The following is a 72,089-nucleotide window of genomic DNA, read 5'->3' as shown; positions in this document are numbered from 1 at the left end:
TACCATAGGGTGAACCATACTGATGACATGATCGAATGTCACTGTAGCTTCGTACACGTGCACAGCAATGTAAATGATTGTAACTGTGACGACTGTAATTGGTACAACGACGGCCAGATTGTATTAGCGTTGTTAAAAAGGTTCCTGCCGTATATGAGGGCTGCTAACAGCGTCAGATGTCCAGTGACTCCTCTGAAGGGCACGGAGATTTAGTGTACTTTTGTGAGACAGCAAAATTAGATTTTTTAAAGAGCATCATTGCGAGTCTGCATTTAGCTGGCTGGTCAAACCATGCAGTACCCATATTTGCGGTGGATTCTTATGTTACAGTGGCCCGCTGATGGCCTGCATGGGAACGCGAGGGTAAGCTCACTTTCGTCGTAGATCCTGCCGAGCACGTCAGACCACCACAAGTGGTATTGTGAGCCAGGCACATCGTAATCCGCTTACATCCGTGCATGCTACCCGGTCTAGGAGATTCCCTGCAACGTTCAGAAAGATGAAAACTGTGTGCCGGTCCGAGAAGCGAACTCGGGACCTTGCCCTTCGCGCGCAAGTGCTCTACCAGCTGAGCTACCCAAACACGATTCATGACCCATCTTCACAGCTTTAGTTCCGCCAGTATCTTCTGAGTCATCCCTCATCAATGGCCGGAGACTTGCAGTAGAAAATTAGGAAATTAACGTTCCATGAGTCCATACGCTTCGGCTGAGTCTAGAGATGTGTCGCAGCCGAGAAGTAGTGACTGTTGATGACTGACGTCGCATTGTTATCAACTATAAGTCATGGTTCTTCAAGACCCCAGCTGACAAACATTGTCGAGTATGATGGCGACAGGGGGAGAAGTCCCACTCTTCCAATGTTTTGGAGACGGAGGGTGGTGTTACTCCCGGGGTACTGAACTTCATCTCACGGCTGGTAATAATTGAAGGAAATCTGACAGCACAGTGGTACGTTGCGAGGTAACGCGCGAGTCGTGGCGGCCTGAAAATATTCAAAGTTCAGAATTGGCGGTCCCCGCTCGGGCCGCTCGGTAAGGCTAGGCTCGTTAGCAACCACGTGATGCCGCACAACGGCCGAACCACGTGGTCCATCGAGCACGTGGCTGGGAATTCCTTGGTGACGCTGTGCGCCGGGAGTGCCAAAGATGGCGGACTTTGTGAAACCTTAATGGCTGACATTTAACAGTTCGTGTGAAATTAATAATAGCCAGATGAATCATGATACCTCAAAAAGAAACATGTACGTTACCAGTCTTTGCACGACGATTCTGTTGGTGTAATCAGATTTTCAATATCTTTATTATTTTAAAGTTTAGTATATGACTGTAAATTATAGAAGTAACACGCAGCAACGAATTTCCGAAATGTAAACGCGTCATCCGATTTTATAGATCGCCGTGTGTTCATAAAGCTAGTAGTGTAAAACTAATTTGGTATGAATTACGGGCATGTAACTTGAATAGTACATGCGTTGTTGGAGGTCAAAGTGGCCGATTACTATCGATCGCATCAGGCCATAAGTACTCTACAGTTACACGAAAAAAACGGTAGCAGCATACTTATAAATATATTTATTCACCTATGTCTTTGTTAATATACGATATATATTATTCATGAAATTTGGTTAAATATTTACGGTGTTTTAGAAAGCACAGAGACATCGGCTAATGGCCTTCCTTTTGTTGCTATTCCTTTGATAGATGTTTATTGAATTTGTTTATGTATCCAATAACGTGTTTTAGAGCGTGTTTAAGGTCCATCCGTAGGAATATTTATTGAATTTCAAGTTATTTAAATGTATCTCCAGTATTTCGTATGTGTTTAAATATGTTTGTGAGTGTACGTAGGATTGAAGACATAGATCGAGTGCTCTAGCCAGTCACAGCGCTCGTGAATGGGGAGACTGGATGGAAGCGAGTTGTTAAGAGGCAGGCGAGAGAGACAGTCGCACTGGACATGAGATGTGCTGGACGTGACGGCGCGACGGACGCACAGTCGCGAGAGGGACTTGGAGAGTGTGGAGCGGCTTACGCGTGGTCGCGGCAGTAGAAATATTTCGTAGTGCTGACTTGTGCACATGTGAGATTTCAGTGGCTTCTACAGTGAAGACGTAGTGTGCGTTGCTTTGTTGTTCATAACTAATCAAGTGATGTGGGAATCTTTGTTACCTTGTTATTCAACTTATATTTTATTTAATTGCTGGACCATCGACACCAATAAGTGTTTTGAAGAAATATACCACATTCTGAAAAGTACTTCTACTATCATACTCATCATTTAAAGTCGTTAAGATAGTACCCGCAAATTTTATTTAATAGCAATCCTTCATTTATAAATGTATATGTCTGCAAAAAGCAGACATAATGTCTGCAAGGATACCGCAATCACTTTTTGTACACTGTTATGTATAACCCGTCTTGACTGACCGGTTTCGGTTCCTCTAGAACCATCTTCAGATCTGCAATTTCGGTTACAGTCGTAACCCGTCCACAGGAGTGTGGACGTGTTACGCCTGTAACCGAGATTGCAGTTCTGAAGATGGTTCTAGAGGAACAGAAACTGGTCATGTGAATAAACATTTTTGCAATCAAGACAGGTTATAAGTAACATATTTATATGTTACATTCATAATTCCACGAGCCATAGAAACTTCGACCATTCCATTCATGTGTTTAATTCGCAATTGCCGAGCGATAGAAACCTTCGACCACTCGATTCATGTGTTTATTCTTATCGTATACTGTGACTCAACTGTATTTGGCCTGTAATGCGACAACAATGTATCCCAGTCCCTAGACAACGAAACCAGTCAAAACTTTTAATATTGAAATTCATAGTCGGAGGGTGCATAGTTATTTGAAAGCCCGCAACGTCGGACACCGTGCACCCTCACGTATTTCCTCTCATGCGGAAGTATCGTGGTGTCGAATTTCCAATAGGACAGTTCTCGTCTACACATTTCACGTGATTCTATGAACTACCTGTGTAATGTTGAGTTAGTACCATATCCACCAAGATTTCCAGATTTATATGTTTGTGGCGTCTATGACATATGACACAGTGGCCTTATACTGTATAAGGGAAATTATTGATGAAAGCAGAATAGTTGCACCGGGGCTCAAACCTGTATCGTCCGCTTAATGCAATCGTTTGCCTTAACATCTTCTGCCGTATGGACACGCTTCAGGGCCGACCCAAATTCTGAACTAGTTACACGTTAGGAGAGTTCCCGTTCATTAACCACACTGATCGAACCATTGTTTGTATTCCTGCAAGATTTTGGACGTGGTTTCCGGCAGCATTCAAGATATCAGGAGCCTTGGTTTACACGATATGTGTTGACTGTTCCTTCGGAATTGTTGGAGGGAACAGACACCACTGTGTGACAAAGCGCCGATACTTATACTAGACAAGAGAAATCAGGACACCGGCTGCAATCTGGCACTGAATCAAATTCAATGGTGAAAGCTGAAAGTTTGTACCGGACCAGGACCGAAGCCTCAGCCCACCAGACACGCTCCATGGTCGACCCATGTTCTCATCCTGCGTCTCGCTAGTAGCTATCCTATTGGACATTTCCGACACAACAGACATCACACATATAGAGTCATACGAGCGAAGACTGCTCCTGATTCCTTCAGCGGAGACGATCACGACGTCTGAACTGATTCAGGATTACAGAAAGTACTGTAAGCAATGAAACTAATGGACAAGAACGCTGTTATCGTGTGACGTATTCAGAAATTGGGTCGGCCGTGAAGCGTGTCCACATGGCTGACGCAGTTAAACGGAATGATAAGGCAACAGCTCGTAGAAAAAATGAGCCGGACATCCGGATTCGACTCCCGTACAATATAAGGTTTCAACTTCCACCAATGAATTGAATTCAGTACCCCATTCCGCCTGATGTCTTAATTTCCGTTATCTTATTTCCAGATCTGTTGCCTATAGAACATGTATTGGAACAGCTCGGATGTCAACTATGCCCCCGAGCCAGTATCCAGAGTATCAAGGGCCACCAAAAATAGATATCTGTGGCCCAGAATTCCTCTGGAAATGATGCAAAGATCTTTATCACACACTTCCCAAACGAGTCAATGCATAACTGCAGGGCAGAGCCGGTGCAGCGTGATACTGGTGAGTTGCCCCATACGTCAAAGTTCATCTACATCCACATACGTACTCCGCAATCCACCATACGGTGCGTGGCGGAGAGTACCTCGTACCACAACCAGCATCTTCTCTCCCTGTTCCAGTACCAAACAGAACGAGCCCTAATCTCTCTTATCTTATCTTCGTGGTCTTCCCGCGAAATGTAAGTTGGCGCCAGTTAATTGTACTGCAGTCAGCCTCAAATGCTGGGTCTCTAAATTTCCTCAGTAGCGATTCACGAAAAGAACGCCTCCTTTCCTCCAGAGATTCCCACCCGAGTTCCTGAAGCATTTCCGTAACACTCGCGTGATGATGAAACTTACCAGTAACAAATCTAGCAGCCCGCCTCTGAATTGCTTCTATGTCCACCCTCAACCCGAACTGATAGGGATCCCAAACGCTCGAGCAGTACTCAAGAATAGGTCGAATTAGTGTTTTATAAGCGGTCTCCTTTACAGATGAACCACATCTTCTCAAAATTCTACCAATGAACCGACGCCGACTATCCGCCTTCCCCACAACTGCGATTACATGCCTGTCCCTCTTCATATCGCTCTGGAATATGGTATGTTTGAATCTCAATCCGTGAAGATTCATTTCATGTCCTCCACCCCCACTGGAAGCTTAGTTTGATGTCAGGCATTGTAGATATAACCAAGGATTGTGGGTGGTGTTCCTTCGTATTTAGCTGAGAGGTCTCTGATTTTGTAGGTGAGGAATGAAAAGAAATAAAATAATAAATATATGTATAAAACGGAGTAGTGGTGGGTGATTTGTGAACAAATATTCAATAACTTGTACAGTGTAATTCAGAATATGTGGTACAAGCTGAGCTACGATAAGGATTTTTTTGGAAAGTGGCCAAACTGGCCGAGTACACTATGGAGATAGAAAAACAAATCGTCCCCAGTACTCAAAAAATCCAAAATGTTACCACTTCTAGTGTTAAATATCGGAGCGTGTGGAGTTGTGCAGTATGGTGGCTACTTACTCAGCTGTTTTTTTGGAAAATAGACACATTTCTATTTAAACGTTATACACACTATATGTGTGTTTTACCCTCCGTAGATTCTTTTTTTCTGTACCGAGATTAAATCACCCTTGGTGAAGATCTTTAGCTTATTTTTATTTTCACTAGGAAAAAATTGAGTTGAAACGGAGCTATCATTGCTGGTAGACCAGGAGGAAGATTTAAATTACGACTTGTGGCGTTTGCTTCTCTGTACGACGGCTACCATTGGTAGGCCACAGTCATAGGCTAATAGTCCCGCACTGAAGGAGCGTTGTTGGCTAAACTCCTGGGGCCCATCGTCATTAGATAGAATGGCACTATTCCACATTTACGCTGGAGAAGAGTTATTGGTTGAAATTCCTCCTACTGTTATTGGTTGGCCGTCATCGTTCGCTAGATTCAAAACGGACGACCAAGAGAGGGGGGATGTTTACCCAAAATATTATTGTTCGCCGAGGTGACTTGCAGGGCGTTGTTTATGTCTCTCGCACACCGCGGCCACATATTCACTTCCTTGAAAGCGGTGAGCCACGATGCCGGAAGCCTATACCCGTCCTCTCTATTGATATTAGATGCATTCTTGGAAATTTCAACCGCTTCCGACCCTATCTTCTGTAAATGTCTGTTTCATTAGCCAGCTCACGTACGTTATTAAAATCGATCTCAGAGCCACAGTTCACATGATGTTCCGCTACTGCCCATTTTGCACTTTGCTTTAGCCACATGTGCGTTCGTTTCCTTAATGCGTTCTTTAACAGTTCTTCCCGTTTATCATATATACACTTTGCCGCAGCCACATGTCACATGATACACTATGTGACCAAAAGTATCCGGGCGCCTGGCTGAAAATGTCTTACAAGTTCGCGGCGCCCTCCATCGGTAACGCTGGAATTCAATATGGTGTTGGCCCATCCTTAGTCTTGATGACAGCTTCCACTCTCGCAGGAATACGTTCAATCAGGTGTTGGAAGGTTTCCTGGTGAGCGGCAGCCCATTCTTCACGGAGTGCTGCACTGAGGAGAGATATCGATGTCGGTTAGTGGGGTCTCGCACGAAGAGGTCTTTCCAAAACGACCACACCATACCACCACCGCCTCCGACTTTTACTGTTGGCATTAAACACTGTGGGAGATGACGTTCGCCGGGCATTCGCCTTACCCTCACACTGCCATCGGATCGCCACATTGTGTACCATGATTCATCAGTCCACACAACATTTTTCCACTGTTGAATCGTCCAATGTTTACGCTCCTTACATCCAGCGAGGCGACGTTTGACATGTACCGGCGTGACGTGTGGCTTATGAGCAGCCGTCCTAGTACTTCCAGTGGATCCTGATACAGTTTCGAATTCCTGTGTGATGGTCTGGATAGATGTCTGCCTATTACACATTACGACCCTCTTCAACTGTCAGTCAACAAACGAGGTCGACCTGTACTCTTTTGTCCTGTACGTGTACCTTCACGTTTCCACTTCACTATCACATCGGGAACGACGGACTTAGGTATATTTAGGACTATGGAAATCTCGTGTATAGACGTATGATACTAGTGTCACCCAGTCAACTGACCACGTGTGGTGTCCGTGAGTCCCTCGGAGCGCCACATTCTTTTCTCTCACGATGTCTAGTGACAAATGAGGTCACTGGTATGCAGTAACTGTCAGTAGGTGGCAGCACAATCCACCTAATATGAAAAAGTATGTTTTTGTGTGTGCCCAGATACATTTGATCACATAGTGCCGTAGCCTGCATTGTGGAGGCAATCAGATACATCCCTTTTCCGTCGGAATAATCTTTTATCTTGTTTTGACAAAAGAAAGATGTCTGAATACCATTTTTCTTTAGAATTATGCTAATGCGGTCAGTGACCCCAGAAACGTACTGTAACCTAATTCAATGGGAAGACGGCTCCTCGTCGTTCTTATTAGCGTTATTAATATTCCGCCTAAAAACCCTGGCGATGGAATAACGGTCATAGCTATTTTCCTCTTTAAAGAAGAAATGCAACCCCGATTCCAATTTGTTGTCATCGCTGATGCGGAAGATAAGTGAAGACAGAGTGTTGAGTACTGCTTGCTACTGGGCTGGATGGTGGTGCGAAGTGGCATCTACACACCTGTTTGTGTTAGTCGGCTTTGTGTACACTCTGTGACCTAGAATGTTACCATATCTTCTGTATACGAACACATCTAGGAGCGGGAGACCGGCCTCACTCTCAGCCTCCAAAGTGAATTTGATTTTGGGGTGAATTCCATTTAGTAAATTGTAGAACGCACGAAGTTCTTCTTCGCTGTGTGGCCATATAACAAATGTATCGTCTACATAGCGAAGCGAGCAAGAAGGCTTCAAAGGAGCACTACTTAATGCCTGTTGCTCAAAATGTTACAAAAAAATCATCAGCTGCAACTGACGAAATGGGCGGGCCCATAGCAAGACCGTCAGCCTGTTCATAAAATTCACCATTGTACTTAAAATAGCTAGAACGAAGACATAATTCAATGAAGTCACAAACATCATGAGCAACATTCTCCCTTATGATCTGCATTGTATCAGATACTGGGACGTTAGTAACTATCGATGTCACATCGAAGCTAACAAAAATGTCACCTGCATATATCTTCAGTGTGCGTATGATTTCCAAAAAATGTTTCGAATCTGTGACAAAAGTATTTGTTTCACCAACTAGATATCCCAGTTTACCAGATAAATGACGTGCTAAAAAATATGTAGGTGAGTTAATCCACTGAGGATAGATCTCAAAGGAACCGATCCTTTATGTATTTTGGGTAGTCCATACATTCTGGGTGAGACAGGTATTCGAGGTGTTACAGCCTTTGTAATGGAGCTGTCCAGTCTGGAGTCTGACACGTTTTCACGTTGCGAACGATTCGGTTCGTCCGATTGCTTTTTCACTTACGACACACATGATCAGCTAGTAGTTGTTCCATCTTCCTGTGATAATCCATAGCATCCAAAACAACAATACTATTCCCCTTATCCGATTTTGTTACAACGATCTTTAGTTTCTCGTGAGGTCAACAAGAGATTTCCTTACCTGCGCCGATATGTTTATTTTGGGAGGCCTCGAGTTCGATATAACTCTTGACATATTTTGTCTTTCTTCTTCGGCCTGCTACTTCGGAACACGAAACAAGGATGGTTCGACGGCACTTACGATTTCTTCAACAGGTGTTCTCATCGATGCAGTTGAGAAATTGAGACCTTTCCCCAGAACTGAAACAGCAGCTTCACCGAGTACTTCTGACTTCTGATTCATCACTACTCGTTTCGGATCCACAGTAGCGTTTTTTTTCTGAGCTTCAACCGCTAGGTTCTTGAACTTCTCTTTTGGTTTCATCGCACTGAAATCCGGAAACCTTGTGAATGATCAAACGTTATTCTGTCCACTTTATCCCAGTCCTGGCGTGAAAGAATTGCCGCTAGTGAAAAATGCACATCAACTTAAACGGAGCGAATTGAATTCTCTGCAGGTTTGCTGGATTCTTTCATGGAGAAGTGCTTGGCTCGCCCTTTGGTGGATCCCTCTGGCTTTCACTGTTAGCGCACGGTGACTAATTCTGGCGAATCCGGGAATAATCACGGTACCGGGAGGGAAAGGCCATATCGCTTAGTAATTTACCTCTTCTTCTGAAAAGGTCCTCGAGTGGTATAAACCCCTTGCCCGTACAAGCGTTTTATGTAAGTCTGCAGGCTTTCGTGGCCTTTATCACCGAAGTTAAAATCTTCTGGGTTCATCGGCCACCTCATATTTCCTCTAAAACGATCGATGTTTCGACCTCTCCGCTGGGATCTTCCTCGGGATCTTCCTGTGTCCACTTCTGTTAGAACACTGTCAGATACGAGCTTTCCCGCGTTCGTGCTGGAGAAGTAGTAGTATTGGTTAAAATTCTTGCGGCATTCATAAATAAGATGTCATTCACAATAATAATAATAGTGGCAATTGTTCAAATATTCTTACGAAGTTGCCAACTACAGGTCAATCTTTGCAGCATCAATGGGATTAACCTTGGTGGGTTGTACGTGGTGAACATTGAACACAAAGTAACTGAGGGGCGTTTTAAGAGCTACAGCGGAACAAATCACTGTCCACATTAAACAAATGATAACCAGACTTGTGAGTAGAACAGAATTTACACAAACTCTGTAGTGTAGAGAATTCCGATCAACATATTTGTTGTCAGTACATATGCTGCGACTAACCGTGCTCTGGGGTACAAAATTTCAGTTATATCTGCGTTATCTAGAACAGACTACTGCGGTTGAGCGGTGGATCCTTCCTCAGAAAAGTTACTGTTCTAATAGGCCGAATGGATGAGTTTGTTGGAGGACGTGAAAGGCGACATACAAAGCTTTGTGAAGGAACATAAAGCAGCCAGAAGGAAGGAAGGAAGGAAGGAAGGAGGGTAGAATTGGGTTTAAAGTCACGTCGACAGTGAACTCAACAGAGAGGGAGCACACACTCCGATTACGAATGGATGGGGAAGGATAACGGTGTGACCTTTCCAAAGAAACCATCCTAGGAATTACCCCGATCGATTTAGGGAAATCACAGAAAACCTAAATCAGAATGTCCAGACTGGAATTTTAGCATCCTTTCTCCCGAATGCGAGTCCGTTGTGCAAACCACTGCGCCATACCGCTCGATCAAAGCGATGGAGATGACTCTTTGAAATTATAGGTGTTCTCGTGACGTCCTCTACGGCTAATAAAATTTATTTGAAACTGCGGAATCTTTCCGACATTAGCAGCATTAGGTATGAAGATATTACCCACTGGTGCAACGTGAAAATTTTTGCCACAAGCGGTCGCCTTAACCACTTTCTTTTTTCTTTGCATTTCGTTCGTTCTATTTGGTCGTATCGGACGTCACATGACATCCGCTGAAATTCGTTGTTCATTCCGTGACTCAGTTTTTTTTTTATTTTTTTATTTTTTTTTTTTTTATTGAAGAGACCACCCAACCTCTGACCGAACACGCTGAGCTACCGTGGCGGCAACTTTAGAGACATGAGCACGTTTGCAGGATCGAACAAGGATTCCTTACGTTGAAATGTGTGTGTCTACTTGAAACCCTGTTCCGGAAAGCCAATCAAACTTGCGAGCGATGAGTTCATAGACTGTGTGAAATATGGAAGTTTGGGTTGATCCTGGGAGCGTACGCGGATAGCCGAGGTACTAAAGGTGACCGCTCGGAACAAGCGGCATATCCGGCATAGAGACCCAGTCTGCCACAAATATCCATGAATTACCGATAGGTAGTATGTTCATACCTAAAGCAACTCATGTCAGAAAGATTCTGCAATTGCGAAAGAAAATTTCATGTACTTAGTACAGCTGTAAGGTCCCACCAATGTCTGTCTATTCAGACGTTGTTAAAGATAGTTCTCTAAGACGGTCATGCATCTGAAGGGGACTCCTTGTCGAAGCCGCGTCGCGATGAGAATTACGTTATTTATTAAGAAGTCGACTATAAATGTTTGCTAATGCCTAGGAGAAAATTTCACATCTGTAACCGCACCACCGCTACGGTCGCAGGTTCGAATCCTGCTGCGGACATGGATGTGTGTGATGTCCTTAGGTTAGTTAGGTTTAAGTAGTTCTAACTTCTAGGGGACTGATGACCTCAGAAGTTAAGTCCCAGAGTGTTCAGAGCCATTTGAAGCATTTCATAACTTCAGAATATCTCCTTGGCCCACAAACTGCCCAGATATTACCCTATTTAATATATCGATCGTCATGGTGGGTTTGTGAATCCTCCACACAATCTTCGAAGTCTGCGAAGTCACACTACAGATCATGGCAACAGAGTTATCAAGATTTGTCCACGTGTGTCAGACTCTGAGTCGACTTTAACTCGTGTGGCTGACGTACGAGATGCAGACACTGCCTAAACTGTTCATTCGCAGCCGATCACAATAATGTGACTCGACAGTTTTGTTGATTTATTACAGAGGTCTTAATACGAATATACGAGGTACGCCCAATAAGTAAAGGAACATAGTGTTCCTCGGTCAGTTTCAGTTGAAAAATTGCGAATCTGTTGTGGGAGATGGTCGAATATTCCAGCTTCAGGCTCATAATTTCATGAAGATCTGATATGTTGTGGCGCTACACATAGCTTTCAAAAATGCCTCGGTAACAGAGATGCGTTTCAAGCAGAGAGCTGTCATTGAGTTTATTTTGGAGGAAAACCAGAGCAACGAAGACATTCACAGGTGCTAGCAGATTGTATACGGAGACCTAGTAGCGAACAAAAGCAAAGTGAGTCGTTGGGCGAGGCGCCTGTCATCATCGCAACAAGGTCACGTGAACATATCTGATCTCGTATGTGCCAGCCGTCAACACACAGCTGTGACTACTGCAATGTTGGAACTTTCGCACACTTCAGTGTGTTCGTCGCCACAAAAATGCAAACGAATTTCTCTCACTCCGTGATAGCGCAAGGCCTCTCACAAGTCTGCACACCCGAGAGGAATTCACAAAAGTTCATTGGGCTGTTTCTTCATCCACCCTCTACCCGGACCTCGGACCTTCCGGCGTCTGTTTGGTCTAATAAAGGATGCACTCCGCGGGAAAAATTACGTAAACGATGGGGAGATTATTGAGGGAGCAAGATGTTGGCTACAACGTTGACTAGTACAGTGGTACCATGCAAGCATATCGGCCCACCCAGTACGGTGGCGTAAGACCGTCGTATTGAACGAATATTACGTTGACAAATAGGGCTTTGTAGCCAGAAGAGTGGGGGGTAGTATGGTGTACTGAAATACTGAATAAAATCAACATGGTTTTAGAAAAAAAAGAGTGGTGCATTACTTGTAGGACGTCCCTCGTATTACTGAAAAAAATGAAAGGAATAACAAAAGTGACGGAAGTATTGTCTGTTCGCACGCTCTTTTGTGTGTGTGTGTGTGTGTGTGTGTGTGTGTGTGTGTGTGTGTGTGTGCGCGTGGTGGGCGTCACGAGGAAAAATACAAACGACGGATTAGTAATGACTGTCAAACAGCAGACCTTCGACTGTATAAATATTGTGTTAGTTATTGAGTAACAAAGATATAGGAGACAAAATAATTTAATAAATGTATTGAACATTACCGTAAAATAACGAAAAGGGCAGCGTGTAAATGTCGCCGGGAATGGATGATCTGACAACCAAGGAGCTCAGTTAGTAGCAAAAAATTTATAACAGCCATAATGGCTGTATCGGTTTATACTGACTAAGTTGTTATCAATGACCCACAAATATTTCTTGCCCGATGCCTACGTAGAACCTTTCTCGGAGTCATCCTCCATAAGGCTCCAATAAGAATTAGAAGTAATGAGCTCTCTAATGCTCTCTGTTAATAACACGGCAAATATGAACCACCAATTAGAAATTGTTAATGCTATAGTGAATTATAAAATAACTCTGCACTGGGATTACTATAATTACTCTTTTATATTTATAAAGACAAGGAAATGCAACGACGCGTGTGATGGCAAGGCTTATTCCTCCTTGAACATCTTTTAGTTTTAAGGGTCATGAATTTCTCTTTAATACATTCACTGGATCAAGTCAACTCTCAACAATTTAAGATGTTAAACGCTGTTATTTTCATTGCAGCTTATGTAGCGTAGTCTTTTATCCGCTACATCGTTCACTATTAACTCTAGCAGTCACTGTTTAATAAATAGGCTCAGTGTCTCATTTGAACGAGTTACGTCCTTAATGAAAGAACAAAGTATCTAATTTAAGGAACACGTTACTTACGACCACATAATTTCCAGAAAGGCGGAGAAATATAACGGAGAAACGTGAGATAAAAGAAAAAGACAAATAAAGGGTTGTAAAGTATAATTATGTTAGCACAGAGGGGAGTTAAGGGTTCATAAACATGTTCCCTGTTAACAAGGCAACTTTGCATTCCCGGGCTTGCGAGGTAAGTTTCCAGTTCCATCCCTCCCTCACCCCTCCAACACTGCTTCGTGCTTTTAGGTACTTCTTTCTCGAGTGGCTTTTTTCCGTTCAAAAGGCTGCAGACTACTGTATTCACAGCCCATCCTGTAAATCAGTAGTTCAACGTTTGAAACATGAGGTTTCTAATCTTCACTTCTTCTTCAAGTGGTTGTTGTTAACTGTAAAACTGGCGCTATGTGTTCAAACAGATTTTTGGGGTTCACAACAGGAATAAAGAGTGATCTAGCACTACTAACAATTATTGCAGCTCAAGTTTAGGTAATATGGTCGATATCTTTTATAGCGACATTGCTTTTACTGACGTATCGGCTATAGCAGCGAAAGCTAATGATTCCGTGCAAGTCCTATGTAAACGGTATCTATACTTTAAAAATCGCATAATACAACATTGCTTTTGGTGACTTATCATATCAAGCGACGTACTTTTTATTACATCTTCGGAGTTATACGTCGGCTATAAGGTCCAATGTTCACTTTTGCTTGTTGAGTTTAAGGGGATTAGTACCATGTAATGCTTATTTTCAAACTTCTAGTTTTCTGCAGACTGTTGGTTTTAAAAGAGTTTTTCGTCAAACGCAAAATGCCTACCCACATCTTAAATGCAAGGAAACCGATTACTTTAAGTAGGACAGTGTACTGAGGTGTGCGTTACTGTATTCAATTTTAAAATTAAAGGAACTGGTTAAAAACTAAAGAGTGCTGTCTTTGCAATTATTGTAAAAACACTGGAAAATTTAATTCTAATGCGTATCATTGTTTCAAAGTAGGGAAGTGGAATATTAATTTATGCATGTTTGATGTTATGTCTGCATCGTGATGACTGGGTGTTATGTCATGTCTTTAGGTTAGTTAGGTTTAAGTAGTTCTACGTTCTAGGGGACTAATGACCATAGATGTTAAGTCGGATAGTGATCAGAGCCATTTGAACCATTTTTTGTTGTTATGTGTGTTAAATATTTTCGGTGTGGCCGTTACAATACGTCTCACTTGTACAACATTTTAAATAGAAACATAGGAGGAAGTGTAGCCCATCGTGTAAGTTATGTATAAATACTGTCTTTCCATTTTACTATTGTTGATTAATTTTTGCAATACAGTAGCGGGAACGAAGTTGTGTCACTCATGACTATTATACTATGCAATACCTACAGTAAACTTTTAAACATATTCAATAGCTTATCTTATTCGTTATCAAAGACCATTTTTGAAGTTATTTAACACTTTACATTGTTGCTACCTCTTTCTTAACTTATTAAAGGTTTTTACATTTTGATGGCATTTTATTGCTGTACGTGTTTTACGAAATAAGAAAAATACCTCTTTAGTCCCTCTCCAAAAATACGGTATTGTAAATTCTGTATGTTTATTGTATTTCTGCTTTTCTTTTAGTGTTAACTTTGTGGTAGGTTAAAATTTACGGATATAAATTTTTTATCAAGAAAAAGGAAAGGAGGATATAAGGAAAGGAGGATATAAGATGAACATAAACAAAATCAAAACGAGGATAATGGAATGTAGTCAAATTAAATCGGGTGATGTTGAGGGAATTAGATTAGGAAATGAGACACTTAAAGTAGTAAAGGAGTTTTGCTATTTAGGAAGTAAAATAACTGATGATGGTCGAAGTAGAGAGGACGTAAAAAGTAGATCTGCAATGGTAAGGAAAGCGTTTCTGAAGAAGAGAAATTTGTTAACATCGAGTATAGATTTGTCAGGAAGTCATTTCTGAAAGTATTTGTGTGGAGTGTAGCAATGTATTGAAGTGAAACATGGACAATAAATAGTTTGGACAAGAAGAGAATAGAAGCTTTGGAAATGTGGTGCTACAGAAGAATGCTGAAGGTTAGATAGGTAGATCACATAACTACCGAGGAGGTATTGAATAGAATTGGGGAGAAGAGAAGTTTGTGGCACAACTTGACGAGAAGAAGGTATCGGTTGGAAGGACATGTTCTGAGGCATCAAGGGATCACCAATTTAGTATTGGAGCGCAGCGTGGAGGGTAAAAATCGTAGAGGGAGACCAAGAGATGAATACACTAACCAGATTCAGAAGAATGTAGGTTGCAGTAGGTACTGGGAGATGAAGAAACTTGCACAGGATAGAGTAGCATGGAGAGCTGCATCAAACCAGTCTCAGGACTGAAGACAACAACAACAACAACAACATCAAGAAACAAAGCTAAAATGCGGCTTATGCGACTGTGGACTATAAAGACTGAAATCCGTCGGTCCGTTCGACGTCGTTATAACCGGGTTCGTCTGTGTACCCAACTCAGAAATAAACTGCAACAGAGATAATCAGTGGCGTATGAATTTCATATTGTTTACTCTGTTCTGGTAGAGCGGGGAAAAGAAAATGTCGTATTACGGAAGTTGGTGAACTTGTTTACAAACTCATTCTACAGATTTACGACATGAAACGTTTGCTAATTCAACTAGTGTTGATGTACAACATTTTAGTTGATTGTTTAAACTGTACGCTAACTCAAGAAATAAACTTGAAATATGAGGTGGAGAAGGAAGCACGAACATTTTCGGAGTGCAGTTACTTTTGTGTAAGCAACACAAGTCCCATTCTTTCCTTCCTTCCAGGGTCCACTGCAGGAATTGCGGTTAGGACAGCAAATCCCCTTCAGAAGTGTTGTCATATTCGAAAGAAGAAATGAAGAATGATATGGAGAGCGTTATAAGTGAAGAATGGCGGTGCGAATAGTTAAACGACTTTCTTGAGTCGTCGTTGATCCCGTTCGTGCAGGATCTTTTTCTGGCCGCAGCGATGTCGGAAATTTGACGTTTTGCCGGGTTCCTGATATTCACGGTACACTCGTGATATGGTTTTACGGGAAAATCCCCACTTCATCGCAACCTCAGAGATGTTGTGTCCCATCGCTCGCACGCTGACTATAACACCACGTTCAGATTCAATTGCCGGCCGCGGTGGTCTCGCGGTTCTAGGCACTCAGTCCGGAGCCGCGCGATTGCTAGGTTCGAATCCTGCCTCGGGCATGGATGTGTGTGATGTCCTTAGGATAGTTAGGTTTAAGTAGTTCTAAGTTGTAGGGGACTGATGACCACAGATGTTAAGTCCTTTAGTGCTCAGAGCCATCAGATTCAATTAAATCTTGATAACCTGTCATTGTAGCAGCAATAACCGATCAAACAACTGCGCCATACACTTGTTCTCATATATGGGCGTTGCCGACGGCAGCGCCGTATTCTGCCTTGTTACATATCTGTGTGTTTGAACACGGTGTATCAGTTTCTCTGATGCTTGAATGTAAATAGAATTTTCGAAGTTGTTGACCTAGCTGGCAGTAGCTAAGTAGTTGTGAGTGAGTTGGAAGTCCTCACGTATCATAGGGTACGATAATCATTACAGCATAGTTTGTCGTACTAACTGCGCTTTCGCTATGTCATGAATGTTTTGGGGCTCCGTTAAATTCTGTTTTAGCGTCAGCGATTATTTTTCCACATTTTTCGGTAATATAGATGGTTACACGTTGTCGTATAATATTTTCAGAGACTTGTCTAAGTCAGGTGAAATATATAATATATGCAGTGTGGTTGCAGACCAACTCCTGCAAAACAAGGAACTTTGTCTCAGGATCTACTAATTGCGTTGTACCGCAACTTGGGCCGTTGCAAAAGGCTAGCCAAAAAGGTATCGGCAGTTGAATGTGCGAATAGTTTGTGTACGTAATCAAACTTTCACCTCACTGTCGCTTACTTGTTCGCTTAAGCTAAGGAGAAATAAAAGAGTACCCAGAGGAGATAAATTATTTTCGTTCAACCAAAGCCACAATGTGTATTTTGGATGCCTCGATTCAAATCTGCCACGTAAGTTCAACGTCATCATGGACAGATTATGTTATATCTTGTACCACTCAGAACAAGGACGAAACATTTTTATACACACGTAGGAGTCCATAACATCAAACGAAAATCTGAAAGCTGTCCATCATCCGGAAAGACACATACCATTAAAAGATATGAGTAATAACTCCAAGGAAATCAAATTTTTTAGCCAAGACGAGAGTACGACCTAGTCCGTGGTTCACTAAGTGGATAAACGCTCGCATCTAAGATGCTATCCGCGTAAGGGAATTTAGATTGAGGGCTTCCATGATTTCCCTTAATCGCTCCAGGCAAATGAGGGGATGTTTCTGATGAAAGACCACGGTCTATTTTCTTCACCATCCTTGAAACATTCTTAGTTTGTGCTACGTCTCTAATTAACTAGATGACGACGGGAGTTAATTCCTAATCTTCCGTCTTTACTGCTACGTTGCTGTAACTAAATTGTTCACATTCTTGTGCCAAATGAGCGTCCAAATCGGGTAAAAATGACGGAAGTATGTTGTAATGTTTCGGAGTAATGGACGAGATCACATTTCAATCCGTAGTTAAAGTGAACGCAGTATCAGATTGGGGAGAAAATGAAAAGCTGCGTAATACGATCTACGAGAAGTGGGGTATATCAGTGTTACTCCTGGGAAAGAATGGTATAGTTGGAATTCAAACCTCTCTTATATACTTAAGAAACAGCAATTTACTTGTTTGACACAAAAATCTCTATGCTTGAAATATATAGCAAAATGTTGGAAGATCTGGAGAAGATCAATGCTTGATGCAGTAATTGGCAAACTGGATTTGGTTTAGTCCACATTAGAAAGACGTCCAACCTAGAGGGGTTTTAAAACTTAGATCTTATAACTCGTCACCTGTGTGAATTACAAGGCAACAAAGGCAAACAGAGAAGTCGCAGCGCTAGAGAATTTTACCGATATGCTGGAATTTCAAAGTCTGCTGCACGGATTGGCCGCCAGCCTTGAATTAAAACAATGTAAAGTATTGCACAGAAACAAGCGCAAATGGCCGTTCTTGTATTATTACAAGCTTGCTGAAATGTCGCTGGAAGCAGTCACGCCCAGATTTGCGTACGGAACGATTTAAATTGAAACTGTGACATAAAACAAATCTCAGAAAACGCAGATGGAAGACGGGTGATTGGAAAGGGTATCCTTACCCTGGGGCAACGGGTAACGTCGATGCGTGACAGGAGGGAGGGGTGGGGGTGCGGGGGGGGGGGGGGGGGGGAGCAGTCCCTTCCCTCCCCTATCTCTGTAGTCAGATGTTTCCTTTCGGGGTTTTAACACAGTTGGAAATGGAACTTTCTTAGCGCTACTTGCAAGTCACCGTACACGTTCCAAAATATTAAAAATACCCCCAAGAAACTATTCCGTGGGCGCTCTTGTTAGGAAAGACTCGCGGAGGAGGTTGCATAAAATCCTCATTCTACCGAGTCTTGAATAATGCTCGTCCCTCTGGGATTCGCACTACATCAGAATGATAGAAAAAATGGGAAAGTTTCTAAGACGAAAACAGTGCGTTTCTTCACGGGCTCGTCCAGTGGACGAGTCGCCGAGACATTCATTGAGCTCCAGTGGAAAGCGCTACAACAGCTGCACTACGCGTTACGGTACTTAGAAGAGTCTACATCTACACCTATACTTAGCAAGCCGTCTTACGGTGTGCGGCGGAGGGTACTTTGTGTATCACTGTCACTTTCCCGTTTTCCTTTTGCTGTCGCGAATAATTCGCGGGGAGGAGAACGACTGTGGGGTAAGCCTCCACGTGAGCTCGAATACTCCTATATCTCTATTTATCTTCACGGAATTTTCCCGTCATATACGCTGGAAGAAGCAATATATTGGTTGACTCTTCTATGAACCTACGTAGTCGCAACTGGGACAATAAACCATACCGTGATGAATTACCTCGAAGAAAACGACTTAATGACACACAGCCTAATCCAATTTAGAAGAGAACGGTCTTGGGAAACACAACTAGCTCTTTACTCTTACGAAGTAATGAGCGCTATCGACAGTAGATGCCAAATAGACGCTTTTGACGGCTTTCTTCATAATTAGTTAGAGCGCCTTTGGAGCATTGTCTCAGTTGTGCGACTGGATTCCTGGTTTCCTACCGGAAAGGTTACATTTAGCAATAACTGTCGGGAAGTCATCGAGTAAAACCAAAGTACTATCTGGCTTCCCCAAGGAAGTGTTACAGACCCTGTGCTTTGACCTTCATAAACGATGTAGGATACAATCTGACCAGGCCTCTCAGATTGTTTACAAATGATGATGTCATTTACTATCTAGTAACGTCATCGGAAGGTCACAACCAATAGAAAAATAACTTAGACAAGATATATTTATGGAGTGAAAAGAGGCAGGTGACACTAAATTCCGAAACGTTGATCTTATCGATGTGAGAACCAAAAGAATCCAATGAATTCCGGTTATACAATAAATCACACAAACCTAAAGGCTGTAAGTTCAACAAATACTTAGATATTACAATTACGAATAACTGAAGTTGGAACGATCACAAAGATTATGGTGTGGGAAGCGACAGAAGTCTGCAATTTATTGGCAAGAAACAGAAAACGCAACAGGTCTACTAAAGAAGGTGCCTACATTACGCTTATCCGTCCTGTTCTCGAGTATGGCTCCACGATTTGGGGTCCACATCACACAGGATTACCTGACGAAATCGAAAAAGTTTAAGAAAGAGCTGATCGTTTTGTATTATAGCGAAATGCACGGAAATAATGCGAGAATTGCCTTGGCAATCTTTCAAACAGGTATTTTTTGGGGCATCATTTTTTCAGGAAATCTCAATCACCAACTCTCACGTGCTAGTGTTAAAAATATTTAGTCATAGCGAGATATCATCATCATTACAAAATAAGATAATCAAAGTTCGCACTGAAAGATTTAAGTGTTCTTTTGTTCCCGAGCGCTGTTCGAGAGTGGAGCGGTAGAGAAATTACTTGAAGCTGGTTTGGTGAACCCTTTTCCAACCACTTAATTGTGAATTGCAGAGTAATCATAAGGATGTAGATAGAGATGGCGATGTATAACGCCTCTTTTGCATTGTCTGACACTAGAGTTGGCTGAGAATTTCCGTGACGCTTTCGTGCTTACTAAATAATGATGAAATGAAAAGCTGTGCTATTGTTTGAATCATCTCTGTTTCGTCTATCAATCTTTTCTGGTAAGAATCCGACATATTCAAATATTGGTCGAGCGACGGTTTTGTAAGGCACCTACTTTGTCAGTGGACTCTATTTCCCGAGGATTCTTGTGATGAACTTTGAATGGCCGTTCCGCTTTAAACCACTATGCACGCATACTCCAAGATATTTTATGGAAGTAACTGCTTTTAGTGATTGCCCTGCAATCGTGTAATGTTACTATTACGGTTCTTTCGGCCTGTATATGTGTAATGTGTTTCATTTGTTTAAGGTAAGGGTCAACTGCCAATTACCACACCAAGCGTTGATGCTCTGCAGATATTCTTCAATATTGGAGTAATTTTTCTAGATTGGCGACTTTTCTGTAAACAAACATATATTGTTTCATCTTACGTATATCTCGCAAGAAGGTTCTGGAGGTAAAAACTGGAGATAGTTAGAGTCGTGTTCCATGGATCATTTGTACGACAAATTTTTACACTTTGGAATGAGTAATTTTACATTCACATCACAAATGAAAGAAAAAGAACTTATAAATTTTCAGTACGTAGATATTTTTAAAATTAAATATACAGGTATAAGGTATAAATACCTACCCACACCTTTTACACATTTCAATAATATAAATTCTTTTACGGAACAGAAGGAGTTGTCAAGGAAAATCTTTTGTATTTGTTTTCATATTTTATTTTGCTGTCTGTCAGATTTTTGTGTCATTGCTTACGTCATGAAAATTATGATTTACAAGCCCCTTCTTGTGCTAAAAACAGCCTTAAAGTAAAGTAATAAAAGACATGTTTCCATCTGGTACTGTAATTATGTACATCATTGTTCATTTTGAAATGCGGTGTGTTATTTACAACGTATTTCATAAAGAATATTCTGTGAAACCGTAGTCAGAATGCCCAACTTCTTAAACACTTGTCTACAAGATGACCGTGGGTGGACACCACATACGGTTCATACAGCATGTTTCTGACCAAGAAAGACTTTCCTTCTTAAGAAATGAGTCATCCCAAAAACATAATGCCGTATGATATTACCGAAAGAAAATTTGCAAAATAAGTCAATAGGTATAGTTAGAGGGCAAATTTAAGGATTTAGAAGCATATGTCGGTAGGGGAAAGAAAAATACCACCGACAGGAAAATTAAGGAGACAATTCGAGAAAGAATAGAAAGAATAAGCAGCTATATAAATATCAAGTGCCCAGATGGAAACGTGTCCTAAGCAAAGAATAAAAAGCTGGAAAGTGGAAGAAGTATCAAAAACGGTTTATACGATGGAGATGAAGGCCATTTTTTTTTTAATGAAAGAGGACTTAGATGAAGATTAGATGGGAGATGTGATATTGCGAGAAGAATTTGACAGAGCACTGGAAGGCCTAAGTCGAAACAAGGCTCCGGGATAGGCGACATTCCGTCATAGCTACTGATAGCCTTGGGAGAGCCAGCCATGACAAAACTCTTCCATCTGGTGGGCAAGATATATGAAACATGCAAAATACCCTCAAACTTCAACAAGAATCTAATAATTCTAATTCCAAAGAAACTGGTGACTGACAGATCTAAAAATTAAAATTTAAAACAGTCTTGATCGCAATCTTGTTAAAATATTTTTTATGGGAGTGAGTGACCGGTTTCGACTTTATGAAAGAGTCATCTTCAGACTCCAGAGCGGTGGATATACACTGCTAGACGAGGTCCGCCGAACCTCGACGCTCGTTTGATAAATTTTAAGATCGCTATGTTTTCAAAAATGTTAGGTGTAAAAATTATTGAAGTATTAGTTTAATAAGTCATGGTTCCAAAATACTGACACTAATTCTGTACAGGAGAATGGAAAAAGTGGCAGAAGCTGACCTCGAAGAAGATTAGTTAGGATTCCGGAGACACATGTGGGGCAAGACTGATCCTACGACGTATCTTACCAGATTGGCTAAGGGGAGGCAAACCTACGTTTCTAGCATTTGTAGACTTAGAGAAAGCTTTTGACCATGTTGACTGGATTACTCTCGTGGAAATTCTGAAGGTATCAAGGGTAAAATACAGGGAGCGAAAGGCTATTTACAGCTGGTACAAAAAGCAGTCTGTAGTTAATAAGAGTCGAGGGGTAAGAAATGGCAGCAGTGGTGGAGAAAGAAGTTAGAAGAGGTTGTAGCCGCTCACCGGTGTTATTCATCTGCACACTGAGCAAGGAAACAAAAGAAAAATTTTGGGTAAGATTTAAAGTCAAGGGAAGAAAGAAGGATATAAGATGAACATCAACAAAAGCAGAACAAAAATAATGGAATGTAGTCGAATTAAATTAGGAGATTCTGGGGAATTAGCTGAGGAAACGAGACACTGAAAGCAGTAGGCGAATTTTGTTATCTGGGCAGCATAATAACTGATAGTCGAAGTCGAGAGGATACAAAATTTAGACTTGCAATGACAAGAAGGAAGTTTCAGAAGAAGACAAATTTGTTAACATCGAATAAAGAGTGAAATGTTAGGAAATCTTTTCCGAAGTTATTTGTCTGTAGTGCAGCATGTATGGAAGTGGCTCATGGGCGATAAATAGATTAGACAAGAAGAGAATAGAAGCTTTTGAAATATGGTGCTATAGAAGAATCTGTAGAAGAATGCTGAAGATTAGATGGGTAAATCACGTAACTAGTGAGGAGGCCAAACGTCTCAAAAATGAGATAGACAGGAAGTGCAAAATGGCTAAGCAGGGATGGCTAGAGGACAAACCTAAAGATGTAGAGCCTTATCTCACTATGGGTGAGATAGATACTGCCTACAGGAAAATTAAAGATACATTTGGAGAAAAGAGAACCGCATGTATGAATATCAAGAGCTCAAATGGAAACCCAGTTCTAAGCAAAGAAGGGAAAGCAGAAAGGTGGAAGGAGTGTATAGAGGGTCTATAAAAGGGCGACGTATTTGAGGACAATATTATAGAAATGGAAGAGGATGTACATGCAGATGAAATGGGAGATACGATACTGTGTGAAGAGTTTGACAAGGTACTGTAAGACCTGAGTCGAAACAAGACCCCGGGAGTAGACAACATTCCATTAAAACTACTGACGGCCTTCGGATAGCCAGTCCTGACAAAACTCTACCATCTGGTGAGCAAGATGTATGAGAGAGGCGAAATACCCTCATACTTCAAGATGAATATAATAATTCCAGTTCCAAAGAAAGCAGGTGCTGACAGATGTTAAAGTTACCGTACAATCAGTTTAATAAGTCACGGATGCAAAATACTAACTCGAATTCTTTACAGACGAATGTAAAAACTGGTAGAAGCCGATCTCGGGGAAGATCAGTTTGGATTCGGTAGAAATATTGGAACACGTGAGGCAATACTGGCTTACCTTACAAGCTACATAAAAGGAAGGCAAACTCACGTTTCTACCATTTGCAGACTTAGAGAAAGCTTTCGACAATGTTGACTGTACTAATTTCTTTCAAATTCTGACGTGGCGGGGACAAAATACAGAGACCGAAAGGCTATTTACAATTTGTACAGAAACCAGATGGCAATTATAAGAGTCGAGGGACATGAAAGGGAAGCAGTGGTTGGGAAGGGAGTGAGACAGGTTTGTAGCCTATCCCCGATGTCATTTAATCTGTATATTGAGCAAGCAGTGAAGGAAACAAAAGAAACATTCGGAGTAGATATTAAAATCAATGGAGAAGAAATAAAAACATTGACGTTCGCCGATGACATTGTAATCCTGTCAGAGACAGCAAAGGACTTAGAAGAGCAGTTGAACGGAATGGATAGTGTCTTGAAAGGAGGGTATACGATGATCATCAACAAAAGCAAAACGAGGATAATGGAATGCAGTCGAATTAAGTCGGGTGATGCTGAGGGAATTAGATTAGGAAATGAGACACTTAAAGTAGTAAAGGAGTTTTGCTATTTGGGGAGCAAAATAAGTGATGATATTCGAAGTAGAGAAGATATAAAATGTAGACTCTCAATGGCAATGAAAGCGTTTCTGAAGAAGAGAAATTTGTTAACATCGAGTATAGATTTAACAGTCAGGAAGTCGTTTCTGAAAGTATTTGTATGGAGCGTAGCCATGTATGGAAGTGAAACGTGGACGGTAACTAGTTTGGACAAGAAGAGAAAAGAAGCTTTCTAAATGTGGTGCTACAGAAGAACGCTGAAGATTAGATGGGTAGATCATATAACTGATGAGGAGGCATTGAATAGGATTGGGGAGAAGAGAAGTTTGTGGCACAACTTGACTAGAGAAGGGATTGGTTGGTAGGACATGTTCTGAGGCATCAAGGGATCACCAATTTAGTATTGGAGGGCAGCGTAGAGGGTAAATACCGTAGAGGGAGACCAAAAGATGAATACACTAAGCAGATTCAGAAGGATGTGGGTTGCAGTAGGTACTGGGAGATGGAGAAGCTTGCACAGAATAGAGTAGCATGGAGAGCTGCATCAACCAGTCTCAGGATTGAAGACTACAACAACAACAACGAGGAGGTACTGAATAGAATTGGGGAGACAGGAAATTTGTGGCTAAACTTGAGTAAAAGCACACATTCTGAGATATCAAGGGATCAACAGTATTGAAGTGTGGGGGCTAAAAATCGTATAGGGAGATCGAGAGATGAATATAGTATGAAGATTCAGAGGACTGGAGGTGCGCAGTAGTTATTTGGACATGACGAGGTTTCCGTGGAATATAGTAGCATGGAGAGTTGCACCAAACCAGTATATGGACTGAAGGTCATAATGTCACTCATGTGTCAGCTTACTGGTTTGTCTCTCTCGACGATCTGTAACGATTCTATGTGGATATGCGGCTGAACTAAATTGTTTTAGGAGTGTCAAAATGTGCGTTCTCCAGTTTAAATTCTCATCTGAATGACAACTATGAATCTAGAACTTTTGACCATATTTGTTATTTTTTTCAACTACGCTTATCATTGGTGTACTACCCATAGATGTGCAGAACTGAATATGTTGTGTATTTTTAAAACTGAGTGCTAGACCATCCGCAGAAAAGCATCCAATGATACTTTGAAGAACGTAGGTTACCGGTTATTCTTTTTCTGTATGTATGATCGAATTGTCTACAATAATATTGTGATTTGCAAAAGTGTCTACCTGTATATTAGACGGAAGGTCGTTTACATACGTGAGGAACAGTAGTGAACCTAAGACTCAGCCTTACGGAACTCCCTACATGATTTATACATTGGATAAATCACTAAGTACAACTTCCTGCATTCTCTTGAGAGATCGAGTGCACGCAGAGTCTTACCTATAGTCATTCTCCCTGGGGATCGTCGCGACTGCAATAGAAGAGTGGAAGTAACAATGGTACATAAGGTACGCCCCCGACACAGACCATAATGAGCGTGGCGGAGTAGAGATGTAGATGTCGACACCGAGATACAAATCCTAATTTTTCTCTTATCACTGAGGGACATCCTATAAAATTCCGATCAGCTCATCAGGGAATAAAAGATAAAGATCATGACCATTCGCGGAAGCATTACGTAAATCAGTTCCTGAACACTTCGAAAACTAAGACCTTAAGAAGAGATGGAATTGCTAACAATTTCCATGAGAATGGAGAACAGCTCTAAAGAGGAGCGGAAGTTTCAAAAACCACTTCCCACGGTCGTTTTTAAATGGCCGAGTGGTATCGCGTGCGGAGGAGGTCTGTCTTTGGAGGAGTCTTTTGTCTGGAATAGCAGACGGGGAAATGACGCTTTAATCACACGCCGACCTGCACACTTCTGGCCCCCGTCTCTCTTTAATGCCTTGCGCACACTTCAGCAAGAGAGAGCGAAAAAAAACGGCGAGTCAGAAGTGGGAAGAGAGGGGATCAACAGGTTGGAGCGGTGACAATCTGAAATGAACATTGATTCAGCCGACCGTCTGGCGGCGCCACCTGCGAACGCGCTCTGGTGCCACCGTGTGGGGGAGCACATGAGCCTAGTGAAGAGCTGCTGTGTCTGCAACGGTGGAGCAGAAATAAAGGACTGCGCCCGTGTTCCATGCACGTCGTATTAAGACGAACTTCCACTACAGAATAGACGTTTTCAAAGGGCTGCGGATCTAATGATATCGTTAGGAAACGCTTTGCTATTGGTAACAAGCAATATAACAGCGATTTACTGGCCGCATCAAATGCTCTACAGTGGTGGGAACACAGGCCGGTCAATCGAAATACGGCGTCGCCGACACATTACACCGATAATGCAGTATGTGACTGTCAACATTTGAACTAAACATGTCGGCGTTGTATGCCAAGCAGAACATTTACTGGTGCATGCACCGGAATGTGGGTTGTGGTGTCCAAGAGCTTAGGGTACTTGGGCTTGGTTTCAGTCATTTTTAAATTATGGAGAACAGACTGTAAGTTTTATATGTTATTCAACATTCTGATAGATAGTCAACGAGAAAGCTACCAGTTTTGGAGAAGTAATGTGTATTACGATATGAGAACAGTGTATTATTCATGGCTTTATCACCTGACGATAATTATTTTATATTTCGCCTAACATGATACTATGCATACTTTAATGAATCTGATGATGGCCAGATAATTGAAACTGTATAAATAAAGTTTTTTACCGGCAGCTGAAGGAGGTACGATGAGATTTTTCAAATATAGAAGGGCTGTGGACTACCAACTTCTGAAAACATAAAAGTACCGATGTCTCATATTAAAATGCAACGCGTTGTATATCGTTAAATGGGCAGTTCCCGGAGGAGAGTAAAATTTTGTGAATGTGAGACATTTGTGAAAGGAGACAGGAATATCATACCAAGAAACTAATCATAATACTTCCCATGAAAGCAGGAGAACTAATATCACTTTCATTTAAGTGATTCTTCTGTTTACTACTTCTTGGTGCAGAAATCTTACATTTAAGAATGCACTGTGTGAAACTGTAGAGAATATACTTTTATGAACTGAAACTGTAAAACACATTTTATCTTACCTCTGCCTTGTTTGCCAATAGCTGACGATCCTGTGGTTCTTAGGCGAGTTCGCGAAGTAGTTTTTGATTTTCATACTTAAATGATATCTGTAGTGATCGGCACTTTGGCTTCGTACGTGAACTCGACCACGGGTTCTAAGTAGGACAACAACCCATGTTTTAGCCAGGAACCTTTTAATCACGATGTGAAAATTTAGATGCCGTATGCGACTATAAATCCCAAATGATCTGTGAGGGGAGAGAAAGAGCTTAGATTTCTTGACAGATCTATACTAACAGGACGAGAAACTAAGCTGTAAGGAACACGTTTCATGGATTTATTAAATTTGTACGTCAGAGAGACGCTCAAGATAGTCATGAATTAGTTTTTTTAGAAACAGCGCAACATGAAATTTCATACGTCTTAGACTACAAATTGCACTACTAAAAGACATAGGAAAGGATTAAAAATCTTGGTAAGTGGAAAACAAATATGAATACCCCAAACACTTTTCACAAATTGGCACGACATCTTATTGCGAACAAAAGTTGGCTTGAGTGGCATGAAGCACCTCACCTGTGCGAAGATTTCCCTTCTTCCATCGCACGTGTCTTCAGTTGGGCGTTTCGCTGCTTCCCTGCTGCACATCACTCAAAGTACTTAACGTTTTGTGTGTTCTCAGTAGTCAACAATACATAGGAAATAATGCTCCACTAACGTACAAACATACTTTATACGATTTTGGCACGACATAAAAATATGGAACACCAAAGATTGTATTTACAATAGAAAAGAACGATTATCAGTATTTCGCGCCGAGCACCATTTATTAAATCTCACGGATATAGATTTATGTGCACGGTCCGAACTGTTTTATGTAATCGCATCGTACTAAATTAGTGCAGTGAGAGACTGCAATTAGTGTCCAAACGGCGTAACACTCCTGAAATGTGTGCACCTGATTCTGTGGAGCAACTGATGCAAAGTTAATTTCAGTTTTATATTGGCGCAGTAAAAATTAAACTCCCTTTTTATTAAGAAGCAGCAGCGTAGCATTTATGGCACTTACTCTTAAGAAATGTACCCATCGCTAGTCAAAAATGATTTTGTGCATATTAGAAGAGACATCAAGTACAGTAGGTGAAAAATATAGTGGAAGATTTTATTGTTGGTTATGAAATTTCCACAGTCTTTGCTAACGGAATGCTGAATGAGCCCTTGGTCTATTGTGGTTTGTTACTGTCTGGCCTTGAGTAGGAGGCGAAAGCGTAGAATGTAGGACGGAGAGAGTTGCGTGACCTGCAGACCGTGACCTCTGGGTCGCGCTGCTACTTAAGCGGGACGCGTGCACGGTATTCTTCAGCACGTGTTGTCAGTGTCTCGCACAAATACTCATCGCAGTCGAGAGAAATGGTTTCAGACGTGTTACACCGAGTTACAGTGACTCGACAGACACACCATCTTTAACAAACCTGCTCCCAGGCACGTGAAAGTAAGAAAAGAGGAACCGTATCAATGAAACCATTCCACCCTCCTAGGATCAGACATTGAAAAGAGCCTCATTTCCTACTCGTCTTTCGGTTCTGTTGGAGCTCGGCAAGTGGTTATTTACAACGCGGTGTTGCGCAGGTTCGTTCAGTGGCACAGTCACTCGGTTCAAATTGGCGGCCCAGCAGTCTTCTTCAGGGAGAAAAGGAACGTCGGACACTGATCACTGCGGCGCGACGCGGAGTGTTCGGCGAACAGCGGAGCCGGGGCGGCGCGCGTGGGTGGCTACGTCGGCGTCGGCGTCGGCGGCGCCGGGGCAGAGTGGCGCAGGGGCGTCGCGTGACCGTGGGGCAGGCGCGGCCGCTTGCTACTGAGGCAGCCGCCGCGGCGCTCGCAGACGCCGGGCGCCGGGCACGCGCACTGCCGCCCACCGCCACCAGCGGGCGGTGCTCAGCCGGCACGCAGCCCTCCCGCTCGCATCGCTGCGCTCTACATCTACATCTACATTTATACTCCGCAAGCCACCCGACGGTGTGTGGCGGAGGGCACTTTACGTGCCACTGTCATTACCTCCCTTTCCTGTTCCAGTCGCGTATAGTTCGCGGGAAGATCGACTGCCGGAAAGTCTCCTTGAGCGCTCGACTCTCTCTAATTTTACATTCGTGATCTCCTCGGGAGGTATAAGTAGGGGGAAGCAATATATTCGATACCTCATCCAGAAACGCACCCTATCGAAACCTAGACAGCAAGCTACAGCGCGCTGCAGAGCGCCTTTCTTGCAGAGTCTACCAATTGAGCTTGCTAAACATCTCCTTAACGCTATCACGCTTGCCAAATAACGCTGTGACGAAACGCGCTGCTCTTCTTTGGATCTTCTCTACCTCTTCCGTCAACCCGATCTGGTACGGATCCCACACTGATGAGCAATACTCAAGTATAGGTCGAAGAAGTGTTTTCGAAGCCACCTCCATTGTCGATGGACTACATTTTCTAAGGACTCTCCTAATGAATCTCAACCTGGTACCCACCTTATCAACAATTAATTTTATATGATCATTCCACTTCAAATCTTTCCGCACGCATACTCCCAGATATTTCACAGAAGTAACTGCTACCAGTGTTTCTTCCGCTAACATATAACCGTACAATAAATGATCCTTCTTTCTATGTATTCGCAATACATTACATTTGTCTATGTAAAGAGTCAGTGGCCACTCCATGCAGCAAGTGCCTATCCGCTGCAGATCTTCCTGCATTTCACTACAGTTTTCTAATGCTGCAACTTCTCTGCATACTGCAGCATCATCCGCGAAAAGCCGCATGGAACTTCCGAGACTATCTACTAGGTCATTTATATATACTGTGAAAAGCAATGGTCCAATAACACTCCCCTGTGGAATGCCAGAGGTTACTTTAACGTCTGTAGACGTCTCTCCATTGACAACAACATGCTGTGTTCTGTTTGCTAAAAACTCTCCAATCCAGCCACATAGCTGGTCATTCCGTAGGCTCTGTTTATCAGGCGACAGTGCGGAACTGTATCGAACGCCTTTCGCAAGTCAAGGAAAATAGCATCTACCTGGGAGCCTGTATATAATATTTTCTGGGTCTCATGAACAAATAAAGCGAGCTGGGTCTCACACGATCGCTGTTTCCGGAATCCATGTTGATTCATACAGAGTAGATTCTGGGTTTCCAGAAACTACATGATATGCGAGCAAAAAACATGTTCTAAAATTCTACAACAGATCGACGTCAGAGATATAGGTCTATAGTTTTCCGCTTCTGCTCGACGACCCTTCTTGAAGGCTGGAGTTACCTGCGCTCTTTTCCAATCATTTGAAACCTTCCGTTCCTCTAGAGACTTGCGGTACACGACTGCTAGAAGAGGGGAAAGTTCTTTCGCTTACTCTGTATAGAATGGTATTCCTTCAGGTCCACTGGACTTTCCTCTGTTGAGTGATTCCAGTTGCGTTTCTGTTCCTTGGACACTTATTTCGACGCTGATTTGCACGTGGACTGCCTGATTTCTGAAACATACTGACGATAAAGAAAGTAACGACACTACAGGGTGAAGAGAAAATTTTTGGACCACATGGCTGTGGAGATGAAGCAGCGATTAGTATAATTAATCAATCATTCAAAAACAGTCTTAATCGTGTATGTTATTATTATACCGCACACCGGTTTCAACCCGACGTAGGAGCCATCTTCTGGGCGTTTACACCATTGGTCCACTGCTGGTGGTGTCACTCCTGTCTACATAACGGCAGGAAACGCTAGGAAACTAGATTCCTAGGACAGGACTGACATCACCAGCAGTCGACCAATGGCGTAAACACCCAGAAGATGACCCCTATGTCGGCTTGAAACCGGTTGGCGGTATAATAACAACATATACGATTTAGAGTGTTTTTGAACAATTGAAGAGAAAATGCCGCACTTTGATTTCGGCATGCGACTCTTCGTGCAGATTCAAGACCAAAGTTTCTCTAGCAAACTCAGATTGGGCGCATTTTGTAAACACACCTACGAAAACGAGACGTTGCCAACAGAGTCACATCGTGCAACACATCGGAATGTACAGAGGAACATGTATCACCCTGCACTACGGCCCAGCCGTCGTATCTCACTGAATCGGACAATTAGGTCTTTCAGATATTAAAGTGAAAGGGCCCATCTTGTTTGTACGACGCAATGTTTTAACATTAACACAGGCGTCATTTTCCGTCACATTTCGTTTATTTTCCTGTCTCCAGCCGGTCAGTCTGCTCCACCCGACAGATTAACCGTAAATTGCGATATGTAAGTGAATGTTTTTTACGCTACTAGCCATTAAAATGCTACACCACGAGGATGACGTGCTACAGACACGAAATTTAACCGACAGGAAGAAGGTTCTGTGATATGCAAAAGATTAACTTTTCAGAGCATTCACACAAGGCTGGCGCCGGTAGCGACACCTACAACGTGCTGACATGAGGAAAGTTTCCAACCGATTTCTCATACACAAACATCAGTTGACCGGCGTTGCCTGGTGAAACGTTGTTGTGATGCCTCGTGTAAGGAGGAGAAATGCTTACCATCACGTTTCCGACTTTGATAAAGGTCGGATTGTAGCCTATCGCGATTGCGGTTTACCGTATAGCTACATTGCTGCTCGCGTTGGTAGAGATCCAATGACTCTTAGCAAAAATGGTCCAAATGGCTCTGAACACTATGGGACTTAATATCTGTGGTCATCAGTCCCCTAGAACTTAGACCTAATTAAACCAAACTAATCCAAGGACATAACACACATCCATACCAGAGGCAGAATTCGAACCTGCTACCATAGCGGTCGCGCGGTCCCAGACTGTAGCACCTAGAACATCTCGGCCACTCCAGCCGGCGACTGTAAGCAGAATATGGAATCGGTGGGTTCAGGAGAGTAATACGAAACGCCGTGCTGGATCCCAAAGGGCGGTAACGGATCGTGCAGCCGCGCCTCGATCCCTGAGTCAACAGCTGCGGACGTTTGCAAGACAACAACCATCTGCACGAACAGTTCGACGACGTTTGCAGCAGCATGGACTATCAGCTCGAAGACCGTGACTGCGGTTACTCTTGACGCTGCATCACAGACAGGAGCGCCTGCGATAGTCTACTCAAAGACGAACCTGGGTGGACGAATGGCAAAACGTAATTTTTTCGGATGAATCCAGGAGGTTCTGTTTACAGCATCATGATGGCCGCATCTGCGTTTGGCGACATCGCGGTGAACGCACATTGGAAGCGTGTATTCGTCATCGCCATACTGGCGTATCACCCGGCGTGATGGTATGGGGTGCCATTGGTTACACGTCTCGGTCACCTCTTGTTCGCATTGACGGCACTTTGAACAGTGGACGTTACATTGTAGATGTGATACGACCCGTGGCTCTACCCTCCATTGCCGGCCGGTGTGGCCCTACTATTCTAGGCGCTACAGTCTGGAACCGAGCGAAGCTACGGTCGCAGGTTCGAATCCTGCCTCGGGCATGGATGTGTGTGATGTCCTTAGGTTAGTTTAGTTAGTTCTAAGTTCTATGCGACTGATGACCTCAGAAGTTGAGTCGCATAGTGCTCAGAGCCATTTGAACCATTTTCTACCCTCCATTCGATCCCTGCGAAACCCTACATTTCAGCAGGATAATGCACGATCACATGTTGCAGGTCCTGTACGGGCCTTTCTGGATACAAAAAATGTTCCACTGCTGCCCTGGCCAGCATATTCTCCAGATCTATCACCAATCGAAAACGTCTGGTCAGTGGTGGCCGAGCAACTAGCTCGTCACAATACGCCAGTCACTACTCTTGATGAACTGTGGTATCGTGTTGAAGCTGCATGGGCAGCTGTACCTGTATACGCCATCCAAGCTCTTTTTGACTAAATGCCCAGGCGTATCAAGGCCATTACTACGGCCACAGGTGGTTGTTCTGGGTACTGATTTCTCAGGATCTATGCACCCAAATTTCGTGGAAATGTAATCACCTGTTAGTTCTAGTATAATATATTTGTCCAATGAATACCCGTTTGTCATCTGCATATTTTCTTGGTGCAGCAATTTTAATGGCCAGTAGTGTGTAATTGTCAGTTTCTTCAGTGAGAATGTCCTTTCAAAGACGTACGTCGATACCGGAGGTTTATTATCCAGTTGGTGTCAATGATTTTGCCGCTCGCCTGTTGAAATAACTTCACCGTCAACATCCTGGAAAACCGTCTGGTTTCGTCTTCGTCTTCCTATATTACTGGTGGAGATTACTTCGTCGTCGTGTAGGGTCATTTATCATTGGATACCAACTGGGGCTGTGTTTCTTTCATAGTCATTCGCTCGACACATAAATGTAACGAATGTCATCTCTCTGAGATGTTACTTCACAGACTGGTATCTTGTGAATGGGATAACTGGCTCTGGATTCGTCGACAGTTGGTTTTCCTTTCCCAGGAGCCTGAATTCACTTTCTGGGATGAAATTCTTATTCGTGGAAACCTATTCTTCTTTCTTTAGACGAAAGCGAATACAATCATCTGACTTCTAGTTCACTGAGTTGTTGAAGCAGTGAACGACACGGGCATCCCTGTCTTTTACCAGTAGCTGCAGGCCGCGAGCTTTAAATGGCTTTAGTACCCCGTTAGCTAGTGCTTTTTCTTGTTTTTAATCAACTGTGTGTAGGTAATGTTCCCCTGTGAATCTTTGATTCTTCCCTTTTCCTGATGCCCACTTCCGCGAACCCTTGTTTTGTGCACTTTTTTCTCTTATATATGTAAAAAAAATGATAAGACACAAATAAAAAAATAAAAAGCGTTTAAAAATAAGTAAATAAAATTAATAGTAGACGATAGGCCGTATATAAGTTCCCTGGTTAATCAGAAACATGATGATCTTGATTTTCATAGCCTGAGGGTTCACGAAAATACAAATTGCGCCTGATAAAAAAAAATACTGTGTAGGCTGCTGAGACATCAAGCCCACATCCACCATGGATCATTGAAAGGTTCCTATTTTATTTTTTTGACGTCCCGTTCCCTAGTTCTACTGTTTATAAACAGGATATCATTCTATCATATGGAAATAGCCTATCACATGACACTGATATCCAGTAAACTGCATGTAAAAGTATGCTAACTGGGCAGTGCACAACTGTAACTGGTACTGTCAAGTCCATGTATGACTGCTTTCCTGTGGGGTACAAAAACGATGATTACGTCGGTATGCTTTTGCCGCTGAGTGCATCCGATAGCCAAGTATACTTTTTGGTGCCTAGATCAACACATTACGGAAACCAGTAATCTTCGTCCACAAGGAATGGACAAAGGTTATCCAAGGATTAGACGCGATTCTTGAAACCGTTCAATCACCTCGACGGATTATCTGTGATATTCCAAGGCAGTTCAAGATCTGTCAATGAATTTTTGTTGAAGTGCTGCAGGATGAAGAACTGCATCCATATCATTACATGTTAACTCAACAAAATCTGCCAGAAGAGTGCATTCGATGAATACACTTGTTTGAATGGCTTTTGCATCAGGTGGAAGGAAACGAACATTTTGCACGTAACGTGATATGAACTGCCGAATCTAGCGAGATTCGTGAAAGTATTTTCAGCCTAGACAACAGTCAGTGTTATTCGAAACACAACCCAGATGTCATCCGTGTTTGTGGTTTTCAGGCACGCTTCGACATAAACCTGTGGGGCGGAATCGTCGGAGTAGTGCTTTTGAGCTCTTACCTACTATCGAACATGTGAAATGCGCCATTGTATCAATACTTTGCCCAACGCATTAGGAAACTTTCCAGTTGGTGTTCGGTGGCAGCTATGCTCTCAGCACTATGGTGCGTCGCTACACTTGGAATGAACGCACGTAACTATTTAAATGATGATTTTCCAGGGTAATGGATTGGTCGTGGAAGTCCAATGTTCCGGCCTCCAAATTCCCAGGACTATCCTTCACTAGATTTTTATTTGTAGGGACACTTAAAGGGATAAGTTTATAGCACTTCACCCAAGGATGTACACGACCTAATACCTCGCGTGCATACCGCTTCGGCAGTGAAGTAATCTGTGTTGCGTATGGTCCAGCACAGTATGGTCCAGCAAGTGCACATGCAAGGTGGTCACTTCGAACATCTTCCGTATTGTGAATGTTACTGGCACTGGACGCCAAACGTAAAAAATGGAATTGTTGTGCATAGCGTAATGTGGAATCTAATGTAGCCTACTCATTATGTTTTATGAACTTCGTTGGATACAGACGACGTTACTGTGCCCGCTATTATTTTCTGTTGGCTTTATTTCTGTCACGAATGGAAGAAAGTGGTCGTTTATGTGTCAGAAGTTCTTGTTATGTCCTAATGTTTAAATAAAGTTAACAGTAACGGAAAGAAAAACAGAAGATACTACATTGTAGCGGTGTAAATCGTAAGTAAACTGACGCTTAAACTAAAAAAAAAAATGGGACGAACGCAGCTCAGTGGGACACCTCTACCGATCACAATGTTCATGCTATATGTCCTTGAGCACTCTGTAATCAGTTACAGTGTTGCCAAAGCCTCACTTTTAAAACGCATTTCTATGAAACCTATTGGTGAGACTTTTGTCTTGAAATCGGATTAGCAAACGCATGCCGATCGTTAAGTCTGGTGTTTTCTCTTCACCCTGTGTATTGGTATCTAAACAAGAGCACAAGAAATACAACGGTGTTCTGGAAACTAGTGTCTCCAAATTTTCTATTCTGTTCTCTACATCGATTCAGGTATTACTTGCCATGCGTATTACTAGGTCAACTTCCCCGCTTCGCTGACTGAAGTTCCAACACTTTGCCGCTAGACTTATGCAAATTATAGCGTGTAACACGCGGTTTGTAACTTACGTATGTAGTTGCTTAAGAAACAGCATGCTGTAATTAAGTTTCGAATTCGAAGAGTTTGCTCACACGTTGAGCATCCTATCCTTCAGCATTACAATGCCAGACCACACACGAACGCTGCGTCATTTAAAATAACCCGACGCCTCGGGTTCAAAATGATCGAACATCCTCCATACAGTACCGACTTGGCTCAATCCGCTTTTCATCTCTTTTCTTTGCAAAACTTTACGAACATCTTTAAGGATTTCTCTTTGATAGTGATGAAACGGTGCCAGCAGAGGTGAGGTTGTGGCTCCGTTCGGAAAGTGAAATATTCCACAGTGACAGTATGAACAAACTGGTCTCTCGTTCGGATAAATGTGTTACTCGCTAAGATGATTATATTTTGTGCAATAAAATATGCCCGTCTTTTGGGTGGATTCTTAGTATTTCGAGTCTAAATTGTAATCACTTGCATAGTAAATTGTAATTTTCTTGTGGCGACTTGGTGGCTGGTGCTCAAATATGTGAGCGTGAAGAATAAAGAACTTTTGTGGTTGTTGTGGTCTTCAGTCCTGAGACTTGTTTGATGCAGCCCTCCATGCTACCCTACCCTGTGCAAGCTGCTTCATCTCCCAGTACTTACAGCAATCTACATACTTCTGAATCTGCTTAGTGTATTCATCTCTTGGTCTCCCTCTACGATTTTTACCCTCCACGCTGCCCTCCAATGCTAAATTTGTAATCCCTTGATGCCTCAGAACGTGTCCCACTAACCAATCCCTTCTTTTTGTCAAATTGTGCCACATACTCCTCTTCTCCCCAATTCTATTCAATACTTCATCATTACTTATGTGATTTACCCATCTAATCTTCAGCATCCTTCTGTAGCACACATTTCGGAAGCTTCTATTCTCTTCTTGTCTAAACTATTTATCGTCTACGTTTCACTTCCATACATAGCTACACTCCGTACAAATACTTTCAGAAACGACTTCCTGACAATTAAATCTATACTCGATGTTAACAAATTCTTCTTCTTCAGAAACGCTTTCCTTGCCATTGCCAGTCTACATTTTATATCCTCTCTACTTCTACCATCATTAGTTATTTTGCTCTCCAAATAGCAAATCTCATTTATTACTTTAAGTGTCTCATTTCCTAATCTCATTCCCTCAGCGTCACCTGACTTATTTCGACTACATTCCATTATCCTCGTTAGGCTTCTGTTGATGTTCATCTTATATCCTCCTTTCAAGACACTATCCATTCCGTTCAACTGCTCTTCCAAGTCCTTTGTTGTCTCTGATAAAATTACTATGTCATCGGCAAAACTCAAAGTTTTTATTTCTTCTCCATGGAATTTAATACCTACCCCGAAATTTTCTTTTGTTTCCTTTACTGTTTGCTCAATATGCAGATTGAATAACATCGGGGAAAGGCTACAACCCTGTCTCACTCCCTTCCCAACCGCAGCTTCCCTTTCATGCCCCTCGACTCATAACTGCTATTAACTGCCATCTGGTTTCTGTACAAATTGTAAATAGCCTTTTGCTCCCTGTATTTTACCCCTGCCATTTTTAGAATTTGAAAGAGAGTATTCCAGTCAACATTGTCAAAAGCTTTCTCTAAGTTACAAATGTTAGAAACGTAAGTTTGCCTTCTCTTAATCTTTCTTCTAAGATGATTCGTAAGGTCAGTAAGGTCAGTATTCCCTCACGTGTTCCAATATTTTTACGGAATCAAAACTGATCTCCCCCGAGGTCGGCATCTACCAGTTTTTCCATTCGTCTGTAAAGAATTCGTGTTAAAGAACTAGAATGTTAATAAACTTAGTTTTATTTAAAAACTTTAAAGAGTTTTCACATAGAAACCGGGCACGCCCTGGTAACATACACAGGAGTTGCACACACAGCAAGAAATGCATGTCTGAAAAAAAATGCTGAAGATACGAAAGCCTGCAGGTTGCCTGTTGTATTTGACCACCAACAGCTCCTATGCAACGTTCTCAATACTTCGCAAGTGTCAGCCGTAATCAGAACAGTGCCCTGCGTAGTTGATAGCGCAGTGATGGAGCTACGTGAAACCGAATAACGTGAGTAAATTGTTGGTGCTCGTACGGTCGGCGCTTCCGTTACACAGGGAGCCGGAATGATTGTTGTTGCATGAAGCACCGTATCGGATATCTGTACCTCATGCAGGTAAAGCTGAGAAACATCTACTGTTAAATCACAAAGCGGACGAAAGTGTGTATTGAGAGATCGTGACAGACAATCATCGAAGAGGATTGTAATAAAACACAAGCTCTGCAAACGTCGCTCCAGAACTGAATGTAGCGTCCGCGAACTTCATCAGCACCACAACACGAATGGAGATCCTTAAGCTGGGAATATCAGGGCCAGCTGGACTTCCAAAACCACTCATCAGTGATGCAAATGCACGTGACTAGAAAACGTGAAGCTGAAGCCATAAATCTACAGAGCAATCGAAGAACGTCTTTGGGGCAGATGAGTCCTGTTTCACGCTTTATGCAAATTCTGGTAGAGTTTAGGAATTAAAAGTGAAATATGACGGCGGTTGGGTGGTGATTTGGGCAGGTATATCGTGGAATACCATGGGGACGATGATTACTCTTCAAGATCGCATTACTGTCAAGGATTACGTGATCATTTTGGTTGATCAGGTCCAATCCATGGTACAATGTCTCTCACTGTAGATGTTGTGTTCCAAGGGGACAGGCCCCTGTTAACAAAGCTCGCTTTCTTTACATCTGCTTTCATGAGCACGAGAATGAACTGTCGCAGCTCTCCTGGCTTCCAGGCACCAGAACACATATGTTATTGAGCCCTTGCGGGCTACTTTGGTTGAAGGGTGCGTGATCGCTACACAATGTTACCAGAACTTACAACTATTTTGCAAGAAGATTTTGCCATAAACACTTGAAAACCATGAGGGTCCTATATTTCTTCATTTCTACACAGCTGGAATCTGCTTTGAATCCCCACAGCTCACCTACATCATAAGAGGCACTACAATGTGTTGTGTTTCTTTGTATTTCGATATTTTTTTCAACCCCTGTTTTTGTTTCGTTCCATTACACTCTAAACTGCTGTCTCAAGTCGTGGCAGCGAAGTGATGTGTATGCGCCAGTAGGCTGTATGGAATCATCGCAGTAAGATGGTCGACACGAATAAGTGAGAAATTGACAGAATGGATTTTGAACGTGCCCACGAAATTTTTTTTATATTACCAGCTTTCTGAAAGGATTGATGCTGCCCACCACGAAATCCTCTCCTGTGCCATTCTCGTCATCTCAGAGTAGCACTTGCAACCTACGTCCTCAATTATTTGCTGAATATATTCCAGTCTCTCTCTTCCTCTACAGGCATGACCATCTATAGCTGCTTCTGGTACCAAGGAAATTCCACCCTGATGTCTTTGTGCCTTCTTCTTATCAGCGTGTTCTGTTTATTCCTTTCCTCACCGGTGCTGAGTAGTAAGTACTGATTCCTTGCCTTATCAGTCCACCTACTTTTCCACATTCTTCTGTAGAACCATGTCTCATCTCTTCATCTCAGAGTAGCACTTGCAACCTACGTCCTCAATTATTTGCTGAATGTATTCCAGTCTCTCTCTTCCTCTACAGGCATGACCATCTATAGCTGCTTCTGGTGCCAAGGAAGTTACACCCTGATGTCTTTAGAGATGTCCTATCATCTTGTGCTTTCTTCTTATCAGCGTGTTCTGTTTGTTCCTTTCCTCACCGGTGCTGAGTAGTAAGTACTGATTCCTTGCTTTATCAGTCCACCTACTTTTCCACATTCTTCTGTAGAACCATGTCTCATCTCTTCATCTCAGAGTAGCACTTGCAACCTACGTCCTCAATTATTTGCTGAATGTATTCCAGTCTCTCTCTTCCTCTACAGGCTTGACCATCTATAGCTGCTTCTGGTGCCAAGGAAGTTACACCCTGATGTCTTTAGAGATGTCCTATCGTCTTGTGCCTTCTTCTTATCAGCGTGTTCTGTTTGTTCCTTTCCTCACCGGTGCTGAGTAGTAAGTACTGATTCCTTGCTCTATCAGTCCACCTACTTTTCCACATTCTTCTGTAGAACCATGTCTCATCTCTTCATCTCAGAGTAGCACTTGCAACCTACGTCCTCAATTATTTGCTGAATGTATTCCAGTCTCTCTCTTCCTCTACAGGCATGACCATCTATAGCTGCTTCTGGTACCAAGGAAATTCCACCCTGATGTCTTTGTGCCTTCTTCTTATCAGCGTGTTCTGTTTGTTCCTTTCCTCACCGGTGCTGAGTAGTAAGTACTGATTCCTTGCTCTATCAGTCCACCTACTTTTCCACATTCTTCTGTAGAACCATGTCTCATCTCTTCATCTCAGAGTAGCACTTGCAACCTACGTCCTCAATTATTTGGTGAATGTATTCCAGTCTCTCTCTTCCTCTACAGGCATGACTATCTATAGCTGCTTCTGGTGCCAAGGAAGTTACACCCTGATGTCTTTAGAGATGTCCTATCATCTTGTGCCTTCTTCTTATCAGCGTGTTCTGTTTGTTCCTTTCCTCACCGGTGCTGAGTAGTACGCACTGATTCCTTGCTTTATCAGTCCACCTACTTTTACACATTCTTCTGTAGAACCATGTCTCATCTCTTCATCTCAGAGTAGCACTTGCAACCTACGTCCTCAATTATTTGCTGAATGTATTCCAGTCTCTCTCTTCCTCTACAGGCATGACCATCTATAGCTGCTTCTGGTGCCAAGGAAGTTACACCCTGATGTCTTTAGAGATGTCCTATCATCTTGTGCTTTCTTCTTATCAGCGTGTTCTGTTTGTTCCTTTCCTCACCGGTGCTGAGTAGTAAGTACTGATTCCTTGCTTTATCAGTCCACCTACTTTTCCACATTCTTCTGTAGAACCATGTCTCATCTCTTCATCTCAGAGTAGCACTTGCAACCTACGTCCTCAATTATTTGCTGAATGTATTCCAGTCTCTCTCTTCCTCTACAGGTATGACCATCTATAGCTGCTTCTGGTGCCAAGGAAGTTACACCCTGATGTCTTTAGAGATGTCCTATCGTCTTGTGCCTTCTTCTTATCAGCGTGTTCTGTTTGTTCCTTTCCTCACCGGTGCTGAGTAGTAAGTACTGATTCCTTGCTCTATCAGTCCACCTACTTTTCCACATTCTTCTGTAGAACCATGTCTCATCTCTTCATCTCAGAGTAGCACTTGCAACCTACGTCCTCAATTATTTGCTGAATATATTCCAGTCTCTCTCTTCCTCTACAGGCATGACCATCTATAGCTGCTTCTGGTACCAAGGAAGTTCCACCCTGATGTCTTTGTGCCTTCTTCTTATCAGCGTGTTCTGTTTATTCCTTTCCTCACCGGTGCTGAGTAGTAAGTACTGATTCCTTGCCTTATCAGTCCACCTACTTTTCCACATTCTTCTGTAGAACCATGTCTCATCTCTTCATCTCAGAGTAGCACTTGCAACCTACGTCCTCAATTATTTGCTGAATGTATTCCAGTCTCTCTCTTCCTCTACAGGCATGACCATCTATAGCTGCTTCTGGTACCAAGGAAATTCCACCCTGATGTCTTTGTGCCTTCTTCTTATCAGCGTGTTCTGTTTATTCCTTTCCTCACCGGTGCTGAGTAGTAAGTACTGATTCCTTGCTCTATCAGTCCACCTACTTTTCCACATTCTTCTGTAGAACCATGTCTCATCTCTTCATCTCAGAGTAGCACTTGCAACCTACGTCCTCAATTATTTGCTGAATGTATTCCAGTCTCTCTCTTCCTCTACAGGCATGACCATCTATAGCTGCTTCTGGTGCCAAGGAAGTTACACCCTGATGTCTTTAGAGATGTCCTATCATCTTGTGCTTTCTTCTTATCAGCGTGTTCTGTTTGTTCCTTTCCTCACCGGTGCTGAGTAGTAAGTACTGATTCCTTGCTTTATCAGTCCACCTACTTTTCCACATTCTTCTGTAGAACCATGTCTCATCTCTTCATCTCAGAGTAGCACTTGCAACCTACGTCCTCAATTATTTGCTGAATGTATTCCAGTCTCTCTCTTCCTCTACAGGCTTGACCATCTATAGCTGCTTCTGGTGCCAAGGAAGTTACACCCTGATGTCTTTAGAGATGTCCTATCGTCTTGTGCCTTCTTCTTATCAGCGTGTTCTGTTTGTTCCTTTCCTCACCGGTGCTGAGTAGTAAGTACTGATTCCTTGCTCTATCAGTCCACCTACTTTTCCACATTCTTCTGTAGAACCATGTCTCATCTCTTCATCTCAGAGTAGCACTTGCAACCTACGTCCTCAATTATTTGCTGAATGTATTCCAGTCTCTCTCTTCCTCTACAGGCATGACCATCTATAGCTGCTTCTGGTACCAAGGAAATTCCACCCTGATGTCTTTGTGCCTTCTTCTTATCAGCGTGTTCTGTTTGTTCCTTTCCTCACCGGTGCTGAGTAGTAAGTACTGATTCCTTGCTCTATCAGTCCACCTACTTTTCCACATTCTTCTGTAGAACCATGTCTCATCTCTTCATCTCAGAGTAGCACTTGCAACCTACGTCCTCAATTATTTGGTGAATGTATTCCAGTCTCTCTCTTCCTCTACAGGCATGACTATCTATAGCTGCTTCTGGTGCCAAGGAAGTTACACCCTGATGTCTTTAGAGATGTCCTATCATCTTGTGCCTTCTTCTTATCAGCGTGTTCTGTTTGTTCCTTTCCTCACCGGTGCTGAGTAGTACGCACTGATTCCTTGCTTTATCAGTCCACCTACTTTTACACATTCTTCTGTAGAACCATGTCTCATCTCTTCATCTCAGAGTAGCACTTGCAACCTACGTCCTCAATTATTTGCTGAATGTATTCCAGTCTCTCTCTTCCTCTACAGGCATGACCATCTATAGCTGCATCTGGTGCCAAGGAAGTTACACCCTGATGTCTTTAGAGATGTCCTATCATCTTGTGCCTTCTTCTTATCAGCGTGTTCTGTTTGTTCCTTTCCTCACCGGTGCTGAGTAGTAAGTACTGATTCCTTGCTTTATCAGTCCACCTACTTTCCCACATTCTTCTGTAGAACCATGTCTCATCTCTTCATCTCAGAGTAGCACTTGCAACCTACGTCCTCAATTATTTGCTGAATGTATTCCAGTCTCTCTCTTCCTCTACAGGTATGACCATCTATAGCTGCTTCTGGTGCCAAGGAAGTTACACCCTGATGTCTTTAGAGATGTCCTATCGTCTTGTGCCTTCTTCTTATCAGCGTGTTCTGTTTGTTCCTTTCCTCACCGGTGCTGAGTAGTAAGTACTGATTCCTTGCTCTATCAGTCCACCTACTTTTCCACATTCTTCTGTAGAACCATGTCTCATCTCTTCATCTCAGAGTAGCACTTGCAACCTACGTCCTCAATTATTTGCTGAATGTATTCCAGTCTCTCTCTTCCTCTACAGGCATGACCATCTATAGCTGCTTCTGGTACCAAGGAAATTCCACCCTGATGTCTTTGTGCCTTCTTCTTATCAGCGTGTTCTGTTTGTTCCTTTCCTCACCGGTGCTGAGTAGTAAGTACTGATTCCTTGCTCTATCAGTCCACCTACTTTTCCACATTCTTCTGTAGAACCATGTCTCATCTCTTCATCTCAGAGTAGCACTTGCAACCTACGTCCTCAATTATTTGGTGAATGTATTCCAGTCTCTCTCTTCCTCTACAGGCATGACTATCTATAGCTGCTTCTGGTGCCAAGGAAGTTACACCCTGATGTCTTTAGAGATGTCCTATCATCTTGTGCCTTCTTCTTATCAGCGTGTTCTGCTTGTTCCTTTCCTCACCGGTGCTGAGTAGTACGCACTGATTCCTTGCTTTATCAGTCCACCTACTTTTACACATTCTTCTGTAGAACCATGTCTCATCTCTTCATCTCAGAGTAGCACTTGCAACCTACGTCCTCAATTATTTGCTGAATGTATTCCAGTCTCTCTCTTCCTCTACAGGCATGACCATCTATAGCTGCTTCTGGTGCCATGGAAGTTACACCCTGATGTCTTTAGAGATGTCCTATCATCTTGTGCTTTCTTCTTATGAGCGTGTTCTGTTTGTTCCTTTCCTCACCGGTGCTGAGTAGTAAGTACTGATTCCTTGCTTTATCAGTCCACCTACTTTTCCACATTCTTCTGTAGAACCATGTCTCATCTCTTCATCTCAGAGTAGCACTTGCAACCTACGTCCTCAATTATTTGCTGAATGTATTCCAGTCTCTCTCTTCCTCTACAGGCTTGACCATCTATAGCTGCTTCTGGTGCCAAGGAAGTTACACCCTGATGTCTTTAGAGATGTCCTATCGTCTTGTGCCTTCTTCTTATCAGCGTGTTCTGTTTGTTCCTTTCCTCACCGGTGCTGAGTAGTAAGTACTGATTCCTTGCTCTATCAGTCCACCTACTTTTACACATTCTTCTGTAGAACCATGTCTCATCTCTTCATCTCAGAGTAGCACTTGCAACCTACGTCCTCAATTATTTGCTGAATGTATTCCAGTCTCTCTCTTCCTCTACAGGCATGACCATCTATAGCTGCTTCTGGTACCAAGGAAATTCCACCCTGATGTCTTTGTGCCTTCTTCTTATCAGCGTGTTCTGTTTGTTCCTTTCCTCACCGGTGCTGAGTAGTAAGTACTGATTCCTTGCTCTATCAGTCCACCTACTTTTCCACATTCTTCTGTAGAACCATGTCTCATCTCTTCATCCCAGAGTAGCACTTGCAACCTACGTCCTCAATTATTTGGTGAATGTATTCCAGTCTCTCTCTTCCTCTACAGGCATGACTATCTATAGCTGCTTCTGGTGCCAAGGAAGTTACACCCTGATGTCTTTAGAGATGTCCTATCATCTTGTGCCTTCTTCTTATCAGCGTGTTCTGTTTGTTCCTTTCCTCACCGGTGCTGAGTAGTACGTACTGATTCCTTGCTTTATCAGTCCACCTACTTTTCCACATTCTTCTGTAGAACCATGTCTCATCTCTTCATCTCAGAGTAGCACTTGCAACCTACGTCGTCAATTATTTGCTGAATGTATTCCAGTCTCTCTCTTCCTCTACAGGCATGACCATCTATAGCTGCTTCTGGTACCAAGGAAGTTCCACCCTGATGTCTTTGTGCTTTCTTCTTATCAGCGTGTTCTGTTTATTCCTTTCCTCACCGGTGCTGAGTAGTACGTACTGATTCTTTGCTTTATCAGTCCACCTACTTTTACACATTCTTCTGTAGAACCATGTCTCATCTCTTCATCTCAGAGTAGCACTTGCAGCCGGCCGTGGTGGTCTCGCGGTTCTAGGCGCGCAGTCCGGAACCGTGCGACTGCTACGGACGCAGGTTCGAATCCTGCCTCGGGCATGGATGTGTGTGGTGTCCTTAGGTTAATTAGTTCTAAGTTCTAGGGGACTAATGACCACAGCAGTTGAGTCCCATAGTGCTCAGAGCCATTTTGCCGGCCGCGGAGGTCTCGCGGTTCTAGGCGCGCAGTCCGGAACCGTGCGACTGCTACGGTCGCAGGTTCGAATCCTGCCACGGGCATGGATGTGTGTGATGTCCTTAGGTTAGTTAGGTTTAAGTAGTTCTAAGTTCTAGGGGACTAATAACCACAGCAGTTGAGTCCCATAGTGCTCAGAGACATTTGAACCAAGCACTTGCATCCTACCTCCTCAATTATTTGCTGAATGTATTCCAGTCTCTCTCTTCCTCTACAGGCATGACCATCTATAGCTGCTTCTGGTACCAAGGAAATTCCACCCTGATGTCTTTGTGCCTTCTTCTTATCAGCGTGTTCTGTTTGTTCCTTTCCTCACCGGTGCTGAGTAGTAAGTACTGATTCCTTGCTTTATCAGTCCACCTACTTTTCCACATTCTTCTGTAGAACCATGTCTCATCTCTTCATCTCAGAGTAGCACTTGCAACCTACGTCCTCAATTATTTGGTGAATGTATTCCAGTCTCTCTCTTCCTCTACAGGCATGACTATCTATAGCTGCTTCTGGTGCCAAGGAAGTTACACCCTGATGTCTTTAGAGATGTCCTATCATCTTGTGCCTTCTTCTTATCAGCGTGTTCTGTTTGTTCCTTTCCTCACCGGTGCTGAGTAGTACGCACTGATTCCTTGCTTTATCAGTCCACCTACTTTTACACATTCTTCTGTAGAACCATGTCTCATCTTTTCATCTCAGAGTAGCACTTGCAACCTACGTCCTCAATTATTTGCTGAATGTATTCCAGTCTCTCTCTTCCTCTACAGGCATGACCATCTATAGCTGCTTCTGGTGCCAAGGAAGTTACACCCTGATGTCTTTAGAGATGTCCTATCATCTTGTGCTTTCTTCTTATCAGTGTGTTCTGTTTGTTCCTTTCCTCACCGGTGCTGAGTAGTAAGTACTGATTCCTTGCTTTATCAGTCCACCTACTTTTCCACATTCTTCTGTAGAACCATGTCTCATCTCTTCATCTCAGAGTAGCACTTGCAACCTACGTCCTCAATTATTTGCTGAATGTATTCCAGTCTCTCTCTTCCTCTACAGGTATGACCATCTATAGCTGCTTCTGGTGCCAAGGAAGTTACACCCTGATGTCTTTAGAGATGTCCTATCGTCTTGTGCCTTCTTCTTATCAGCGTGTTCTGTTTGTTCCTTTCCTCACCGGTGCTGAGTAGTAAGTACTGATTCCTTGCTCTATCAGTCCACCTACTTTTCCACATTCTTCTGTAGAACCATGTCTCATCTCTTCATCTCAGAGTAGCACTTGCAACCTACGTCCTCAATTATTTGCTGAATGTATTCCAGTCTCTCTCTTCCTCTACAGGCATGACCATCTATAGCTGCTTCTGGTACCAAGGAAATTCCACCCTGATGTCTTTGTGCCTTCTTCTTATCAGTGTGTTCTGTTTGTTCCTTTCCTCACCGGTGCTGAGTAGTAAGTACTGATTCCTTGCTCTATCAGTCCACCTACTTTTCCACATTCTTCTGTAGAACCATGTCTCATCTCTTCATCTCAGAGTAGCACTTGCAACCTACGTCCTCAATTATTTGGTGAATGTATTCCAGTCTCTCTCTTCCTCTACAGGCATGACTATCTATAGCTGCTTCTGGTGCCAAGGAAGTTACACCCTGATGTCTTTAGAGATGTCCTATCATCTTGTGCCTTCTTCTTATCAGCGTGTTCTGCTTGTTCCTTTCCTCACCGGTGCTGAGTAGTACGCACTGATTCCTTGCTTTATCAGTCCACCTACTTTTACACATTCTTCTGTAGAACCATGTCTCATCTCTTCATCTCAGAGTAGCACTTGCAACCTACGTCCTCAATTATTTGCTGAATGTATTCCAGTCTCTCTCTTCCTCTACAGGCATGACCATCTATAGCTGCTTCTGGTGCCAAGGAAGTTACACCCTGATGTCTTTAGAGATGTCCTATCATCTTGTGCTTTCTTCTTATCAGCGTGTTCTGTTTGTTCCTTTCCTCACCGGTGCTGAGTAGTAAGTACTGATTCCTTGCTTTATCAGTCCACCTACTTTTCCACATTCTTCTGTAGAACCATGTCTCATCTCTTCATCTCAGAGTAGCACTTGCAACCTACGTCCTCAATTATTTGCTGAATGTATTCCAGTCTCTCTCTTCCTCTACAGGCTTGACCATCTATAGCTGCTTCTGGTGCCAAGGAAGTTACACCCTGATGTCTTTAGAGATGTCCTATCGTCTTGTGCCTTCTTCTTATCAGCGTGTTCTGTTTGTTCCTTTCCTCACCGGTGCTGAGTAGTAAGTACTGATTCCTTGCTCTATCAGTCCGTCTACTTTTACACATTCTTCTGTAGAACCATGTCTCATCTCTTCATCTCAGAGTAGCACTTGCAACCTACGTCCTCAATTATTTGCTGAATGTATTCCAGTCTCTCTCTTCCTCTACAGGCATGACCATCTATAGCTGCTTCTGGTACCAAGGAAATTCCACCCTGATGTCTTTGTGCCTTCTTCTTATCAGCGTGTTCTGTTTGTTCCTTTCCTCACCGGTGCTGAGTAGTAAGTACTGATTCCTTGCTCTATCAGTCCACCTACTTTTCCACATTCTTCTGTAGAACCATGTCTCATCTCTTCATCCCAGAGTAGCACTTGCAACCTACGTCCTCAATTATTTGGTGAATGTATTCCAGTCTCTCTCTTCCTCTACAGGCATGACTATCTATAGCTGCTTCTGGTGCCAAGGAAGTTACACCCTGATGTCTTTAGAGATGTCCTATCATCTTGTGCCTTCTTCTTATCAGCGTGTTCTGTTTGTTCCTTTCCTCACCGGTGCTGAGTAGTACGTACTGATTCCTTGCTTTATCAGTCCACCTACTTTTCCACATTCTTCTGTAGAACCATGTCTCATCTCTTCATCTCAGAGTAGCACTTGCAACCTACGTCGTCAATTATTTGCTGAATGTATTCCAGTCTCTCTCTTCCTCTACAGGCATGACCATCTATAGCTGCTTCTGGTACCAAGGAAGTTCCACCCTGATGTCTTTGTGCTTTCTTCTTATCAGCGTGTTCTGTTTATTCCTTTCCTCACCGGTGCTGAGTAGTACGTACTGATTCTTTGCTTTATCAGTCCACCTACTTTTACACATTCTTCTGTAGAACCATGTCTCATCTCTTCATCTCAGAGTAGCACTTGCAGCCGGCCGTGGTGGTCTCGCGGTTCTAGGCGCGCAGTCCGGAACCGTGCGACTGCTACGGACGCAGGTTCGAATCCTGCCTCGGGCATGGATGTGTGTGGTGTCCTTAGGTTAATTAGTTCTAAGTTCTAGGGGACTAATGACCACAGCAGTTGAGTCCCATAGTGCTCAGAGCCATTTTGCCGGCCGCGGAGGTCTCGCGGTTCTAGGCGCGCAGTCCGGAACCGTGCGACTGCTACGGTCGCAGGTTCGAATCCTGCCACGGGCATGGATGTGTGTGATGTCCTTAGGTTAGTTAGGTTTAAGTAGTTCTAAGTTCTAGGGGACTAATAACCACAGCAGTTGAGTCCCATAGTGCTCAGAGACATTTGAACCAAGCACTTGCATCCTACGTCCTCAATTATTTGCTGAATGTATTCCAGTCTCTCTCTTCCTCTACAGGCATGACCATCTATAGCTGCTTCTGGTACCAAGGAAGTTCCACCCTGATGTCTTTGTGCCTTCTTCTTATCAGCGTGTTCTGTTTATTCCTTTCCTCACCGGTGCTGAGTAATAAGTACTGATTCCTTGCCTTATCAGTCCACCTACTTTTCCACATTCTTCTGTAGAACCATGTCTCATCCCTTCATCTCAGAGTAGCACTTGCAACCTACGTCCTCAATTATTTGCTGAATGTATTCCAGTCTCTCTCTTCCTCTACAGGCATGACCATCTATAGCTGCTTCTGGTGCCAAGGAAGTTACACCCTGATGTCTTTAGAGATGTCCTATCATCTTGTGCCTTCTTCTTATCAGCGTGTTCTGTTTGTTCCGTTCCTCACCGGTGCTGAGTAGTAAGTACTGTTTCCTTGCTTTATCAGTCCACCTACTTTTCCACATTCTTCTGTAGAACCATGTCTCATCTCTTCATCTCAGAGTAGCACTTGCAACCTACGTCCTCAATTATTTGCTGAATGTATTCCAGTCTCTCTCTTCCTCTACAGGCATGACCATCTATAGCTGCTTCTGGTACCAAGGAAGTTCCACCCTGATGTCTTTGTGCCTTCTTCTTATCAGCGTGTTCTGTTTATTCCTTTCCTCACCGGTGCTGAGTAATAAGTACTGATTCCTTGCCTTATCAGTCCACCTACTTTTCCACATTCTTCTGTAGAACCATGTCTCATCCCTTCATCTCAGAGTAGCACTTGCAACCTACGTCCTCAATTATTTGCTGAATGTATTCCAGTCTCTCTCTTCCTCTACAGGCATGACCATCTATAGCTGCTTCTGGTACCAAGGAAATTCCACCCTGATGTCTTTGTGCCTTCTTCTTATCAGCGTGTTCTGTTTATTCCTTTCCTCACCGGTGCTGAGTAGTAAGTACTGATTCCTTGCTCTATCAGTCCACCTACTTTTCCACATTCTTCTGTAGAACCATGTCTCATCTCTTCATCTCAGAGTAGCACTTGCAACCTACGTCCTCAATTATTTGGTGAATGTATTCCAGTCTCTCTCTTCCTCTACAGGCATGACTATCTATAGCTGCTTCTGGTGCCAAGGAAGTTACACCCTGATGTCTTTAGAGATGTCCTATCATCTTGTGCCTTCTTCTTATCAGCGTGTTCTGTTTGTTCCTTTCCTCACCGGTGCTGAGTAGTACGCACTGATTCCTTGCTTTATCAGTCCACCTACTTTTACACATTCTTCTGTAGAACCATGTCTCATCTCTTCATCTCAGAGTAGCACTTGCAACCTACGTCCTCAATTATTTGCTGAATGTATTCCAGTCTCTCTCTTCCTCTACAGGCTTGACCATCTATAGCTGCTTCTGGTGCCAAGTAAGTTACACCCTGATGTCTTTAGAGATGTCCTATCGTCTTGTGCCTTCTTCTTATCAGCGTGTTCTGTTTGTTCCTTTCCTCACCGGTGCTGAGTAGTAAGTACTGATTCCTTGCTCTATCAGTCCACCTACTTTTCCACATTCTTCTGTAGAACCATGTCTCATCTCTTCATCTCAGAGTAGCACTTGCAACCTACGTCCTCAATTATTTGCTGAATGTATTCCAGTCTCTCTCTTCCTCTACAGGCATGACTATCTGTAGCTGCTTCTGGTGCCAAGGAAGTTACACCCTGATGTATTTAGAGATGTCCTATCATCTTGTGCCTTCTTCTTATCAGCGTGTTCTGTTTGTTCCTTTCCTCACCGGTGCTGAGTAGTAAGTACTGATTCCTTGCTTTATCAGTCCACCTACTTTTCCACATTCTTCTGTAGAACCATGTCTCATCTCTTCATCTCAGAGTAGCACTTGCAACCTACGTCCTCAATTATTTGCTGAATGTATTCCAGTCTCTCTCTTCCTCTACAGGCATGACCATCTATAGCTGCTTCTGGTGCCAAGGAAGTTACACCCTGATGTCTTTAGAGATGTCCTATCATCTTGTGCCTTCTTCTTATCAGCGTGTTCTGTTTGTTCCTTTCCTCACCGGTGCTGAGTAGTAAGTACTGATTCCTTGCTTTATCAGTCCACCTACTTTTCCACATTCTTCTGTAGAACCATGTCTCATCTCTTCATCTCAGAGTAGCACTTGCAACCTACGTCCTCAATTATTTGCTGAATGTATTCCAGTCTCTCTCTTCCTCTACAGGCATGATCATCTATAGCTGCTTCTGGTACCAAGGAAGTTCCACCCTGATGTCTTTGTGCTTTCTTCTTATCAGCGTGTTCTGTTTATTCCTATCCTCACAGGTGCTGAGTAGTAAGTATTGATTCCTTGCTTTATCAGTCCACCTACTTTTCCACATTCTTCTGTAGAACCATGTCTCATCTCTTCATCTCAGAGTAGCACTTGCAACCTACGTCCTCAATTATTTGCTGAATGTATTCCAGTCTCTCTCTTCCTCTACAGGCATGACCATCTATAGCTGCTTCTGGTACCAAGGAAGTTCCACCCTGATGTCTTTGTGCTTTCTTCTTATCAGCGTGTTCTGTTTATTCCTTTCCTCACCGGTGCTGAGTAGTAAGTACTGATTCCTTGCTTTATCAGTCCACCTACTTTTCCACATTCTTCTGTAGAACCATGTCTCATCTCTTCATCTCAGAGTAGCACTTGCAACCTACGTCCTCAATTATTTGCTGAATGTATTCCAGTCTCTCTCTTCCTCTACAGGCATGCTGCTTCTGGTGCCAAGGAAGTTACACCCTGATGTCTTTAGAGATGTCCTATCATCTTGTGCCTTCTTCTTATCAGCGTGTTCTGTTTGTTCCTTTCCTCACCGGTGCTGAGTAGTAAGTACTGATTCCTTGCTTTATCAGTCCACCTACTTTTCCACATTCTTCTGTAGAACCATGTCTCATCTTTTCATCTCAGAGTAGCACTTGCAACCTACGTCCTCAATTATTTGCTGAATGTATTCCAGTCTCTCTCTTCCTCTACAGGCATGACCATCTATAGCTGCTTCTGGTGCCAAGGAAGTTACACCCTGATGTCTTTAGAGATGTCCTATCATCTTGTGCCTTCTTCTTATCAGCGTGTTCTGTTTGTTCCTTTCCTCACCGGTGCTGAGTAGTAAGTACTGATTCCTTGCTTTATCAGTCCACCTACTTTTTTACATTCTTCTGTAGAACCATGTCTCATCTCTTCATCTCAGAGTAGCACTTGCAACCTACGTCCTCAATTATTTGCTGAATGTATTCCAGTCTCTCTCTTCCTCTACAGGCATGACCATCTATAGCTGCTTCTGGTGCCAAGGAAGTTACACCCTGATGTCTTTAGAGATGTCCTATCATCTTGTGCCTTCTTCTTATCAGCGTGTTCTGTTTGTTCCTTTCCTCACCAGTGCTGAGTAGTACGTACTGATTCCTTGCTTTATCAGTCCACCTACTTTTCCACATTCTTCTGTAGAACCATGTCTCATCTCTTCATCTCAGAGTAGCACTTGCAACCTACGTCCTCAATTATTTGCTGAATGTATTCCAGTCTTTCTCTTCCTCTACAGGCATGACCATCTATAGCTGCTTCTGGTGCCAAGTAAGTTACACCCTGATGTCTTTAGAGATGTCCTATCATCTTGTGCCTTCTTCTTATCAGCGTGTTCTGTTTGTTCCTTTCCTCATCGGTGCTGAGTAGTACGTACTGATTCCTTGCTTTATCAGTCCACCTACTTTTACACATTCTTCTGTAGAACCATGTCTCATCTCTTCATCTCAGAGTAGCACTTGCAACCTACGTCCTCAATTATTTGCTGAAAGTATTCCAGTCTCTCTCTTCCTCTACAGGCATGACCATCTATAGCTGCTTCTGGTACCAAGGAAGTTCCACCCTGATGTCGTTGTGCTTTCTTCTTATCAGCGTGTTCTGTTTATTCCTTTCCTCACCGGTGCTGAGTAGTAAGTACTGATTCCTTGCTTTATCAGTCCACCTACTTTTCCACATTCTTCTGTAGAACCATGTCTCATCTCTTCATCTCAGAGTAGCACTTGCAACCTACGTCCTCAATTATTTGCTGAATGTATTCCAGTCTCTCTCTTCCTCTACAGGCATGACCATCTATAGCTGCTTCTGGTGCCAAGGAAGTTACACCCTGATGTCTTTAGAGATGTCCTATCATCTTGTGCCTTCTTCTTATCAGCGTGTTCTGTTTGTTCCTTTCCTCACCGGTGCTGAGTAGTAAGTACTGATTCCTTGCTTTATCAGTCCACCTACTTTTCCACATTCTTCTGTAGAACCATGTCTCATCTCTTCATCTCAGTGTAGCACTTGCAACCAACGTCCTCAATTATTTGCTGAATGTATTCCAGTCCCTCTCTTCCTCTACAGGCATGACCATCTATAGCTGCTTCTGGTACCAAGGAAGTTCCACCCTGATGTCTTTGTGCCTTCTTCTTATCAGCGTGTTCTGTTTATTCCTTTCCTCACCGGTGCTGAGTAGTAAGTACTGATTCCTTGCTTTATCAGTCCACCTACTTTTCCACATTCTTCTGTAGAACCATATCTCATCTCTTCATCTCAGAGTAGCACTTGCAACCTACGTCCTCAATTCTTTGCTGAATGTATTCCAGTCTCTCTCTTCCTCTACAGGCATGACCATCTATAGCTGCTTCTGGTACCAAGGAAGTTCCACCCTGATGTCTTTGTGCCTTCTTCTTATCAGCGTGTTCTGTTTATTCCTTTCCTCACCGGTGCTGAGTAGTAAGAACTGATTCGTTGCTTTATCAGTCCACCTACTTTTCCACATTCTTCTGTAGAACCATGTCTCATCTCTTCATGTCAGTGTAGCACTTGCAACCTACGTCCTCAATTATTTGCTGAATGTATTCCAGTCTCTCTCTTCCTCTACAGGCATGACCATCTATAGCTGCTTCTGGCGCCAAGGAAGTTACACCCTGATGTCTTTAGAGATGTCCTATCATATTGTGCCTTCTTCTTATCAGCGTGTTCTGTTTATTCCTTTCCTCACCGGTGCTGAGTAGTAAGTACTAATTCCTTGCCTTATCAGTCCACCTACTTTTCCACATTCTTCTGTAGAACCATGTCTCATCTCTTCATCTCAGAGTAGCACTTGCAACCTACGTCCTCAATTATTTGCTGAATGTATTCCAGTCTCTCTCTTCCTCTACAGGCATGACCATCTATAGCTGCTTCTGGTGCCAAGGAAGTTACACCCTGATGTCTTTAGAGATGTCCTATCATCTTGTGCCTTCTTCTTATCAGCGTGTTCTGTTTGTTCCTTTCCTCACCGGTGCTGAGTAGTAAGTACTGATTCCTTGCTTTATCAGTCCACCTACTTTTCCACATTCTTCTGTAGAACCATGTCTCATCTCTTCATCTCAGAGTAGCACTTGCAACCTACGTCCTCAATTATTTGCTGAATGTATTCCAGTCTCTCTCTTCCTCTACAGGCATGACCATCTATAGCTGCTTCTGGTGCCAAGGAAGTTACACCCTGATGTCTTTAGAGATGTCCTATCATCTTGTGCCTTCTTCTTATCAGCGTGTTCTGTTTGTTCCTTTCCTCACCGGTGCTGAGTAGTAAGTACTGATTCCTTGCTTTATCAGTCCACCTACTTTTCCATATTCTTCTGTAGAACCATGTCTCATCTCTTCATCTCAGAGTAGCACTTGCAACCTACGTCCTCAATTATTTGCTGAATGTATTCCAGTCTCTCTCTTCCTCTACAGGCATGACCATCTATAGCTGCTTCTGGTGCCAAGGAAGTTACACCCTGATGTCTTTAGAGATGTCCTATCATCTTGTGCCTTCTTCTTATCAGCGTGTTCTGTTTGTTCCTTTCCTCACCGGTGCTGAGTAGTAAGTACTGATTCCTTGCTTTATCAGTCCACCTACTTTTCCACATTCTTCTGTAGAACCATGTCTCATCTCTTCATCTCAGAGTAGCACTTGCAACCTACGTCCTCAATTATTTGCTGAATGTATTCCAGTCTCTCTCTTCCTCTACAGGCATGACCATCTATAGCTGCTTCTGGTGCCAAGGAAGTTACACCCTGATGTCTTTAGAGATGTCCTATCATCTTGTGCCTTCTTCTTATCAGCGTGTTCTGTTTGTTCCTTTCCTCACCGGTGCTGAGTAGTAAGTACTGATTCCTTGCTTTATCAGTCCACCTACTTTTCCACATTCTTCTGTAGAACCATGTCTCATCTCTTCATCTCAGAGTAGCACTTGCAACCTACGTCCTCAATTATTTGCTGAATGTATTCCAGTCTCTCTCTTCCTCTACAGGTATGACCATCTATAGCTGCTTAAGGTGCCAAGGAAGTTACACCCTGATGTCTTTAGAGATGTCCTATCATCTTGTGCCTTCTTCTTATCAGCGTGTTCTGTTTGTTCCTTTCCTCACGGTGCTGAGTAGTAAGTACTGATTCCTTGCTTTATCAGTCCACCTACTTTTCCACGTTCTTCTGTAGAACCATGTCTCATCTCTTCATCTCAGAGTAGCACTTGCAACCTACGTCCTCAATTATTTGCTGAATGTATTCCAGTCTCTCTCTTCCTCTACAGGCATGACCATCTATAGCTGCTTCTGGTACCAAGGAAGTTCCACCCTGATGTCTTTAGAGATGTCCTATCATCTTGTGCCTTCTTCTTATCAGCGTGTTCTGTTTATTCCTTTCCTCACCGGTGCTGAGTAGTAAGTACTGATTCCTTGCCTTATCAGTCCACCTACTTTTCCACATTCTTTTGTAGAACCATGTCTCATATCCTCCGACTCCCTTCTGCTCCGGTTTTTTAGAGTCTATCTTTCACTATCACAGAATGCCGTGCTATAAATGCGCTTTCTCAGAAATTTCTTCTTCAAATTAAGGTGTATGGTACTAGTAGACATCTCTTGGTCAGCAGCTCCCTCTGTGGCAGTGCTGCTTAGCTTTCTGTTTCCTTCACGCCCCGTTCTTCGTAGGTTTTTTTGCTTCCAAAGTACCAGAATTTCTTAAGTTAGTCTACTCCGTGATCTTCAATTCTGATGTTAGGTTTCTCGTTGTCCTCATTTCTGCTACTTCTAGTTATTTTATTCTTCTTCGCTGGTATTCTGTATTCATTACACTGTTCATTACACTACTCCACAAATATTGTAATTGTTCCTCACTTTCACCGAGGATAGAAATGTTACCAGTGAATTTTATCATTGACATCGTTTCACGATTAATTTTAATTTTGCTCTTGAATATTTTATTTTCATGATTGCTTCTTCGATCTTCAGATTGAAAGTAGGGGCGGAATGCTCCATCCTGTCTTCCAGCCTTTCTAATTCGAGCACATTGTTGTTCGTCATCTAGTCTTTTTGGTCCTTCTTGGTTCTTGTACGTAATGTATATTACCCATCTTTCCCTACAGTGTAATCATTTTTGTTTTTAGAATTTCGAACATCTTCTCTCATTTCATGTTATCGAACGCTATTTCTAGGTTGAAAAATGCTATGAGCATGTCTTAATTCTTCTGCGTTCTTGCTTCCACTATTACACGCGAAAGAACCGTATGTCTGGAGGATTTATCTTTAGACATCTGATTCTCAAGTTTATTTTTTATTGTCCTGTACATTATTCTTGTCAGTAGCTTTGGTGCAGCTGATTACACGATAGTTCCCGCTTTTATCGACCGTTGCTCTCACGGATGATGTTTATGCGGACGTCTGGTAGGTTGCAACTGTCATAGATTCCACAGTCATTCCATATTGAACAGTCGTTTGGTTGCCACTCCTCTCAATGCTTTCGGAAATTCCGATAGAATGTATGTATTCCTTCCGCCTTGTTGGTACTCAAACCTTCTAGACCGCTTTTAAATTCCTATTCTAATACTGGAACCCGCATGTCTTCCATATCGACTCCAATTTATTTATGTATCCCACGTCAAACAAGTCTTCCCTGTCATAATGGCGTTCAATGTACTCCTTCCACCCGTCCGCCCTCTTCTCTGCGCTCAAAAATGTTAATGCCACTGCACTCTTACTGTTGCCTCCCTTGTTTTTAATTTCACCGAGGACTTTTTGGCTTTTCTACACTGGTATCACGCCTTGTTAATTATAAAAGGATAAAAGGATTCAAACCCGAAGTGACTTGCGGTGCTCCGTGATTGGAGGTCCAGTTCAATTATTTCCAAGCGAACAGTGGAAGGGCACTGCGAGTAATGACATTTGGAGTCGTATCGTCTCAGTGGCTGAGGTATCTGCACGTCTACAGTGTGCCGAACAACACATAAACTGCATTATAGCTCACTGGAGGTGTTAATTGTGGTCCGACGAGTTCCGGTTTTTCAAACGATAAAAGGCATCGTGTCCACCGACAGCCCAACGAGGAGTTTGAACCACTGTGTGTGGAGTGCGGTTCTGAATTTTTTGGAGGTGTTTTTCGTACCGTCTCTGGGGACTACTTATCCAAGTTACCGTGAACTTCAATCTGAATATTTGTTTCAACGTTTTCGGGTATCTAATTTCGTTCTTTGTCCTACATCGGCGCCAAGAACATTCTGTTGACTGTCTCTCCTTGCGAACTGAAAACAGTCATATTCGTGGGACTGCATGCGTACGTGTCTGGACTGACAAACACTCAGGTACCCCGTCTTACCTCGAGTGATCCGCTAAATCAGTTGATCTCAAAAACGTTCATTTACAACAAACCCGCAATTCGTAAGTTCTGAGGAATCTTATCACTAAGGTGTGGCATCAGCTGTTTTGTAACCCTGAAGAAATTTATGGTTACTCTCCTGCTGCGAAAGGAGGCCATTGTCCAGGATGGAAGTGGGGGGTGGGGGTTGAGTTGTAACTATAGTAGCGTGATGTTTCCTGACGGTGACTAGTTTTTGTCCATAAATCGATTTACTGTCAAATAGCCCACACAACTAGCTCTTCATTCTCACGAATCAATAAGTGGTATGGGCAAGGGATGTCAAACTGATCGAGTACTTTTAAATTTCCACAAGGATTTTCAGGCCGTTTCTCATAAATCACTTCTGTCAAATTGCGTGCCTACAGAATGTTTTCTCAGTTGTGTTACTGGACGCGTGACTTTTTGTCTGAAAGGTTATAGATGGTAGTGATGACAGAAAGACATTGAGTTAGACAGAAGTAATACCTATCGTTCCGCAGGTGAGTGTTATAGGCCTTCTGCTCTTCCTGATACACATAAACGATTTGGGAGACAGTCTTAGATCGTTTTCGGATGATGATGTCATTTACCGTCTTATCATCAGATGATATAAGCCACCTGCAAATTGATTTAGATACGATATCTGTATGGTGCAAAAAGTGGCAGTTGACTCTAAATAAAGAGGAGTGTCAATTCACCTACATGAGTACTAACAAGAGTCCACTAAATTTCGGTTACATTATAAATCACACAATCTAAAGGCTGCAAATACAAATAAATACTTAGGGATTACAGTCACGAACGATCATATAGATAATGTTGTGGGGAACGCAAATAAAAGATTGCGATTTATTCAGGTCTACTAAAGAGACTGCCTAAACTACGCTTGTCCTTCTTCTTTTGGAGTATTGCTGTGCAGTGTGGGATACGCTTCAGATAGGAGGACATCGAAAAGTTTCACAGAAGGGCAGCTGGCTTTGTTCTGTCGAGAAACTGGTTATAAGTGCCACGGATATGATACGTCAACTGCGGTAGCAATCACTAAAACAAAGGAGTTTTTGCTGTGGCAAGATCTCCCCATAAAATTTCTGTCAGAAGCTTTCCCCTCCGAATCTGAAAATATTTCGTTGGCTTCCACTTACGTAGGAAGAAATGATCGTCACAATAGAAAAAGAGAAATCAGAGCCAGCACGGAGAGATTTTAGTGTTCTTTCTTACCGTGCGCTGTTCGTGAGTGGAGTGGTAGAAAAATAGCTTCAAGATGGTTCGATGAATCCTACACCAGGTATGTAATTGTGAATTGCCGAATAATCATGTTACTGTACATCGGATGTAGTATACATGTGTGAGTTTGCTGAGAATTAGGAGGGAGCTGATTTTGACATGTAGGGGAGGGTCGGCAGAAATGCGTGCATCGAGACGAATTGATGGCATCATAGGATTTGCTTGGAGAATTAGACCTGTTGTGAGTATTGAAAAGATTTTGTCATAGAAAAAGAAGGTTTTTGGAGTCTTTAGCGTAATTTCATTCAATAATTATGACAGTCGTTTATCGAAGAGAAGCTGAGGGCGAGGTGATGACGTCAGAATGGTTGTTGATTTCAGAATACGTTTGCCGTGGAGTGGACATTTTGTCGTCTTGCAGTGAGTTAGTAAATAAATACCTCCTCTCGGTTTCCATCCGGGTTGCAGATTGCAATAACATAACTGGAAAAAATAACATTGATATTTCATAAAGATATTATGTCTCCTTTGCCAAGGCTTTCACATTCTATGTCCTGAAGATGTCCGGAGGTAGTAGCGCTTCTTGAATCATAGGTGGAAAAGTCTGTTGGTGTCAAAGAGAGCAGAATAAATACTAAGTTGGTACACCCCGTCTCGCCTTGTTTATAAGAAAATTATGTTATGTCTCGAGTAAGAACGAGAAATGACTATCGGAAAATTGGACAATCGCAGCCTGTCGAGATATCGCTGCTCGCACTGGTCGCGATCCCACTACCGCCATGAGGGTATGAAATCATTGGTTTCAGAAAGGACCGACTCAACGCAGAATCTGAACTCTCTCGCACTACTAGCGCCAGAGAAAATAAACTTGTTCACTCGGCCGTGTAAGGCCGTATACCCTGATCACACCCCTGAGTCAAGATAGTGGTTCCCTACCTTGGTTTAATTAATGTCTGAGAGGAAAAACTAAATTTTCCGAGGGGTAAAAACAAAAAGTGTTTCATTATGTTTCCGTCATGAAGATAAATTATTTTTAAAAGATCATTACTACTTTGACTACTTCAAGTGACTGTAATATACTACTGCTTATGTAACTTACCCTTAACTATATTTTTTCAAATACCAGCATTAGCACGTGAGACAATTTGCTGTAATCTACAACTCATTAAAGGAATATATGAAGAACGCCTTCATCACACGGTCCCCCCACAACACACATACCTTGTACTTTGTGCACTACATTTACGATGGTAAAGATGTGACATACGTCACATACATTTCATGAAAACGCGTACTCCGAAATGTACGTAGTTCACACAATTGTGCAGAAATTGCTTCATTATCGACTTCGCAACAGCTGAACAAACCGATTGGCAACACAACAGTCACTGCGTAATGGTAACCATATTGCTGTCGGGCCTGCACTAAAATATTATCACAATTATTACCATTATTCTTACTTATAGTGGCAGTGATCGTACACAGAGCACAGACAGTCTAATGTGTTCCAGCTCCTGCCACTTCAGAAGTAAGGAGTCGAAGAATCAAGTGATTTATAGACTGTGTATATAGTGCACTCAATTTAATTTGGTGATTTTAAGTGTTGGTGTAGGGTGCGAGTGAAGCAAGTACCACTAAAGAGAGGATTGGCGCAGAGGAAGCATCTTTATGACAACGGTCTACCCTCAATGTAGAAAGTTAGGTATTTTTCCTGAGGAGGAGTTGTAGGTAGCACTCTCACTGCCCTGAGAATTGTTTCATCATTCTGTAAAAAGAAGGTATTAGAAATAAGCAATACCAATTGATTCATTGACTCATTAAGATTCATTGACTCAATAGTTCGTAGTTTAATGGAACACATACATAAAAAGCATTATCTACCTTTCGTCACTTTAAAAAAAAGTGTTCAAAGAAAATTCTTTTTTATTCTGAAGTTAAGATAGGCAGCAGACAAGGCGGTACTGACCGCTGTGCGGTGCGGAAGATTGCAGTGGGGTCAGTACTGCCTTATCTGCTGCCTCTCGGAACCACCTTCGCCGGCCGTGGAGGCTGAGCGGTGGCCGAGCGGTTCTAGGCGCTTCAGTCCGGAACCGCGCGACTGCTACGGTCGTGGGTTCGAGTCCTGCCTCGGGCATGGATGTGTGTGATGTCCTTAGGGTAGTTAGGTTTAAGTAGATCTAAGTTGTAGGGGACTGATGACCTCACATGTCAAGTCCCATAGTGCTGTGAGCCATTTGATACATTTGAACAACCACCTTCGTGCTTGTGGCACAGTTCGATGCAGTTTTAATAATGGCGTATCTTTCATGACGCGCTTTATGTTTGTGTGTGTGTGTGTGTGTGTGTTTGTGTGTGCGGTGTGTAACTAGATGTGAATGATGGGAAGTAGGCGTAAGGCAGTTACCTTTCTGCTACGAGTTTGAAGTAAAATCTCTGTCACCGGAGTATACGCCTTCAGTTGACGCAAAACCAGTCGCCACTATGAATAAGAGTATTTGATAGCCCTGTTGAGAATTTCATACAAAATACCAGTCAGACTTAACAGCTGGCTCTGAGCACTATGCGACTCAACTTCTGAGGTCACCAGTCGCCTAGAACGTAGAACTAATTAAACCTAACCTACCTAAGGACATCACCCACATCCATGCTCGAGGTAGCTCGGTTCCAGACTGTAGCGCCTAGAACCGCACGGCCACTCCGACCGGCAGACTTAACAGCTTATGTGATAAATCAAACGTCACTAAATGGTTAAAAGCCCTTAAATTATCAAGTGTTTATGTTACTTCGGATCTTAACAAAAACGGTTCCTAACAGAAACAGTTTCTTATCTGAACAGAAAGATAGAACATGCCGAAAACAGAAAACGTCTGGTCTCTGTGTCGCTACGCACTGTTGCTACTGCTTGGGAATACCAGTTTTTCGCCAGTCGCAGCCAGCAAAAAATCGTTCAAATGGCTCTAAGCACTATGGGACTTAACATGTGAGATCATCAGTCCCCTAGACTTAGAACTACTGAAACCTAACTAACCTAAGGACACTACACACATCCATGTGCCCGAGGCAGGATTCGAACCTGCGTCCGTAGCAGCAGCGCGGTTCCGGTCTGAAGCACCTAGAGCCGCTCGGAAACAACGGCCAGCTCGCAGCTAGGAGAAGCGAAATCATACTTACTGGAGATGCTACTGTCAATGGCTGATGCTAGGCTTTCTGGACAGAAATGACGAAATCACGTATGCATGTAACAGTTTCCAGAACTGTGTAGGCTGTGAACTGTGTGGAAATCCGAAGCGGGCTGACCGCCCCTAGAGGCTAGTGAAGAAGTCACCCCGCGCTTGGCGCCGGGTGCAAATTGTTTCCTTGGGCAGCTGTGGGGTGGCGCCCCCATGCCCCCGCGCCTGTACTGGGATGCCGGTCACGCTGCTCCCACACGCGGCAATCGCCGCCGTTCTGCGGGGGCGGCACAGGCGGCTGCGTCGGCAGTTCGCTGCGCGAACCATCCAGCTGTACCCGCTTGCTCGCCGCCCCTGTAGCAGCAACACTGCAGGCTCCAGCATTGGTCTTTCAGAAACTGTAGGCCGTAATCACATACTCGCGCTTAGTTGAAAGGCGGCAGGCGCACAAAGTCTTCACTAGATTTAGAAACTACTGTTTTCGAACTGAAACGTAGCTGCGCCCGTGATCGTATTTCTCTTTGCTATACACCACTCCTAGCTGAAAGGATGAGCAGTACTTCATCTTTCAAAACGTGCAACTTTCTAATTACTGAACTTAATATTAGACATTAATAATCTATTTTTTACTGTCGTCCAGTCTGATACGGAAAGATTCCAAGGAACTAAATTTCTATCATTGAATAAAATGTTCTCGGGTTTCCAACCGCGTCAACTTCTTAAAACTACACGAGCTTTCGGCCAAGGTCTCCTTGGCCATTGTCAAGTGGTATAACACTTGACAATGGCCAAGGAGTGCTTGGCCGAATGTGTTATAACACTTGACAATGGCCAAGGAGTGCTTGGCCGAAAGTGTTATAACACTTGACAATAACATTTGACAAAAGCCAAGGAGTGGTTGGCCGAAAGCTCGTGTAATTGTAAACAACTGACGCGATTGGAATCCCGAGAACATTTTATTCAATGTTATCGCCGCGAGACTCTCCATTCATACATAAATTTCTGTTAGTGTGGCACAATTGTTAAACTAGCTTCAGGTTGGGTAAAGACAGATTATGAATCCATAGTGAATATACTTCTCTGTGTTTATCCCGTACTACGAGGTCTGTCGTTTTCATTGACACCTCGCAACAAGGGTTGGGATAACTTTAAAAAAAGAGTTCATGGAAGGTGGACCCGCAATGACGTCATTTGTCGTTTCATGAAACAAACTTTATTGCATGACAACAATTATTATGATTACAAATTAAAAACTTATAAAAATGAATAGCAACGCTCACAATTGTTTAAAGAACTTTAACAGGAGCAATTCATTAAGAAAAAACTTTAACAGTTTATATCATTAACAATAGGGCTTAAAATCAGGAGTATACATAAGTGGCCCAAATAATGTAAGACATCACACCGATTGCACGTGACTGAAACCTGGTTCAAATAAACTGAGATTACCAGTAACATAAATTATAAATGAGTGCCACTAAAGGCACTTACAACTCCTAAGCATGGGTAAAACTTTCAACAATAGACAACGCCCACCCAAAATACAGTAAGGCTAACAAGTCAATTTATAACCTTAATAAAATCGCTTAAGCAATAAAATATACAATCTCTCAAAATGCACAAAACCTGGGAAGCACACAATTTAAATGTGACTCCCAACTGGTACACACCAGCAGAAACATTAACAATGAGTCTTAAATAAATGAACACGTCCCAAAAATGCAAGAAAGGGTGGCAAATTACAGCGGACAGCCAACAGGCAAAAAACAGGCAAGTTTCACCATAAACGGAGTTAGCTAATAACTGCGGATAAGAACAGAAAACGTCAACAATTCATACTTATAAGTGAAGGGCTCTAAACATTCATGGTGGTGTCTGTTTGTTCTATATCGTGTCTCCCTACCACTTTCGCGCAACGACGCTCTGAGCGTGTTTTTTAGGGAATTACCTAGTTTGAACCTGGGACCTGTTGCTGGTAAGGAGACGCCAGACCACACATGACATGTAGAATTCAGAAGAGTTCTTTCATGATCTGTAAAAACTGATTTAATGTGTCGTTGTGATGTTCCCTAGAGGGTTCCGTTATAATCACATCATCAACATAACAAGTAATTTTTTTGTAAAATTTCAGGACTGAGTATAGTATTAAATCCCCTAATAAACGCTGCTGATGATATGTTTAAACCAAATGGACGTAAATGCTGTAAATTTTCTACATTCTGGGGCCAATTCTATTTGCCAGAAACTACTCCGTAAATCAATTGATAAAAATATCTTAGCACCGTGGAAGTTTAGTATCAATTCCTCTAGTTTTTCTGGGCGATCTGTCTCAGTGATTATGATTGTGTTGATCTGCTTGGAATCAAGCACTAACCTGATGCTCCCATCTCGTTTTTGTACAATATGGAGCGGGCTGTTAAATGTGGAGATAGCTGGTTCAATAATATCGTCATCTAACATTTTGGATATTTCCTGGAATACTTTATTTCTGTAGCTTAATGGGATTGTATAGGGTGGCACTCTAAATGGTTTGTGCTGTTTTACTTCAAACTTGTACTGAAAGTGTTTAATACTGCCAGTCTTAGGTAAAAATACCTCTGCTTTATCTCGTAAAATACCCTCTAATTCTCTTTTATTGTGTTCCGAAATACCTTGAACGTCTAGCAGTTTTTCGTCGATTTCTTCATGGACTTCTAACATGAGTTGAGGCGATTCCTTCTTTTGTGCATTCCATTCTAATTCTTCATCCTCCTTATGCAATGTAATTCTTAATTGTTTGTTTATAACTGGTATTTCTTCTAATTTTAGCTTTTGCTCAAGAGAAGTGTGACATTCCCGAATGTGACGCTACCTTTCCCCATATCTATTATCGCTCGTCTCATTTAAAAAATCTGCACCTATAATCAAACCTACAGTTAGTTTAGGTATAATCACGAAGTTGGCTTCGATCTTTTGACCTTGGCACGGAAGAGTTAACCTTGTTTGTCTCGTAACTTCCGCAGCATTGTTTCTAATAGGACCTCTGACTTTAATCTTACGTGTTTTCAGAACTGGCAATTCCTCATTGGCATTACATTGCATGAATAACTTTTCTGAGATCGCAGTCAGTTCACTTCCGCTATCAATTACAATACTGACTGGGATATGCTTTACCATGGCCTTCACAATTGGTTGAATTTGAAAGGGTTGGTTCTGTTCTTCTTCTTCTTGCATCAACGAATCCTCCACTGAATCATACATGAGTCTCTTTAGGAATTTCCCTTGTGAATTCGAACTTTCAGTAGGATAAGCTTCGACTGCTACTTCTCTCTCTTTTATTTCCTCTTCTCTATTTCTTCCTTCATTTACGCTATCTTCTACATCCTCTACTTTTTCCTCATCCTCTTCTATCTTCTCCTTCTTCGTCGCTCCTTCCACATAATCGCATCTAAATGCTCTAATTAATGCTTCATAGCTTCCTTCATTACATACGTTGGGTTGTGTTCCCACTTGTAACTTATTTCAACTTCTGTCGACTGAACATTATCCTCATTGAATTCGCTTTCCCTGGTTTCCATCTCAAATAGCTCTGCAATACTCATTACTTCATCATTTCCTCCTACATTCGTTGTGCATGCCTCTGGTAATTCATCTTCCTCGTCAGTATTCTCCCAATTTATTTCGTCCCAACACGTTATTGTTATTTTCCTGTCTTCGTTTTCATCTGGTCCCTGCGAATTTGTTTCTTCCTTCTTCTCTTTTCGTGATAAGATTTTTACTTCTCTGTTCAAGGTGCTGCAATTTTCCTGGGTCGGTGCGTCGTTCTCTTTGGCATGGGCGCTAAGCTGTCAAATCGAACTTTGGTGGCCTTACCTCCAAGTCTTCTATCTGTATTCGCTTTTCTTGTTCAGCTTGTTGATAGTGGTTTTTTTGTTGATAATTTGTCGGTCTATTGGTTCTCCAGTACCCGTTCCGGTTGTCGTTATTCCCTCTGTAATAGTTGTTGCCGTTCCTGGGTGAGTTATAGTTATAGCCATATTCTCTTCTAAATCCATAACCGGTTCTTTGTTGAAATCTATTGTCGTTTTTCTTGGTGCGAAGTTATCACGTGGTTCGTAATTATTGTTTCTTCGTCTTGTGGATTCCACTGCTTTTTGCCTTCGTTTTCACGTGCGCTTCGTCTTTTTCTTGCGTCATCTTCCGAAAATATGAACTCTAGTTCCCTTACAATACTTTTAAATACTTCGATGTCATTGTCTCCATGACCTACTAATGGCTGCTGGTATTTCAAGGGTAGCTTCATCGAGCATAATTTAATCAACTCTCCGTTACTGTATGGTACATCTAAGCATTGATTTTTGTTTGCCATTACTTCGAAAAATTTTACGGGACTCTTCTCTCCTGAATTTTCAAAATATGGGTTCTGTAATAATTCGTACTTCACTCTGTTCTGTGCTTCGCTGGACCAATATCGTGACAAAAACTTCTCTCTGAAATCTTCGTACGATCTGCATGGTTTCTGCGACTGTTCCTGACATGTGTGCACATATAAAGTCTAATTTGTGTGCTAGCGTCCAGTGTTCTGGTAATCCTACACGGAATTGAGCAATAAAAGTTCGTGGATGTAATGAGTTTCCTTCTCGAAAGTGTTGAAATTTTCTGACTGTGAGGAAATGATCGTTGTCGTACTTCGTCATAGTTACATATGAAATTCGCGATTCTTCGCCACTTTTGTTTCTGAACATTTCTCCCGCCGTTCTTTCCGGTTGTGGTAGACCCATTGGATATTGTCCACTGTAACTTTCGCCTACCCTTGCGTAGTATCGTTGAAGTGGTACGCAATAATTTTCTTCCGTCGGATGTGAACGTGTAGCTGAATGCATTGCACTGTACTCTTCGCGACCTGGCTTTCCATTGTCACGTATGTTACTTTCCGCCTGTGATTGGAATCGCAAATGCGTAATATCTTCGTTAATTGCTTGATTTCCCGGTGCTGTTACAGATACGGATGTGGTTGCAGATTCTGTGCTTGTTCGATCCTGTTCACTACGCTCTTCAATGGTTTGCAGCAACTCTGTTCGCAATTTCTGAAATTGTCGCTTCGTTTGCCCTTCTATTTTGACTATGCGGTTATCATATCTTTTCAGCGCTGCTTTTGTGATACGTTTGTGTAAAACACTGGTTTCAACAATTTCACGCGCTGTACCTGCTGCTTGTCTAGTAATTTCCTTTATCTGTTTCTTTAGTTTCTGGACTTCTCCCTGGGTGTTGTTACGTTATGTTTTGATCTCGTCCTCAATGTTATTACACAATGTTTGTACGTCCGCTTGTACCTCGTCAATGTCTGTTCTCAATTGATTGTGACCTGTTATTAAGTTTCCTATCACTTCTCGAGATTCTTTTACCTCGTCTTCAATATGACTTAGGTGTAACTGATTTTTTTTGTTTTGTTCTTTAATCTCACGCATTTGTCTCGTGGTTTCTGCATTCTGAATTTGAATTTGGTTCGCAATTTCTTTATTCTGCCTTGTCATGGTTTCCGTAATTTGTTGTAATAATTCTGCCAGATTGGTGGGTCCTATTGCGTTTCCTTCCGACGTCCTACGCTCTGTGTTTTCGCCCAAGTGTTGGTTCGCAACCGATTGCATTGAACTGTGCTGTGAAACGTTTCTGCACGCATTCCTTGTTCTCTGTGGTGAGGGAGCTCTGATTACTTGTACTATGAGTTCTACGTATTCAAGACGCAAGTTAGAATCCTCATCGACTGTCTCACTACTTTCCTGCTCCTCTGTCGTATGCTGACATAGGTTTTCTGTGCCTTGGCGTACATTATCCTCGTTATGGTGCGTTATATGTCCTATTTCCCGCGATACTGCATCGTCTCTTGTACTGTCCTCTATTCTCTGTCCATTTTCATACTGGGTCTGTACCTCAATTCGGTCAAGGTCTCGATCTGCCATTGCTAATATTTCCGAATGCCTTATTTTCTGTTTTAAAAGCAATTCACGTGCCCTACTTCGCGTCAACATGCGATCATACGATCTCACGCGTTTCATAATTTTTTTATTCACACGACTTGACAAACCATTCACTTACTTGTGGGGTCAGAACCAACTTGTCAACGATGTATACGCCACCTGCGCGCTTGCATTGGAGAGAAAACTTAATTCTAACAATTTTCAAAATTCATAACTTAATTATGCTATTGTCTCTGCTAGAATGTTATTGAATACTTTCTTACTATCTATCGCTGCAGCTACTGTTTTCGACTATGTTTAACTTTAGAAAAATAATTTTTTTTTACTACGAAAAGTTTTAGCAGGATATTATTTTGACATAGTTAGGCATATGGTCGACCTTCAATCATGGTATTTTACCATCCTGCCAGGGTCGCCATTTTCTAAACATTCATGTGGTGTCTGTTTGTTCTATATTGTGTCCCTACCACTTTCGCACAACAACGCTCTGAGCGTGTTTTTTAGGGAATTAACTAGTTTGAACCTGGGACCTGTTGCTGGTAAAGAGACGCCAGACCACACATGACATGTAGAATTCAGAAGAGTTCAGTGAGACTAGCGATGATATAACCAAATACTAAATGATCTCAGCGTCAGCTCCACTGCACTCCCTGTAAAAGAATCTTAATACTAACTAAATTTAGTGGAAAGGGTTCAAGGCTGTCCTATTTTTAGTTAGCTGGTAAAATAACGTCGAAAAAGCAGTTAAGTTTACCATTGGAAATTTTATTCTACTCACAAAACATTGTTTATAAATTGCACTATTGATAAAAGGAAGTGTTTTAATACAGGATGGTAAAAACCAACAGTGTCCAACAAAAATGTGAACGAATATTCCCTGAATGGGTTTCCAAGTTCTACAATGGATCGAAGGATGACCTATGCCATATCACATCTATAATCTAGGTTTAATTTAAGTTTCACAAAAGAGAAAACTATCAAAATGGTCTACAGTGACCTTCAATTATCTTTAATAACTTATCTAACTTGTCGTAAATTACAGTGGCTGATGTGGCTTCTCAATAACTATATAAAAGAAAAATCATCGCGTTTCAGATCTGTTCTTCAAGTGGCAAATGTGAACACCATGAGTTTTAATTAACGATCGACACTAGTATTACGCAAAAAGGGGATGTAGCAGATGAGTCTTCTCCAGTTCTGAGTGAAGCCTTATGCGCTCAAAAATGCGGCATCGCCTGCGTTCATTACCTTGTCGGTGTTTAGGCAGCGTCAGGGCGACAGCGGCCGGCGCACCAGCCATCCAGCTCGCCGTCTCGGAACTAACTCTCTAACTTCTCCTTACTACATTTACCGAAGTTGGTTTAAAAAAAAACTATCTGGCTGTGTTTTCATCTGACCAATCAGGGTCTCAATGTTAACCTTAAGCTCCGCCTACAAAAATTCTGTCCATCCAATGAGAAACGTTATACTTCTCGTGGTGGGGCAATGTTTTTAAAGTTTGCAACGTAACAGAGACGCTAAAAAGTCTCACGCTAAAACCTGCAGCTGGTGGGGTCCTTTTAGCGTTATCGTGAGATCTATACTGTTCTTCTGGAGGGCTCTATCTTTTAACATGGGCTGGGGGGTGGTCCTTGACGTACCTGAGACACGAAAAAGTCTCAGGCTAAAACTTGCGAGTGGTAGTGGCCCTTTTTGTGTTATCGTAAGATCTATACTGTTTTCCTGGAGGGCTCTAGCTTTTAACATGGGCTGGGGGGTGGTCCTTGACGTACCTAAGACGTGAAAAAGTCTCACGCTAAAACGTGCGGGTGGTAGTCGTACAGGTAGGCTGGCAGCGTGGGTGTCCAGACCGTCCCTTATCGTAGGGCCTTCTAGCTTAACACGGTTCTGCTCTCGGCTTTAGTTCTCGTTTCTCCCGTCGGAACTGCGTCTGCCTCACGGTGGGAAGGTACGACATGCATTTAGGCATTCTTGTGTTAGTCTGTGGTATTCCATTTGCTCACTCCTTACACGTATTACTTTGGTTAATTTAATATCACGATTTATTCGGAGCTATGTGACATACTACTGGATTTTCTTATCATGTCAGGGTTTTCATGGAAGGTGTTGGATTTTCCTGACACCTTACAGGGCTTTAAAACTTAATACACTACAGAACAAGCAATAAGGCTGCAAGATTTAAATAAGTAGTTAAAGAGCAATCACAGTGACAAGGAACTTCAGACGTGCACATTATGCTTTAAAGCTTATGTGCTTGCTGAATTCACAATCAGAATAGGTCAAAAGTTCCTAAATTAATTTGCGACACTCCGCTGTAGCACGTATCAAACGAGCAAAATTTACTTAACGTGAGACAACGCAAGGCGCCTCTTTTGGGCCAACCTAGACGTCGTGCGACGACGGAAACGTTGCAACAGCAAAATGAAAACACCTCTCTGCTCCGGCCTAGGAAACAGCAACGCGGCGTCTGCTGCGAGAACTCTCCTGCCAACACTCATCAGAAAGGAACGGTAATTAGCCTAAATAAGGCTAAAAACGAAAAGGCCTAGGATGTAGGCAATATTAACTTATTCCGGAAGTGACTACACATACAAGGCCCAAGATTAACGCTCGTTAAAACTACTTCAAAATTAAAAAAGAGAACTATCAGCCTCTGCAAATCCAGTTACTACGGTACAATCATCTATAAAAACCGTCTTGCCGTCGACACAGACTATGTTGCAGTTTCAGTTTCATCAATTGAAATTGCAACAGAGAACGCTCGTCAACAGAGAATTCTCGTAGACTTGTATGGAAAATGGCCTGGAACTACAAATTATTGTCAGTCAGACTGAGGTATACCCACGCACACAGTCACTTGGAGGTCTGGTAATACGGCAGGTTCTAAATCCGTATTAACAAAGACGTAGCCTTACGATAACAAGTACCATAACAACTCTTACCTCCACTCAGATAAAATGGGTCTTAGGACTGTGGGACTTAACTTCTGAGGTCATCAGTCCCCTACAACTTAGAACTACTTACACCTAACTAACCTAAGGACATCACACACATCCATGCCCGAGGCAGGATGCGAACCTGCGACCGTAGCGGTCGCGCGGTTCCCGACTGTAGCGCCTCTCGTGATGACTGGGTATTGTGTGATGTCCATAGGTTAGTTACGTTTAAGTAGTTCTAAGTTCTAGGGGACTGATGAGTATAGATGTTAAGTCCCATAGTGCTCAGAGCCATTTTTTTTGTAGCGCCTAGAACCACTCGGCCACGCCAGCCGGCTCCACTCAGATAAGAAGGACCCGGTACTTCCAGGATCCAAGCAGAGGTGTTATTGCTTCCAGTTCGTGCAGGTGATCTTCCAGGTGCCGTAAAATTTAAGATTTCATAGTTGGTTCGGAACTTGCTCACCACTTTGCAGGCGGCGTCCGCTGCTCTTCCCACTACTCGCCACTGTGAATCCTTAATCCTGCCGGTAAAGCTTGCCTCCGGCCGATTTAACAACTCGCGGCTCCTCGAGGTCCGTAGCGGACAGCACGAGAGCCCCAAAACCAACAACTTCCCAGCCACGTGCCCTTTATCTAGTGGTAGTACCAAGGTCCGACAAAAACCAACAACACACCCCGCGACCAAAGACCCTAGCCTCCGACATATGATCAGGATCGATGTCAGCAGTTCAAGGAGTTAGCGGAGCCAGCTCAGTGCCATGCTGGCCAAAATTAAAGCCGTCACGGCTCTTTAACGATTATGCAGATTTAAGTGGCTTTGTGCTTCCAACCATCACTGACGTCACATAAGCTGTGGCAGGGAGGTCGTGTCCATCATACGGCTGTAAATCGTGTACACTTTGTTCTGCGTTATGCTGTATTTAACTGTTCCTGATTCGTATTACTGAAGCCAGATTGGGGTCCGGCCTTACATTTACCGAAACGTGCAGCGCTGATTCACTG

This window comes from Schistocerca gregaria, chromosome 6, assembly GCF_023897955.1.
Source record: "Schistocerca gregaria isolate iqSchGreg1 chromosome 6, iqSchGreg1.2, whole genome shotgun sequence".
NCBI classification, from domain to species: Eukaryota; Metazoa; Arthropoda; class Insecta; order Orthoptera; family Acrididae; genus Schistocerca; species Schistocerca gregaria.
Note: the sequence above shows the minus strand (reverse complement) of the source record.